The sequence below is a fragment of the Lampris incognitus genome, chromosome 6, assembly GCF_029633865.1.
Source record: "Lampris incognitus isolate fLamInc1 chromosome 6, fLamInc1.hap2, whole genome shotgun sequence".
NCBI lineage: Eukaryota > Metazoa > Chordata > Actinopteri > Lampriformes > Lampridae > Lampris > Lampris incognitus.
The window spans coordinates 43,800,768-43,872,856 of record NC_079216.1 but is presented as its reverse complement, the minus strand read 5'-3'; the positions used below and the strand labels follow the sequence as shown (position 1 = coordinate 43,872,856).

Sequence of the window (72,089 nt, the reverse complement as noted above, 5' to 3'; positions counted from 1 at the left end):
CTAACCCTCCCACTGACACAACTAACCATTTCGCAATGCTGTTGAGGACAACAAACCAAATTAAGAAAAAAAATGGACTAAATTTAAAAAAGGACTAGCAAGAAATAGGCAGACCCCTTCACTCATAGGTGTGAAAACAATACAAGGACTCCAAAGCTCTGCCGTGCATGTGGCTCGTGCCTTGTTAGGTTTATGGATGGTAGTAAGCTCATTTTTATGGGCACATTCAAACCCCTGTCCATTTTCCACAAATAACTGTCTAGTTTGTGACCCTTTCTGAAAGTGAAACTGTAGCTGGGTCCAACTTTCAATGGCTCTAGCATGTCACACACATCACTATTTTGTCTGGACACAACATCTAGTGGGAGAACCCCACTAAAATCCATTAATCTCCCACTAAATGTTGTGTCCAGATGAATTGATTCACCATTCTGTGATTTCCTTTCCTGGATTATTGAGCATGCATCAAGACATCACTAATTTGGCTTTTTTTCTTGGCTGGGGATGCAGAATGTCTACATTAGGATCATACTTTGGCTAGGTGGTGAAAAAAATGAACAAAGTGCAGGCAACAAACAGTAACAACCCCAAACAGTATGCTCCTACTCTTTAAATAAGCTAATTAATTTTAGTTGGCGAGGGTGTATAAGGGAAATATCTCACACATCTGACAAATTTTTATCAATATGGTGCCTCTACTTATTATGGCAAGGCATCCCATGTGGAGGATGATTTCATTTATTTCATAAATTTTGCCTTAAGAGATCCTGCACTGTTATTAGCCGGTTAGAGAGAGGAGGTTGAGTAATAAAGGACTCTTCTAGTTTCTATAGGGTGAAACGATCCCTAGTTTGAAATGCAACTCGTAAAATGATAAGGAGACCACCCCAGGCAGGACAAGGTAGGTGACAGAGAGAGAGAGAGAGAGAGAAAGGAGGCAACAAAAAAAACTCGTCTGGTTCACTTAACAGCATGGCAACAGTGCAGTCATATTATTTCCTGATGTGTGGCTTCCTCCTCAAGCAGTGAGCACGGTCAAGTGTCACTGAAGGTCAAGATCTGTGCACTAAAGGAGAAACAGTGTCATAAAGAAACTGTAGGACAGTGGTTTAAGTTTTCTGAGGGGTGGGTCTGGAATCAAAATGGAAATCTCCATATTGATGTCATGACATTCTTCTTGGTTGGGAGCATCTAGGATGTCCAGTACAGATCATGAATTACATTCGTATCAACAAAATGACTTACGTCAATACTTCCTCCCTTTACTTATAAACACTCGTAAACACAAAATCAAAACAATTTAGAAAGCCCCACGTCACACCTGTTTTCAAGAATTTGCAAAACATCTGTGACCAAAAATTAGTTTAATCCCTCAATCCAACCCTACCCCCCATAAAACCATGGGGTGGTAAATGACAACACAAAAATGGACACAAGGGACTCAGAAGATATGAAATGCAAGTATGATCCTATTGGATCCAACTCTCTCAATCTCTAAATCTCTCTCAGACATGACTGGCAACCTCCCCCACTCCATGAGGTAAGCCATTGGGATGCCCAGTTAACCATCCAAAAGGGACCATGCATGGAATGGCATGCCGACCAGTTAGTGGCCTACTTTTAAGCACTGGAACATCTGTGGTGTGTGTGTTTTGTGTTTGGGGGGGTGGGGGTGGGGAGAGGGTGTAGTGAAGAATCTACTAACTCTCGTTAAGAATACAATGCCTCTTTGTTGTACCAACAAAATTAACTGCATTTGCCCAATGACGCCCTGCAAAACAGTCGAAACAAATTGGTTGCTTCCTGTTGAGAATGGTGGAATTTAATTCAGAGAACTGTGGCGTTGACAAGTTACACTTCAGACCAATCAAAATAGACAGTTGAACAATGGTAAAGTTTTGGTTGAATTAAAATCAGTTCGCTAGAAGCAAGAAAGGGAAATGGAAATTATTGCTGTTTCCCAAGTGACCCTTTAATTAAACGGCTGCAAAAACCATGAAGAGACATTTGGATAAAAAAAAAAACACACAACACACAATAATGGGTACGATGATAGACAATAAATTCAAGAGACATCCCTCAACAGATACTTTGCTCATTAAAGCCAGCCATCGAAGATTTGTACAGACAAAAAGCCCAAGTAGGATGAGGCGAAATCAGCACTTTTCGTGTCTGACATTAACAGCAGTTGATTCTTTTCTTTTCTTTTCTTTTCTGGGGGGGGTTTCCACTTTCAAGGTAGCTGAAGCAGAGTCGGTAACTCTCCCTTCCTTTCAGTTATGAGGCGCCGTGCGTCCAAGCACGGCAGAGTAAACAACGGCTGAACTGATAAACCAGCGTTGACGATTTATGCCGCCCTGTGGAAAATGCTACTGTAGCGCGAATCGATAGCAATCTAAGCCCAACCTCGCCTCACCGTGCGCAGAACCGCTAAGTAGCACATCTCGATAGATCGCACATATCGACGGAACACCGGAGCTAGACACTACCGGTCGACAACGTTCCGCGATGGATCCGACGCTTCTTTTTAGTGTTTTACTCCGGCTGTGAATCAGGCTATTCGGAAAAAGAACAAAAGGAAGTAGTCGGAGACGTGTGTGTGTGTGTGAGGGGGGGGTGAGGAGAACATTTCTTTTGTGGCAACCCACCGGTTCAAGTTAGTTTCCTTATATACGAGAGCCGACGACGGCAAGGAAAGGATGCGAAACGCTAGCTAGCTCGCCGTGGCACACACCACCGTGGCTTACCTTTCGGTGCGACTTCTCCTTTGCGCTGTGCTGGCAAAAAAAGTAAATCCTCTACTCTCATTCTCTTCCATCCATATTGAGCGGTCACCTGGATAGACTGCGAGTTTGCCGACAGTTGAGTCCGGTCGACGGGCGGGGAGCGCGCCCCGTCTCCTCCTATCGGAGTCTGTGTGACAGCGCGGTGCACGAGCACGGCAGAAGGCGCGCCCCCCCCCCCCCGTGCAGAAGGTGTAGCTTGCATTAGTTGCCGTGCCTGCTGTGTAAAATCTCTCTCTCTCTCTCGTTTGCGAGTCGCGGTTTTCTGAAACTGTCCCTGCATTATTTTATTTTTTTACTTGTGCTTTTTTCCTGAACACAAAAGCAAATGAGTCCTGCCCCTGCTCTCCTGGACTAATTAACAGGTTCCCTGACCCAGGCCCCCACGGAGACTTACTTTTGCCGTTTTTATTTTTTTCCAATATTTATTTTGTATTTTATTTTATTTATTACTTTATTGATCCCCGTGGGGAAATTCTTCCTCTGCATTTAACCCATCCTGGCTGTGTAGCTAGGAGCAGTGGGCAGCAGCTGCCGTGCAGCGCCCGGGGACCAACTCCAGTTCGTCTTGCCATGCCTCGGTCCAACCCAGGCCAGGGGCACAGAAAGGAGTATTAGCCCTAATATGCATGTCTTTTTGATGGTGGGGGAAACCGGAGCCCCCGGAGAAAACCCACGCAGACACGGAGAGAAAATGCAAACTCCACACAGAAAGGACCTGGGAATGACCCCCCCTCCCAAGTTTGGACAACCCCGGGGTTCGAATCTAGGACCTTCTTGCTGTGAAGCGACAGCGCTAACCACTGCGCCACCGTGCCGTGTTTATTTTTTATAAATCATAATATAGATCATATCATAAAGAGAATAATTTATTCCCTGTACCAACAACGCCAAGCTAAATTCCTAGTGCATGCAATACACAGTACAATAAGAGTATGTCCGCATCTGGGTCTGTTATAGTTGGATACGCTGTCGAGCATCGTCACCTGCTGTCCAATTTTACTCACTGCACCCTCACGGACCCAATACCACACACACACACACGCCGTGCGCGGACTTGGGGGCACCCCAAGTCCTACGCCCTGATTAGGTTTAACAATGGGTTTGGAGTGGTTAAGGTCCGGAAAACGAGTTGACCACCGCCCTGGTCGTCCCTGGGAAACGCTAGTGTCGAGGCGCTCTCTGTTTGCTCAGGGCAACCAAATTGGCCACACTTTTCGAAGTTGGCAGATTTTTAATGATACACCGGTGTTGTGAAACTGTTATTACTGTTTTATTTTAATCTTCGATGATGACTGCTCTCATGAGAGATACATTTATGGGCAGAAATTATAGGCAGAAATAATTTGGGGAAAGAAAACTGAATTTGAATCACAATTTTAATTTGAATTTAAAAAATTAAATTGAAACATAATTTGAATTTGTATTGTTTAACTTGAATATTTGCATTGGAAAAACGGAATAGCATAATTTAAAATTGAATTTATTAGTTTGGAACTGAATTCCAAACTATTCAGTACTGTCAGTTGTCTTGGGTTTTGCTTTCAACGCCCAATGACCCTCTGCTCAAGCCATGGGTGATCCTCAGTTCCAGTGGCCAAGTGGAGTGTGCATGGCTGGCATTGCAGGGTCCTGCACACATGTTGGTGTTCTGTTTAAAATTGAAGTAGCAGCGCGGATACGGGGGACCAAGACAGTCACTGATGTTCCAGCGGCCAGCCTACTGGAAGATGCACACTAGCGAGGACATAGTCCAAGCAGTAGTGGGCTACAAGATCGACTTCTCTGGTGCAGCTAAGAAGAAGGCACTCGATAAGTGCATCAGAGGAGAGAGAAGAGTGTCAGGGATATGGACTAATGTTGGCTAGCCCTAACCTGAACCAAAACAGTGGAGCACAAGCGTGTTTTTGTATTTATATCTCCCTTATATATTGCTGGACACAGAAACTTTTCTTTCAATAGTTCGTCTTTAATTTGCATTGTTTTTTTTGTGGGGTTTTTTGCCTTTTTTTATCTTAATTGACATGGTGTACAGAAGAAGTTGCGCAGAAGACACAGTCGCTATTTGGGCTTTTCAGTGCAATAGCTTTTCTGTTCAGTTTTTATCTTTATGCATGTATTATATTTGCCTTTTGTATTTTACTTGAACCGTTGAAAACATAAGCAGACGATACAGTCACTATCTGGACTTTTCTGACCAATAGTTATGTCAAGTTTTTATCTTTATGTTTTTATATTTGCCTTTTCTTATCTCAGTTGTACTTGAAGGATACACTGCCACTTCACTTCTATTACCTGTTGTATTTGCACTACATTGGTACTGTGAACATAACACATATTTACTTCAGCGTTGCACTAATCAATATTGTTACACAAATAAAGTATTCTGATTCTGAAATAAAGAGATTCAGAATTGGAATAATGCTCCATCATTTATTATGGTAATATGTGGTATGCAGCATATGAATAACACTGTTAATGCAGTCTATATCACAAGGGGGTTTATGTTAAAAGTATACAGTTTAACTAGATATTTTCACAACAACAGTGGGGCTTAAATTAGTCACGGCACAGCACACAGACATAATCTTGTCAGGGAACATCATGTCCTTGCCTTCACATGGGAGCACCATGCTCACTGGTATGGTCTCACTTAGTATGGTGTACTTGGTGCATAGACATCCAATCACTCTCTCCACATGGATCCTGCAAATCAGTTTTATTTTGTTATGTGACCACAAGACAGCCAGTTACGGATGTATAGATGTTAAATTATTTTGCCAGATATAGCTTCTTATACCATGGTAACAGTAAAAACTCATTTGTAACTGGCTGGACAGTGCCCATGATCACTATAGAGCTTGCTAAACTTTGTGCAGATTACAGCATACATTGACCAGATATAATCTCCAAAAGAACACTGGGTTGTTTTATTTTGCCTCTCCCCGACTTGTACGTACCTTCTTCACTTTCTCAAGTCACCATTTGGATAATGTGAATAGACCAACTCTCACTTCTATCACTAAAGCTGATCTTCATTGATGCAATTCAAGCTAGCCTTTTTATCAAACATAAAGTCATTTTGTCTTGTTGCAAACGTTTGATTTTAATTTAAGATAATGGCACAGTCTCATTATCTATAAAATTAATAGCCTAATGGTCACCCCGTCTGCTAGATGTCACGCCCACAGCGCCAACCCTCTGCTGACACAACTATGGACTAAAGTAACAAACATTAATCAAAAACCAAGTTTCTAACTTACGCCATATGAACAACATTAATGCTACGTTAAACTACATTGGCAAATATTTTCCAATTTGTATCTACACATGCTGGTAGGCTAATTTAATTGTAAATATTAGAACAGCCAAAATGTGGAAGGTAGATGGTAGTGGGTTTTGTCAAAATCATGGAAATGGCTGTGGTGAATATATATTTCAAGAAAAGGGAGGAACACAGAGTGACATATAAGAGTGGAGGAAGGTGCACACAGGCGGACTATATCTTATGCAGGAGGTGCAATCTGAAAGAGATTGCACACTGCAAGGTGTTGACAGGGGAAAATGTAGCTAGGCAGCATCGGATGGTGGTCTGTAAGAGGACTAGGGTATCAAGAAGAGAAAAAGTGAAGGCAGAGCCAAGGATCAGATAGTGGAAGTTGAAAAAGGAAGGCTGTTGTGTGGCGTTAAGGTAGGAGTTAAGACAGGCAATGGGTGGTAGTGAAGAGTTGCCGGATGGCTGGGCAACTACTGCAGAAAGTGAGGGAGACAGCTAGGAAGGTACTTGGTCTTTCATGCGCACAGAGGTAGGAAGACAAGAAGATTTGGTGGTGGAATGAGGACGTACAAGAAAGTATATGGAGGAAGAGGCTGCCGAAGAAGAAGTGGGATAGTCAGAGAGATGAAGAAAAGTAGACAGGAGTACAAGGAGATGTGGTGTAAGGTGAAGAAAGAGGTGGCGAAGACAAAGGCATATGGCGAGTTGCATAAGAGGTTGGAGACTAAAGAAGGAGAAAAGGACCTTTACCAATTGGCTAGACAGAGGGACCAAGCTGGGAAGGATGTGCAGCAGGTTAGGGCAATCAAGGATAGAGATGGAAATGTGCTGACAAGCGAGGTGTGTGTTGAGGAGGTGGAAGGAGTACTTTGAGGGGCCAATGAATGAAGAAAATGAGAGAGAGAAGGTTGGATGATGTGGGGATAGTGAATCAGGAAGTATGGTGGATTAGCAAGGAGAAAGTGAGGGCAGCTATGAAGAGAATGAAAAGCAGAAAGGTGGTTGGTCCAGATGACATTCCTGTGGCAGCATGGAGATGTTTATGAGAGATGGCAGTGGATTTTTTAACTAGATTGTTTAACACAATCTTGGAAAGTGAGAGGATGCCTGAGGAGTAGAGAAGAAGTGTACTGGTACAGTGTAGTGGTAAAGTGTACCATATAATCTGAGTAGTTTACTCAAGGCAGTGCTTTATTCACCCACCACTGCTACATGTCCCACCAAGTACTGTAGACTCACTCATTGTTGTCCAAATGAAGTTAACTAATTGGAGTTTCCTACTGGTTATGTTTTGAAGGTAAACAACACTGGCCAACAGCTTATTTTTACAGAGGAAATCCATTTTTACCAGTGAAATGCTTTCAATAATCTTTTTGGCCCAGTCATAGGGGGATTATCAATCAATGGGCCCCTGGGCACAGATGCGTCCCACCCTCAAGCGCTGGGATTGGCCAATTTGCCGGGCGAACGCGAGAAAGTGAAACGAAATGAAGATGAAGAAAAATTAATACTGTGGTGATACACATTTGAGGGTAGCTTCACCAGGGGCTGCTGCTTCTTTAAGGCAGACATTTTAGAGTGCTGACGTAAGCACTGCTTGGGGTTTCCGGGGAGCCATGTTTGCAGCAGCTGAGCGGTTAGCTGGTTGCCACGAGAGATTGTGCTGTATCGGTGTTGTTATGTGTGGCGAGTAAACGGAATTGACTCGACTCGATCTCGCCATCTCCTCATTCCTGCACTCCCACAATATTGTCCAGGAAAACTTCACTGACTATCCACGGTTTAAGGTCAGATTAATTCACAATAAACATTATTGATAAGTAGATTAAGTAAGGGATAATGCCTGACGAGGTGTCCATTATAATCGACGACGAGAAACGACCGTGGGCGGTTAAAATGACCGCCGGCTTTTAAACTTTATATTCTGTTGTGATGATACACAATTGAGGATCGCTTCACCAGGGGCTGCTGCTCCTTTAAGGAAGACGTTCAGAGTGCTGACGTAGGCGCTGCTTTTCCCAGGAATTGGAACCATGTTTTCTGCAGCCTAGCCGTTAGCTTGTTGCCACGAGAGATTGTGCTGTGTCGGTGTTGTTTTGTGGCGAGTAAACGGAATTGACTCGACTCGATCTCTCCGTCTCCTCATTCCTGCACTCCCACACTGTCAAGATAAATACCCAATTGAGATATTAATGCATTACACATGTTAGTATCTGTTATGAAACTAACTGACAACCAAAATTAAAATTTTAACAACTATAATACTATTTTTAAACAATTTAAACTTCAGAGAGACAACTTGGAATAGCGAACTTGGAATAGCAAAATTGAAAAAGTGAAAATATTACCTCAAAAACAAACCAGAAAACACAATTGCTAATCTAACAAACGTAACAAGGCCTATAAAACCTGAAATGTAAAACAAGAACTGAAAATATCAAAACAGTCGCAAACAACATCCGGAACTTAAAAACTACTAGAATGACCGTGGGCGGTCATTTTGACCGTTGCGGTTTTTAAACTGTTGTGTTGTTATTGATGGCGCCCTTACTCATTGTATTACGGTCCATTCGGATGTGACGTCGCCACGTTCTCAGTGTGCGACAAGTGTGTTGTGTGTGTTGTAAGAGCCGGTAGTAGAGAGCTAAAACCTGCTGTATTTGCCTAAATAAATATGCATAACATTAAAGGCTAAAGAGTAAACAGTCAAGCTTTGCTTATCCTCCATACGCAACAAGAAGATTGCGCACCCCAGCTCAACAGGTTATGGGCCCAGGCAGAGTTGGACACAAGCTAGCATTCCGGAAGAAGTTTAACGCGAAGTATTACACGGAAGTTCTACAGGCTAGTGGACCAGCGTGGAGATAAGTGAGCGTTTATATCACAGAATTTCTTAACCTGTGTTTATATTATCGGAAGAAGTTTTACGCGACGTATTATGCGTTAGCCAATGAAGCTAACAAGCTAGCTTAGCAAAGAAAAAGTATAGCAAGCTAGTAGGCCACGGTAAAATTAGCGCGTTAGCAAAATGGCAAGCGGAGCAACAGGAGTCTTGGCACCGCAGCTTTTGTTCGACGGCTCCGAGGATAAGTATGAACTTTGGGAAACAAGATTCTTAGACTGCTTACCTACTCTGAAGCTAAAAGAGACCATTGTACACGAGCCCACCGGCGCTAGCGAAGAACAGTTAGCTGAAGATAGGAGGAAGAATGCTGATTGTATGCTGAGCTAATAAGACTGATAGATGATAAAAGCCTATCGCTGATAAGACACGAAGCTGCTGATGATGGCAGGAAGGCTCTGATAATACTGAAAGAACATTATTCCGGAAAAAGCAAGCCGCGGATAATAAATCTATACACGTTGTTGACCAAGCTACGCATGGCGAATAACGAGAGTGTTACCGACTATGTAACAAGGGCGGAGAACCTCATTACGGCTCTGAGAGATGCAGGCGGGACCACGAGTGATGGACTGATTGTAGTCATGATACTAGGCAGGCTACCAGACTCTTAAGCCGCTAGCCGTCCACATAACACAAAACGAAGATAAAGTTACGTTCAAAGACTTTAAAAGAAGACTATGGGTCTATGAAGAGGCAGAGAAAATTAACACGGCAAGATCTACGGATAATGTGATGAAGACGTGTGCAAGGCAAGGCCGAGGCCCCACCAAGACGCACGCTAGCAACAGAAAAGATGACGATGCCAACGTGACGTGTTACAAGTGTGGAATAAAAGGGCACAAGGCAAGAAAATGTTTTCGAAAAGTGTGGTGCAGTTACCGCAAAAATAATACACACCAAGAATCCCTGTGCAAGAAAAAGGGGGAACAAGATGGTATCAGAAAAGTCACGGAGGAACAAAATACTAGCGACCAAGACCATCTCTTCAAGGCCAAGCACACAAAGAACGAGAGACCACCAGACAACGTGAAAATGAAAGGCGTCGTGGTGGATGCAGGAGCAACATCCCACATCGTGAATAACATCGGAAAGTTCAAAAGCTTCGACAACCCCTTCCAGCCTGACACCCATTCAGTGGAGTTAGCCGATGGGACCAAGTGCAGTGGAATAGCACAATGAAGAGGAACGGTGATGATATGTCTACTAGACAGCGCTGGACGACAGCACAGAGCACAGCTACGGGATACAATGTACATGCCTTCATACCCACATGACATCTTTTCGGTGGCAAGAGCAACAAACGGAGGAGTGACAATCACTTTCAAGAAAGGGGACAGTCGCACGGTTACCAAGGACGGTAGCAGATTTGACATCCACGAGAGTGGAAATTTGTGTTACTTGCCAACTGTTGAGGAGAGTGTTGACCAATGTAAAGGGTGTCACGATATGCAAACTTGGCATGAGAATTTGGGTCATCGTAACTATGAAGATGTACAAAAGTTACAAGGTGTAGTGAAAGGCATGGAGATAAAAGGAAGTGCAGTCAGACCAGATCAGTTATGTGAAGTGTGTACACAGGGCAAATTCACCCAGACGAGAAATAGGGAACCAGACAGAAAGGCTAAGAAACCCTAAGAACTAGTCCACACTGACTTAGCCAGTCCCATGCAAACACCGAGCATAGAAGGAGGGTACAGATATGCACACAGTCTTTTACAGACAACTACTCAGGTATCGTGTTGGTGTATTTTCTAAGGTCCAAGAGTGGTACAGTGCAAGCCACAGAAAGGTTCTTAGCAGACATAGCACCTTACAGAGAAGTCAAGTGTATCTGTTCGGATAACGCCACTGAGTTTACAAGCCGAGACTTCGAGGCACTGTTAACCAAGAGTAGGATTAGACACGAGACGTCTGCAGCCTATTCACCCCACCAAAATGGCACAGCAGAGAGAGGTTGGCGAACTCTCTATGATATGAGCAGATGCTTACTGATAGAAAGCGAGTTACCAGATAAGCTGTGGAACTACGCTATGCAGACAGCAGCTTATGTGAGGAACAGGTGTTACAGCAGGCGCAAAAAGAAAATGGCATATGAGCTGTTCACAGGCAAGAAACCAAACATATCCAAACTGCAGGAATTTGGATCAATGTGTTTTGCTTACAAGCAAGAGAAAGGGAAGCTAGACTCTAGGTGCGAGCAAGGTGTTTTCATTGGCTATGATAAAAACAGCCCAGCTTATCTAGTGTACTATTCAGACACAGAGAAGGTCCAAAAGCACAGGTTGGTGAAGTTCACAGCCAAGACAGCCAAAGAAAAGGAAACACAAACACCTGAGTCATACATAGAATATGGTGATAGGAATGTACATCCCAGGGTCAATGACAGTGAAGAAAATGTTGTTGATGAAAATGTACCAGGTCAGGGTGTTCAGAGTGGAGTTTCTGGGACTTTACCTGAACGCACACAACTGGGCAAAGTCACCGAGACTGTAATCAGAAGGAACCCAACGCGAACCAAGAGGAGACCAGCTTACCTACAGGAATTCGAGACTGAGGATACAGAGGACAAACTGCAAACATGCGTGGACTCTTGTTATAGAGTAGTATGCAACATTACTCAAACCTACCAGGACGCCATGGCGTCAACCAAATCAAGGCAGTGGAAAAATGCCATGAACGAGGAGATGCGATCACTGGAAGAGAACGAGACCTTCAGCCTCACCCAGTTGCCACCAGGTAAACAGGAAGTGGGGGGGTAGATGGGTCTACACACTCAAGTGTGACATTGATGGATCTGATAAATACAAGGCGAGATTCGTATCAAAAGGCTACAGTCAGAAACCAGGAACTGGAGACATTCTCACCCACAGCTGATATGACAAGTGTAAGAGTGGTCATGCAGAAGGCAGCGCAGGAGAACCTAGTCTTACACCAGATGGCTGTTAGGACAGCCTATTTGCATGCACTAATTGACTGTGAAATCTATATAGAGCAACCAGAAGGTTATGAGAAAAAGTCCGAAACGTGTGAAAGGCTGCAAGTTGCATAAGTCTCTCTATGGTCTAAAGCAGTCAGGCAGAAACTGGAACGCTATGTTACATAGATGTTTGAGTGAAAATGGTTTTGTACAGAATCCCGCTGATCACTGTGCGTATACAAGAGAAAAACATAACGAAAAGGTGATCTTGGTAATATGGGTTGACGATCTGATCATAGCAGCTAGCGATGGGGGTGTACTGAAAAGTGTAAAGGGGATGCTCACCGAAAGGTTCAAAATGAAAGACCTGGGAAGTTTAAACATTTCTTGGTGATAGATTTTGAGCCAACAGAAGGTCAAGTTAAAATGTCACTGAAGAGATATGTGAGCAAAATACTGGAGAGATTTGAAATGCAGGATTGCAGGTCCAGAGAGATCCCATGTGAGCCAAAACTTGAGTACTCAGAAAATGCTGAAAAAATGAAAGAGCCAAGAAAGTACAGAGAGGCAGTGGGAAGTGTAATTTACTTGTCCACATGTACTTGACCAGATATAAGTTTCGTGGTCAGTAAACTATCTCAGCACCTTGCTGAACCAACAGAAGAATACTGGAACACTGTAAAACACGTGTTCAGATACGTCAAAGGTACAGCAGAACAGGAGTTATGCTTCACGAGAAATGACACAGAGATCCTCGTCTAAGAGTTTACAGTGATGCTGACTGGGCATCAGATGTAACAGACAGACGTAGTACATCAGGTTATTGTGTCAGTCTAAGTGAAGGAAGCTCTTTGATCTCATAGAAGACAAGAAAACAACTGACAGTAGCACTATCTACCTGCGAAGCAGAGTACATGCCCTTAGCATCAGCCATACAGGAATATATCTACCTAGAACAGCTACTCAGAGATATAGACAAATACCAGTATGCACAAGCAAAGGTGTACGAAGACAACCAAGGTACTATAGCCCTAGCCAGAAACCCAGTAAACAGGCAGAGGTGCAAGCACATTGATATTAAGTACCACTTCATAAGGGAAACTGTAAATAACAGAAAGGTAATCTTGGAATACTGTCCTACTGAGCAAATGATCGCTGATATAATGACAAAGCCAGCCACCAAGCTAAAGCTAAAGAGGCTTGCTCAAGACATGTTTGGAACTTAGAAGTGCAAAGAGTGTGTTCTCATTGTCAAGGTAAAGAAGAAGCCTTATTTTTGTTTTGTTTTCCTGGTAATCCAATGAGCTAAGAGCGAGTGGGAGTGTTAAGTGTTGTTATTTGATGGCGCCCTTACTCATTGTAATACGGTCCATTCGGATGTGACGTCGCCACGGTCTCAGTGTGCGACAGTGTGTGTTGTAAGGTAGGTAACACGGAGATAACACGAATCGGTAGAGGCTAGTTCCCATCGATGCAGAGAACGGTCAACTGAGCATGCGCAAGTACTCGTTGCCTCCGTTGTTTGGGTAGGTTAAGGTAAGGGTTAGGGTGGGGTTAGGGTTAAAGTTAGCTAATCAGACGCAGAGTAGGGGTGGGTCTTCCTAGAATCCTAGCGCCTGGATGCTACGCGGGGTGTGTGGAGGCATGGTAGAGGCATTTCGCGCATGCTCAGTTGACCGTTCTCTACTCCATTTCCGTTCTCTGCATCGATGGGAACTAGCCTCTACCAACACGAATCCCCGTGTTACCTCCGGCTTGGGCGTCTCTACAGACACAATTGGCCGTGTCTGCGGGTGGGAAGTCGGATGTGGGTGTGTGTCCTGGTCCTGGTCGCTGCACTGGCGCCTCCTCAGGTCGGTCGGGGCGCTCCCCGGATCGGCAGAGAGGGGGTGGAGCAGCGACCGGGACGGCTCAAAAAAAAAAAAGGAAAAAAAGGGTAATTTGCCAGATACAATTGGGGAGAAAAAGGGGAAATTTTTAAAAAAAAAAAGTTTGTTGTAAGTGTGTGTTGTAATTTTCGGTAGTAGAGAGCTAAGACCTACTTTATTTTCCCAAATAAATATGCCTAACGTTATAGGCTAAAGAGAAAACAGTGGTTATCCTCCATACGCAGCATAGTCCATGGGCCAGACGATATTTCGGTACACTCAAGGTGGCAAAACTTACTTATAATTTTTGAAAGGATCCATGTCTGTAGATGATATTTTGGTATGATAACCATTCCTGAGTGGCAGCTGTATCACAGTTATCAGCTCATGAAGTTAACCACCCGCTAAACTAAATTGCATTTTAGACGCTGGTGCATATCCTGGTTTAGCCTCATGGTCAGGACATTTTTCAATGTTCTATAATATTGTCTTTGGTATCATTTTAAAGGGGACCTTCTTAGCTTTCATTCAAGCCCTGTTGTGGATATTTCTCACAAATATAGAGGTCACTTGAGCTCTTCAACCCGTCAATAACACACATCTTTCTGCAATTTTCGGCTAAACTATATACTTTCTTTTAGCCCTGTGGCATCTAGGAATATCAGGGACACAAAACACAAAAACTGGAATACTCACAGGACTGTAAAGATTCAGGAAATGTATAATATACCCATACTATTTCATTGTGTGAGGTGATTGTGAGCCTTAAATGAGAACTAGACCAAAGCCAGTTAGGTCACAAACTGGTCTCTATACATTTGTTTAAATACACAATCAAAATACATGATAAAAAGGAATACCATAGTGAGGTAATGAACTATTTTAATATTTTAAACAACATTGACATTTACATATACTTAGTCAATGATACATGTAATCCCATATCATTAGTGGGTATATGTAATGGTAATGGGTAGGGTAATGGGTATATGTGAATATGGTTACATTATTGTTATCAAGCTCTGGGTAACCAAGTCCAGAATCAACATCCTGTGCATCAATAGACTACTACCACAGTAATACCATCAGAATCATCACACTGTCATTCATCAAACTGCTCATTTCTCTCATCATCTGACTCCCCAAGTTCAAAGTCCAGTTCTGGACCATCCTGCTGTTTTTGGTTACTGCAGGTCTGTAACCTGCACATGTCTGTGCATGGAAGTCCATTTGACAGGCACATGCAGCTTGGCATTTTGCATGAATGCACACACTTGCATGTTAGCATTTCCAAGACCACATCTGGTGCAGGTGGGGAGCGCATCCAGTAAATGGCCAGCTTGCCTTCATCGTCTGTCCATCCATACTCAGTAGGGCTTGGCACCACAGGGTTAGCCTGCAGACAGCACTTCCATATTGCTGCCTGATAGTTGGCTCGTTGAACATGCATAAAGAGACAGTCTCTACATGGTGGCAGCTGGCTGGACTCAACCTCTCCCCTTTTGGTGCAGAAGAGCTGGTAACGCAGTTTGTTCACCTCAGCAGTGCTGCTATTAGCAACATACATCCGACAGGTGAACTGCTCAATTTTCTGGAACAGCTCATCACTCACATTCCATGTCTGTCCCAGTTGACTAAAAGTCTCTTGGCAGGAAGTGTGCTTTCTCACTATCTTCAGGGCATTCAGCTTCCCTCGACCAGCGAATGCACTGACAGTGTCGCAGCCTGTGAAGGCATGTAAGCCAATTAGGCTGTCACAGATGCTGTCTCCAAGTGAACTTGCCAGTTTGGTGATGTCGACAAACCGTGTGCGGTTCTGAGTCCCACACTTCTGGTAGATGGGACAGGTGATGTCCTTCTGGAAGCCAAGACAAAGCACCATGACATCAGTGTCCTCAGCTGTGATGATAACTGACTTTGAGCCCGCATTTGCTGCATGCAATGCATGCAGGAGCAGACGGGTGTCAGCTTCTTCATGTGTGGAGTGCAGTTCTGCTGCTTCCTCACACCCATCTTCTGTCAACTTGTAGCAGGTTTCCTCACAGGTCATGTACAACACCTTGCCATGCAGCATAGCTCTGTATCGTGGGAGTTTCCACTCTTCCACCAGAAACTTGATGAGACTGGTCTTGTTGGAGGAACTGCACAGAAATTTTCTCCACTGCTGGACGTGGTGTCCCCCTGCAAGATTCTTGTACTGGAGAGTGATGTCTCCACCCCGGTTCAGTCGTTCAGCATCTTTGATCGAAGTCTGGTGATAGACATCAAAAACAACATCAATCCTCCCACTCTGTGCTCCCTCATGGAGGACCTGGGTCAAGGCTGACTCTGCCACCTGTGCAAAGGTTTTGTTGTTGCCATTCATTTTTTGGACCAGGCTCATCCCATCAATGATGGAAGTAGATGGGGTTGGGATGTCTTCTGCAGGAGATACATTCTTTTCAAGCTCTCTGGCAAGTGCAGCCTTGTTTGTTTTTCGTAAGGACCCATCAGCATTTGCCAGTGCCCATGGTAGTGGGCCCAATGGGTAGGCAAGGACATCCTTCAGATTCACCTTCCTGCTTTCAGCCACCAGGATCATGTGACTGAAAAGGTTTCTATCTGCCTTCAGAACCACATCCTGTGCTTTCTTTCCATGAGCTTGTTTTGTGCTGACATTGGAGAATGTTTTCAGACTTTGCTTGGTCATCTTGTCGTGGAATTTCACAGGTGGTGGGTCTGCATCTAACCTTGTTTGCTGGAATGCTTGGTAGGCCTCTTCTCCTTTCTCAAGAGCTCTCAAGAGATCTATGGTCACATCAGGTGGAGCCATGTTGCCAGTGGAGAGGCTAACCAAATCAATCTCATCAGGGGACATAGGATTGAGCCAGTTATTCTCCATAAGGTCCATGAGAGACTGGACATCTGCTTCATCTCTCTTGATCCTTGGACTCTGTAGATCTGGATGAGACCATTTGCACCTGCCTTGACCTCTCAGGTCTCTCAGCTGTCTGAGGTACATGCTTCTATACTCAGCTGTGAGATAATATTTGGTCACAGCTCCTGGCTTCAAGCTGAATCCCTTTGTCCCTCCAGCTGTTTGGGTGTCTTTGTTCACCGTTTCTTCTATAGCTTGGTCAACAGGGATTCGGCCAAAGGGATTGGTGGAGCCCAGTTGGACTGAGAAGCCTCCTTCCATGAATTCTGTGTACACATCTGGGTGTGTGATGGGCAGCTCAGACATCTGGGCGTAGTAGTAGGGGAGGTAGCGTGCATAATTCATCCTGTCATAAGCAAAGCACCATGGGATCATTGCTCGAATGCTATCCAAGTGTAGCATCCAGTCTCCCTCTCTGGATGCTCGGATGAGCCCCAACAAGATTTCAACCATGTCCAAATAGGACATCCAGAAGTTCGAGAGGCTGCCGTTTCCACCTCTAAGGAACTCACGGTAGACTTCAAATAGATCCATGATGCGTGTACAAGAGCTGTTCTCGAGGACCTCCTTCAAAGCATGTTGTGAGACTTCTTTCCCAAGGCTGTCAATGGTCTTCAGTGTCTCATTCAGGTGAACCATGTCATTCCTGTGAGTTTCTTCCAACCAGGACAGGAAACCATTCAAGGTCAGTCGCATGAGAGCCTCATACAGGAGCTTGTGTAGTCGCACTGCCCTGTTGTACTTGCGGCCATCCATAACACCAGCAATTGAGCCTTCTGCAATCATGCCAGACTCAATGCAGAGGTCTTTGAGTCCAGCATCTTGGAAACGCTTTCCTATTATTGCCAGCAGTGTGCAGATGGTGTGGAATACCCCAAGCCTAACGATGATATCATGGAACTTGTCATGGTGTTTCCATGTGATCTCGACAGCCTTCGCATACAGGGCTTGGTCAAAGACACAGACAATCTTCCTCAGGCCTAAGCACTGCATGATGCTCAGTGACTGGTTAAGCACCTCGTTGACAGTAGACATTTGTGTCGCTGGAGCATTGATGGTAGGCAGATAGCCTATATTGTCGGGGATGACCGTCATCTCTCCTCGAGTCAGGATGTTGAAGCCTGTCCAGCTGCTGACTGACTGTTCTTCTTGTTGTGACATGCGTGCTAGGACCCAAAGAAGGTTTTTCTCTCTGGCAACCTTAAAATTGGCTGCAGTATCGGCATCTGACTTTTTGCTTTGTGGTGGCCCTACCCGTTGTCCAGCATTGTAAGTTGGTAACATTGGTGGGGGTCCATCAATGCTTCTCTTCTTTGTTTTGGGAACAGTGGGCATGGGTTGGACAGGAAGTGGGTTGACTGGCTTTGCTTGCACAGCAATCCCATATACTCTGTGAGATGTTCCCTCACCACTGACAGTTTCTTCAAGACGGTCGATATTGTCCCAGGCTAAAGTTGTGAATATGCCAGGATGGATGTTAGCTGGAAGGGCAATGCCACTCCCTGATGATGAGAGTTTCTGGAGACACAGGGCAGTGTTGATCTCTTCCATCTGTGAATAGGACACACTGTGACCAAGTCGGTTGAGGATGTTTATCAACTCTACATTTCCTGTCAACGATTTGACACTGAATGGCAGAACAATGTGCTTGGAAGGCTTGGCATTTCCACATGTCACTGCATATACTATGTCATGGCCAAATGACTGCAGAAGGCACTGCACTCTCTGGGATGCATGATCAGGATCATTTGAGCCTGTGAGTAGAGAGTACAGGAAGATAATGAGCGACTCTGGAATGGTAGGACATTCTGCTTCTGGTTTGACTTCAGGCGGCCAGGTTTGAGGAACATCTTGACTTTTAATGTCTGCTCTCAATTTGATGGCTGCTTTGGCTATAACATCTTGTGCACTGACACTTTTCAGGGTCTGCAGCTCCCTTTTGAGAGACTGATTTTCTTTGGCAAGTTCCCTCATGGACAAGTTATCGGGATAGAAGAGGAATTTTCCTTTCTCATCAGGGAATATCTGCAAGGCTCCAGCAAACTCACTCTCCAGGTTTCGCCTTATGTGCTTCGTGGTTGATTCCTTGACTTGGGCAATGCCTTGGGAGTTCATTGAAGCTACCAGTCTAGAAGAGAGATCAGTCATTGTCATCACTTGAGGATTGCCAAAAAGCTCCATCCTGATGAAGAGGAACAGCTCATTGTATGCCTTATTCACAGCAGCTTCATACTGGGCTACAGCATCATCATCTTCATTGCTGGCAACCTCTCCTTTGGAAACCTCTTCTTTGGTGTAAAGTCTATAGCATGACCTGTGGTAGTGCCCTTCAGCTGCTACAAGGTCTCTACTCACAATGGCAAGGATTCTGCTGTCCCTTTTCTTTGTGGCTGCACTCCTGATCTTTGCATCAGCTCGCAGTTCTCAACACTGCACCAGTACTTCTCTCGTATTCTGTCTCTTGGAATATTTGCTGTTTTTCTGACAAAATATCCACTCTGCATCATAAGTCCTAGATGTACTTGGAGCATGTCGAGCTACTCTCTTAGATTGTTTCTCCTCAGCAGAGACACAACTTTTCTTTTCTTTTGCAAGGAGGCCATCAAGAATTTGCTTCATAGTGAAGATACTGCGACACTTTCTGTGGTAGTAGATTGCTGGAATCTGTCCCTCAGGAATGTCTTTTGCCAGTTTCAAAACTGGTGCATGATTTCGTATCTGAGCTGCCCTGAGCAGAGTTCTCCATGAGTCGACACTTTGTAGTGAAACCAGCTTATCTGTATCATCAGAACAGTGGATAATGCACTCCACCCGTGGGCGCTTTGGTATTGGGTAAAAACTTGCTTGTTCACCAGTGGCCATATTCAGTCAGTTTTCACCTGCCACATACAAACAAATACATGTAACTTAGGTGTATGAACACTACTAAAACAAAGTTTACTTTGCTTCACCAGCGTCATATTACCATTATTTATCTTACATAGCCACAAATAGATACATTACCTAGTTGCTATGCAACAGCTGTATTTTGTCCACATGAGGCCGCTAAAATCAACACAAGATGAAAGTTCCTCGTAGCCACTTTAACTAATCATATTAACATATACATTAAAAGAACATGCTAACATTATGGGAAATTAGCTTACAATCTTCTCCAGAGTGAGACAAGAACATAGATACCAGTTTCCTCTATATGTGTTTAGTAGAAAGCTATCTGGCTGCACGTTAGCCTAGCTTAGCACAATGAATGGAAGTACACAGTATTGGTTATCCTTGGTTGTTGGCCAACTAAGAACTGTCCCAGAGTTTAAGCTTGGCAAATCAGTACCAGGGGTGTTGAAATGCTATATTTGTAAAAATCTGGGCAAATACACAATCGTGAGAGGCACAGAAACAGGTTTCCTGAAAGAAAAATGAAATAGCTGCTCATTTGGAAAGGTTATCATGTATTATTTTACTTCTGTTAGTGTACCAAATAAAATGGCACCAGTGAAGTTGTGTCACCTTGGGTGATATCGATATCTGGTCTGACCCATGGACTAACTGGCTTTGGTCTAGTTAGTTTCTTAGTAATAATGCCCTTCTAATTTAAGGTTCACAATCACCTCACACAATGAAATAGTATGGGTATATTATACATTTCCTGAATCTTTACAGTCCTGTGAGTATTCCAGTTTTTGTGTTTTGTGTCCCTGATATTCCTAGATGCCACAGGGCTAAAAGAAAGTATATAGTTTAGGCGAACATTGCAGAAAGATGTGTGTTATTGACGGGTTGAAGAGCTCAAGTGACCTCTATATTTGTGAGAAATATCCACAACAGGGCTTGAATGAAAGCTAAGAAGGTCCCCTTTAAAATGATACCAAAGACAATATTATAGAACATTGAAAAATGTCCTGACCATGAGGCTAAACCAGGATATGCACCAGCGTCTAAAATGCAATTTACTTTAGGGGGTGGTTAACTTCATGAGCTGATAACTGTGATACATGCTGCCACTCAGGAATGGTTATCATACCAAAATATCATCTACAGACATGGATCCTTTCAAAAATTATAAGTAAGTTTTGCCACCTTGAGTGTACCGAAATAGGAAATTTTGGGCTCTGGCCCATGGACTAACAAGAAGATTGCGCACTCCAGCTTAACAAACTCTATATTCTGTCAAGATAAATACCCAATTGAGACATTAATGCATTAGAAATTAACATTTTAACAACTTTTAATACTATTTTTCAAACAATTTAAAATAGCCGCTGTCCAACACCTGTAAATACTGCAACGCGTCGGCGGTAGTCATGGTGCGTCTGTAACCAGACGTTGGCAAAAATCAAGAATCAAATTTAGACTATTTCTCTGCACTGGAGAACTGTTTTGGACGAGCGAACGCGCGCGAGGGCCGAAGGCCCGAGCTGTGTCTAACGTCAAGCTACTGTTTCCTGCTGTTCCTAAACTGAACTAGCCCCTACCCAATCATAATGGGTGAAGTAGTGCTGTCATCTGTAGTCACAGTCAGAGCCCTAGAATGAGAGAGTTGCGTCAATGAGGGGTCAGAACGCGAGAGGGTCACGTGGTTCATGTAGCCGCTGAATAGTTCCAAACGAAGCTTGGCGGGTCATTTAAATGAACTGCTTAGCCGCGATTTCTGGTAACTACTGTAAACTACTAATAAGACACATTAGTCCTTAGTTAACGGGTCTGACCCTTTAGCCGACCGGTTAGTGATGTCGCCTTGTGGTGCAGTACACCCCGTATCGAATCCCGCACCGGGCAAGAAAATAACCGGTTAGACTATTAACCAATATTTTCAGATTTTTACATTTATATATAGAAATAGATATATTTCAACGTGACACGTATTCTATGCGCACTGTTCGAAACAATCCGGGGCTCCCCATAATCCGCCATTGCTGTGGCCCATTGACGTCTACGGAGTTGACGTAACTCTCTCTTTCTAGGGCTCTGGTCACAGGACCCCGAGCAGGGCGAGCAGATCAAGGACCGACACCGGCGTTCTTGCTTGCGTTACTGTACAAACATTGAGCACGTCACCGACTCCGCCCACGTCACAGCCAACATTGAATACGTCACCGATCTATAGGCTGCAGTCAGGGGCTTCTCGAAATTGAGTGCGGGACTCCTGGTAGGCTGACTGACAGGCTGACCTGTCCAATCCTAGCGCATGAGGACGGGAACTTCCCCAGATTCATCCTAGGAAAAAAAATTCGCTGACGGGAGACGGGATACATATATAGTAACGATCACGGATGAATAGGCTCGGTATCGGGTCGGACCCTTTAGAGATACGGGTTCGCGTCCTGGTTGCGGCAGTTCCTGTGGTTGCCTTCCTCATTCGCTGGTGTCAGAAGTGGGATGGTGAGATCGTGGTGTCAGAAGTGGGATGGTGAGATCGTGAAGGACCGTGAGGCCATCGGAAGCGTTTCCCAAAGGAGGGGGGTAGTGTAACGTTCACGAGTGAGTTGACACGTTAGCACTTGGCTAACAGGTCGGACCATTTAGTCGACTGGTTAACGTTGTCGCCCGCCAATGTAGCGAATGAGGAGGGCAACCACAGGAACTGCCGCAACCGGGACGCGAACCCGTATCTCCCGCACCGCGGGAGACATCGCCAACCACTCGACTAAAGGGTCCAACCCGATAGCGAAGGGCTATCGAGCCTATTCATCCGTGATCGTTACAATATATTTTATATTTACGTTATTTACATCATCTTTGTAAATATAAAGTAAAGTTGTATGTTTGTATTTTCTTAAAGGCAGGCCTATTAATATATCGCCCAATATATGCGTGAACCCACAAATCAGACGCATTCCCGCTGAAAAATGTTTTGGAGGGAATTTATTTTGCTATAGCGTGATCTTGCTTCAAACACTACCGTTTCACCCTTATTACTAGTACTAGTAATAAGACATATTAGCCCCTTGCTAACAGATCCGACCCTTTAGCCGAGCGGTTAGTGATGTCGCCTTGTGGTGCAGTACACCCTGTATCGAATCCCGCACCGGGCAAGAAAATAACCGATTACATTGGTGGCAACGGTGGGATCCGGAAGTGTGCAGATCCTCAGAAGTCTCTTCGGAGCGCGGGAATAACAAAGCGCGAGGGCGCGCTTCCGGGGAGGGTGACGACTGTAAACTACTAATAAAACATATTAGCCCCTAGCTAACGGGTCTGACCCTTTAGCCGAGCGGTTAGTGATGTCGCCTTGTGGTGCAGTACACCCTGTATCGAATCCCGCAACGGGCAAGAAAATAACCGGTTACATTGGTGGCAGCGGTGGGATCCGGAAGTGTGCAGATCCTCAGAAGTCTCTTCGGAGCGCGGGAATAACAAAGCGCGAGGGCGCGCTTCCGGGGAGGGTGACGACTGTAAACTACTAATAAGACATATTAGCCCCTAGCTAACGGGTCTGACTCTTTAGCCGAGCGGTTAGTGATGTCGCCTTGTGGTGCAGTACACCTCGTATCGAATCCCGCACCGTCAAGAAAATAACCGGTTACAGTAGCATTCGCAATCGCCGCTGTCCTTGCGCGGAAACAACGCCGCCGGAGGTGATTTTTTTATATGAACGGTTTGATTTTAGCTGATTCACCTATATAAAAACAAAAGTCCTGCTCACAATCACTTACATAGACTATGAGGAATTTTAGCTAAAATTCTGCTTAAATTTGCCATTCACTTGATTAAACCTCACCACTCATCACAGCAATCTAGGAGATCTGCCTCCATGCATCTTTTTTTTTTTAACGACCTCGTAAATGGACAGGGATGCATCGTACAGGACAGGAAAGCCAGCAACAGCTGCAGTCAGTTTCTCCTCCATGTTGGCTATAGGAACTAAAATGCTAATATAGGAATTAAAGTTTAAGAAAACGTTTCACTGCGAAAAAATATAAGAGTCCTCTGTCATGGTTGTGTGGTCTGGGTCTTCAAGGCTCACCTGTTTCCCATTCCGTGGTGTGGTTGGCTTGCCATTTCTGTTCCTGCTCCTGCTTTGCTCACTTGTCCCCTATTTCCTGATTGGTGTGTCGTTTCTTTTCCTGCCCTGCTCACCTGTTCCCTATTTCCATGATTGGCTGTCCAGCAGGTACAGATTCCCCCTGGTTGTGGGTTTATAAATGTTACTCTATGTTAAGCTTTTTGTAGCTGGGTGCTTCACGCCTTGTCTCGAGCCTTCCTTGCTTCCCGTATATACGTTCCTGTTTTTGTAAGTTTGTTTGCTTTATTAAAATACTAGAAGAACCCCGCTAATGCTCAGAATCATCTGAAATGCCGAGAAAAGTGGTTTTTAGCCATTGTTAGAAAATGCATATTTGCATAATTATGCATAATTATTATAATTTTATTTTAATGTTCTGCTATTTTTCTGGTCCTCTCTGGAACAATACCTACACCTCCAAAAAAAATTAGGATCATAAGTGCATTTTTGCAAAAATGCATTTATTTTGCATAATGCCAAAACATTTCTAAGTCCCAGAAAATTTTTTATATACAGTGCATCTGGAAAGTATTCACACCCCTTCACTTTCCCCACATTTTGTTATGTTACAGCCTTATTCCAAAATGGATTAAATTCTTTTTTTTTTCTCATCAAGCTACATACAATACCCCATAATGACAAAGTGAAAAAGGTTTTGTAGAAATTTTTGCAAATTTATTAAAAATAAAAAACTGAAATATTGCATGTACATAAGTATTCACACCCTTTACTCAGTACTTGGTTGAGGCACCCTTGGCAGCGATTACAGCCTCAAGTCTTCTTGGGTATGAAGCTACAAGCTTGGCACACCTATATTTGGGGTATTTCTCCCATTCTTCTCTGCAGATCCTCTCGAGCTCTGTAAGGTTAGATGGGGAGCGTCGCTGCACAGCTATTTTCACGTCTTTCCAGAGATGTTCAATGGGGTTCAAGTCTGGGCTCTGGCTGGGCCACTCAAGGACATTCACAGACTTGTTCCGAAGCCACTCCTTCATTGTCTTGGCTGTGTGCTTAGGGTCGTTGTCATGTTGAAAGGTAAACCTTCGCCCCAGTCTGAGGTCCTGAGTGCTCTGGAGCAGGTTTTCATCAAGGATCTCTCTGTACTTTGCTCCATTCATCTTTCCCTCGATCCTGACTAGTCTCCCAGTTCCTGCTGCTGAAGAACATCCCCACAGCATAATGCTGCCACCACCATGCTTCACTGTAGGGATGGTATTAGCAAGGTGATGAGAGGTGCCTGGTTTCCTCCAGACGTGACGTTTGGCATTCAGGCCAAAGAGTTCAATCTTGTTTTCATCAGACCAGAGAATCTTGTTTCTCATGGTCTGAGAGTCCTTTAGGTGCTTTCTGGCAAACTCCAAGCGGGCTGTCATGTGCCTTTTACTGAGCAGAGGCTTCCGTCTGGCCACTCTACCATAAAGGCCTGATTGGTGGAGTGCTGCAGAGATGGTTGTCCTTCTGGAAGGTTCTCCCATCTCCACAGAGGAACACTGGAGCTCTGTCAGAGTGACCATCGGGTTCTTGGTCACCTCCCTGACCAAGGCCCTTCTCCCCCGATTGCTCAGTTTGGCTGGGCGGCCAGCTCTAGGAAGAGTCCTGGTGGATCCAAACTTCTTCCATTTACGAATGATGGAGACCACTGTGCTCTTCGGGACCGTCAAAGCTGTAGACATTTTTTTGTACCCTTCCCCAGATCTGTGCCTCGATACAATCCTGTCTCGGAGGTCCACAGACAATTCCTTTGACTTCATGGCTTGGTTTCTGCTCTGACATGCACTGTCAACAGTGGGACCTTATATAGACAGGTGTGTGCCTTTCCAAATCATGTCCAATCAATTGAATTTACTAGAGGTGGACTCCAATCAAGATGTAGAAACATCTCAAGGATGATCAGTGGAAACAGGATGAACCTGAGCTCAATTTTGAGTGTCATAGCAAAGGGTGTGAATACTTATGTACATGCAATATTTCAGTTTTTTATTTTTTAATAAATTTGCAAAACATTTTACAAAACCTTTTCACTTTGTCATTATGGGGTATTGTGTGTAGATTGATGAGAAAAAAAGGAATTTAATCCATTTTGGAATAAGGCTGTAACATAACAAAATGTGGGGAAAGTGTAGGGGTGTGAATACTTTGCGGATGCACTGTAGGTGAAAAAATCAAAGATGCTCAGAATCATCTGAAATGCCGAGAAAAGTGGTTTTTAGCCATTTTTAGAAAAATGCATATTTTGCATATTTATGCATAATTATGGATAATTTCAATTGTCTGGGATTTTTCCCTTACTCTCTGAGACAATACCTACCACCTCCAAAAAGAATTAGGATCATAAATGCTTTAGTTTTCGGTCCCGCTATCTACACTAACTAACACACACACACACTAACACCACACACACACACATTACGAAAATATGGGAGTTGATTGTTCGAGCCCAGCCTGTCTCCGCTGTCTGCATTTGGGTCCTGTTCCCGCTCTCAGCGTGACACCTTGCCTGACTCTGCTGCCTGTAAAAGGCTTTTGGGTTCAGCTGGCTTGATCTTCAGCCCAAGAAGAGGAAGAATTAATTCACACAACTTCGAAAACCCACAGTGGTGCAGTGGTTGGCGCGGTCGCCTCACAACAAGAATGTCCTGAATTTGAGCCTCTGGGTAGTCCAACCTTGGGGGTCATTCTGGGTCGTCGTCTGTGTGGAGTTTGCATTATGTTCTCCCTGTGTCTACGTGGGTTTGCTCCGGTTTCATCCCACAGTCCACAGACATGTAGGTCAGGTGAATCGGCCGTACTAAATTGTCTGTGTGTGTGTGTGTGTGTGTGTGTGTGTGTGTGTGTGTGTGTGTGTGTTGGCCTGTCCGGGGTGTCTTCCTGCCTGCCGCCGAATGACTGCTGGGATGGGCTCCAGCATCCCCGCGACCCTGAGAGCACAAGTGGTTTGAATAATGGAACTTTGGAAACCAGCTTCTACTGAAGTTGAATAAGAACTTTGTCAAGTTTGACCAGACACTGAGAATTTTCTCACCCGTCACCACTGAGACCTGTGAGATGGACAGTACAGTAGAGGTCAGCCCCAACAAATTGTTTGCATTGACAGCAGACGTGCGCTTCTTTTGGACTTTAAAATTGGGTGGCTGTTACCTCAAAATTAACCAATACCTCATGGTCCGAAAGTTTTGTTTATTGTGAATTAATACAATCTTGAGGTTTTTTTTTCTCTCAAAGCAGTGTTGCTGTTGGGCAGTTATATAGAGGTGTGTAACTGGGATTTAAAGGTATTGTTTTATTGTGTTAAATAAAAAAATGAAAATAGCAATGTCTGTCCTCTTGTCGATTCAGTTGCTTTGTAGCATATTCTAGAAGCAAGTCGGTGCGTTCAGTAAGTGGTTTCAGAGTCATTAGGTTCTGTAAATGCATTGCGGCAACAGTACAATAATGTGTTGACATTCAAAAGAAAATATACTTTAACTCAGAAATGTGACTGAACAACTTTCACTTGTATTGGAGTAATATTTGACCAGAAGTATCTATACTTTTGACTCAAGTAATGGAGTTGTGCACTTTGTCCACCTCTGGTCATGGGTGCCCAAGGCTCAGTGGGCATGGGTGGCCAAGGCTAATGTGTCTGGTCCGATCCCGCAAGAGTTACTGTAGCTCAAATTGCTGCACAAGTTAATGCTGACTATGATAGGTGTCAGAACACCCAGTGCATTGCAGCTTACTGCATATGGGGCTGCGTAGCTACAGACCGGCCAGAGTGCCTCTGATGAGCCCTGTCCACCGCTGAAAGCACCAACAATGGGCACGTGAGCAGTAGAATTGGACCATGGTGCAGTGGGAGAAGGTGGTCTGGTCTGATAAATCACGTTTTCTTTTACATCATGTGGACGACCAGGTGCGTGCGCATTGTTTACCTGGGGAAGAGATGGCACCAGGATGCACTATTGGAAGAAGGCAAGCCGGCGGAGGCAGTGTGATGCTCTGGGCAATGTTCTGCTGGGAAACCTTGGATCCTGGCATTCATGTAGATATTACTTTGACACATACCACCTACCTAAACATTGCTGCAGACTAAATGCACCTCTTCACAGCAAACAGTCTTCCTTGATGGCAGTGGCCTCTCCTGCCACACTGCAAAAACTGTTCAGGAAAGGTTTGAGGAACACGACAAAGAGTTCAAGGTGTTGCCTGGGCCTCCAAATTCCCCAGATCTCAATCCGATCGAGCATCTGTGGGATATGCTAGAAAAACAAGTCCGGTCCATGGAGGCCCCACCTGCTAACGTCTTGGTGCCAGATACCAGAGGACACCTTCAGAAGTCTTGTGGAGTCCATGCCTCGACGGGTCAGAGTTTTGGCGGCAAGAGGAGGATCTACACAATATTAGGTAGGTGGTTTTAATGTTTTGGCTGATCGGTGTACATTCACCTGCAGTTTCCCCCGTCAGGCCCGTTTGGTTATCCACCCATGGCCTCGGTTCATATTTTGCCCCAGTTGGATATGTGACCATCTTTCCATGCTGCCCGCCCGATGTCCAAACGCAACCCCATGTGTAGTAGCGCATCAGTCCTCAGGTAGGCGTTGTTGTACATAGCCTTCCCATGTCGTTTGAGCGATGATACGAAGTACAGCGTGCTGCCTTAATGCAGAACCCTTACGCAGGTTCAGTTTTTTGCTTGTTTGCCATGCTCACTTGAAATAGCGGAGAGTCCAAAATATGTCTTGCAGACTTCAGTTTCGCCTTGGCCTCTACTACATGTGGTAAACAGAACCACAGTTCAGCAAGGGGCCTTGTCTACTTGTACGGCTCTATGGACTGTATGGATAATTATATAATCGCATGGAACGCGCGAGTAGTCGCAAATTTTCCTCGCATTCAATTAACAGCCGATGCGTCGTCCCATGAATTATACAGACAGAAGCAATGTGACGTTTGAAACGGGGCGGTCTGTGTACAAGTCTTTGCGCCCATTCATGTAGAGCGCGTAAGCACTCCGCCACGGAAAAGTCAAAACGCCGCGGCGCAGTCCTGTCAAAATCCAGGAAAGCTCCGCTCCACACCCTGCGTCTCACATCCACAACTGCAGAGGAAGGGTCGGTAAGTCGCATTTTATTTCCTTAATCAAGCTCTCTTCTGAGCTATGCGTGCAGTTTTCGAAGTAGCTACGACAAATATGGCTGCAGGGCATATGAAAACGCCTCGATTAAAAAATAAGAGGGGGGGGGCGTTTCATCAATCGCCGGCGTGTATCGCTAGGGAATCAAACATATTGGTATGCGCAGTCGACGCAGCTGTCTACTGTTTTACATGACGTTTATGCCCTTATGTTAATATTTCCGATGGACAGATACTTGTCCTTGATTGGCCGGTCAAGAAAGAAAAAAGAAAACAACTTTATGGGGCAAACCGTGTCCTACCCAATCTAATGAAAGTGAAAATAGCGACGCAGAAATATGTCTTAACCCCGGGTTGAAAATGAATCCTGGCAACAGGACCATCGTTATAAATGTAGACTTGCTGAAGAGGCCTGCATGTGCTCAATGTCGATGTTAGTAACACTTGACTTTATTGGCGCTTCTGACTGCAGGGATCGTATATTTAAACGCGGATTTCCAGGTAGCGCTGGGTTATTGTCATCGTACACCACCTTCGCCGGAATCATAACATGGAAGTGCGGGCGAAAGCTCAAGTAAAGGTCATTTCCCTACTTACAAGCAGCTGACTTTTTCTTTTGCCAACCCGTCGGCATTCTAGTAGTGTTCTTGTGCACCACGCGTCTTCGGCTGTGACTATGACGTGTAGCGTTATGTGAAACGGGGGATTCAGCCGTTTTACGCATGTCACAAGTGGCACCTCAGAAACCAGTGAAGGTCAATAAAAGCTTCTCCATTGTGTTTTGCGCTGGATCATCGTAGAACCAATGGCCCCCCCTGACAGTGTCATATCCTAATACAACTGCATTGAAATCGTCCAATTAAAACGCTTCATTCACAGAGACTTTTTAGACTTGAGAGAACAAAACTAATAACGCCGTTTCACGTTGAACCACGTGGACAGGAAACCAACACAAGACCAGAAAACCGTACGTAGGTTACATGCGCCAATCGCATTTTGACGTACAGTAATATGCTGAAGATTGTTAAAGTTGTCCGTAATGACGATTCGTAAACAGGATTTCGATGGGCGTTTGCGGTATTGAGTCACATAGCGGAGGAGCGCTTATATGTGGGGGTGTTTGACCCCATTTCTCTATGGTTGGCTACCTGGAACTGTTATAATCATATACGTATGTTGGGGGGGGCGGGAAGATATGCATGTTATTACCGGTCATCCAGTTAATTATCTAAATTGGTATAGCTTTTAACGTGTTCATCATACAATTACTCTGCTAATCCCTTTCTGGTTTTATTCGGTGATGAGCGTCGGGTTGCTGTGACCTTTCCCCTAGTTTTCGTCTGCACAGAGGAGTCATGTGATCTCGGGGAACCAGCTGGGGGAGGGGACGGAGGGACTGGCTTGCTGGAAAGTAGCTGGAAACGAATGCAACTGTGACGCTTAAGCAGGTGGCCGCAGCACGTCCCTTATGCAACTTAACGAAAATCTCCCGTGAAAGCGGTTTATTAAACGTTGGCAGGCAGCGATCATTTCATCTCGCACACATGCACATTACGCACCGAGCGTATATTCATTATAACGCATGCGTGACTTCAGCCGTTCTCCTGGCATTGAAGTGATGGGAAGGTGGCGAGTCGGTAGTCACCTGGTCCAACCAGCCTTTTCATAATGTATGAAATAATGAACATATTTTATTGATGGGAGCGTGACCCTGCTAAATTGTGGTCTAAAGAGCACCTGGCATTGTGCAGTTGCACCTTCAATGTTTTGGACAAAAACTGGGTTGACAGGTTAATTACTGATTTGCAGTAGGCTTACAACTTGAAACAGGTTTCCGACATGTGCCCTTGGCAGAGTGATCACTGTTTATATCTTGAGTCCATCATTGTATATGTCTGGGGCATAACCGCGATAAGGGTACAGGCACGTGGAGGGAAGCATCCACAGGAGTTTCATTTGGGGAGTTCTTGCATGCTGTTTTGTCCATGGGGTGTGGAAATGGTCTGTCTGCAGATTGTGTGAGATGTCTGCCTCCGTTCACCACTTTGCTCCGCTCTGCTTTAAAGTCAGATCCCACTGGAACTTTTATCCACTTGTCGGTGGTTCTCTCAGCTTCCCTACAATCTCAATAAAGAGGCAAATAAATAGAAACTTGACTGCCCAACCTCTGCAATAAGGTTTTGTTAATATTTTTAAATAATTACACCCTTTCCAAAAGGGTAGAAAGAGCTTAGGTTAAATTTAAAAGAGCTCAATAGGGGATGTAGGCCTTTTGCTTTATAGTGGTGAGTAGTGATGCTCCATCTACAGACATATATTCTAAATCATGAACCTCTCAAATAAATACATGCACATAACCTCGCCTTTACATCTGCCTTTGGTAAATCCTGTGAAAGGGAACATTTTTATGAACTATTTAGTTAGTCACCCATCAATTACAATGTGCCTGACTGAACTTACAAGTTAGTGTTGCAACTGCTTTGCCTCAACTCTAATCCACATGCTTAAAAGCACATTGCACATAAAATCTGACTAACTGACCCCTGCTGTTTACCTATGGACTTCAATATACTTTTGAGGTCAAGCACTAAAATCCTGTTAAAGGCCTACTTTATAAACTTTCACATTATCTCTGTAGTCGTAATGCAGACTGACCGTGTACTCAGACTCCTAGAATAGGCTGCAGCAGTCAGTGACTGTGACTTTATAAGTCAATGAAAACCCTTTTGTTTTATAATCTAATGAGAATTACGCCCCACAGTGAGGCTTCTAACTTCGGAACTAATTATATGACATCTTGGATTTAATTTTAACTGTTTTCGTAGCTGTGGAAAAGTAACATAATTGATTTTGAGCTGCGGAGAAGATTCGACCGCTGATGCATGTTAATGGTTAAGGTCATAGTACCCCAGTGCCCCGCTTGCAATTCCTCATACCAGCATCTCTTTGCATCGTCCACCAATAACTAAAATGGTGCTTCGAATTGTTTGTCCACTAACTCCTTGATCCTGCTTTCCCCTTTACCCCAGTGACCCTGTGCAGCAGCAGCCAACATGGCAGAAGCACACCAGGCGGTGGCCTTTCAGTTCACCGTCACACCTGATGGCATTGACCTCCAGCTGTGCCATGAGGCCCTGCGCCAGATCTACCTCTCTGGTCTCCACTCCTGGAAGAAGAGATTCATTCGTTTTAAGGTGAGATCGGTCGAACATGTGGCACTGAGAGCAGACTTGACAGCCCTCTTTTTTTGGGGGGGCGGGGAGATCGCCTGTGAAAAGATTTGATTTAATTTATTGCGGGTAATTGTGATTGAGTGAGTGTGCATTGTGTCATATGACAAAGGCTGTTCACTTCATGAGCCCAGTAAACATTTTGTTAGGGAACTGATGAGGCATCCACTTGCCCAGTAATGTGATGGGGTATCTCCTCTAATTGCAGACATATTGTGTCAATCTATGTTTGTTTGTTTAGGTAAGAATTCTGTTTACTCCCACACAATAGAGGGGGTCACCCTTTTACACACCCACGTGACCCCTCCTATAAAGTGACGGTAACTTTCCTGGCTGTTCTTTGTGTTCTGGCCTTTGATCTGTTTATCTATTGACACAAATGGCATTTTGAATCACCCCAACAAACAAACAAACAAACAAACAAACCTGCCAGCATTTTCACATGTGAGTGGTATTGTTTTTGTTTTGTTTTTTTTTTGTTTGCATTGCAATTAATACCTCAAAAGTAGCTGACGACACTAAAATGGCTGCTTCTGATGTAATAGATAATATCAAATATTAATGTATAGCTGTTCTCTGTGACCCCAGTGACCTTCACAACCCCCTGTTGTTCTTTTTATTCTTCCACAGAATGGGATTATGACTGGTGTGTACCCAGGGAGTCCAACTGGGTTCATGGTGGTGGTTGTGTCCTACATGTCCTACAATAAATATAATGTGTTGGATCCCTCTCTGGGGCTGGTTGCCAAACTGGGCCACTATGTACCTGTTGGGTAAGAGCACTGTCATTGTGATGGTGTGTGTGTGTGTGTGTGTGTGTGTGGGGGGGGGGGTTGGCTGAACAAGGTTAGGACACTTCACAGTGCTCCTAAATTAGAATTGGTTTTTTCTGATTGAGTTCGCTTTTTGTACTGGGTATTAAACAGAATGTAAGCACTTCTCTGCCCACTCACAATTTAAAAAAGCTGACGAGACAGGGTACCTATCAAGAGGACAGGAGCGGGTGAGGCTGAAGGTAGCAGGGATGTAGTAGGACACCCTCATTTTTTTAAAGTCTAGTTCATTGGTCCTCACATGTGTTGTCCCATATCATGGACGAAATTCAGAGGAGGTTGATCTGAATGAGTGTATTTCTTAAGAATTGAGAGAAAGCCATCTTTTCGCTCTCTCAGACATCTTGTTTTTTGTTGAAAATGTCATGATGGCAGCCATCCTAGGCCCATGCTAACATTATTTTCCAGCTCAAAGAAATGTAATAAATGATTCAGTACCCCTTTAGGAACATATTGGTGTCAGTTACATAGGACAACCTATGTTAAATCAACAGGTGATTTGGTGTCCTTGGGTCTTGGGGGGTGGGGGGGTCTTAACAAGCTTTGAAACAAATTATCAGGACTGTAGTGCTGAAATTGAATTCGAGTATAATTATTCTGTTGCTCGTTGAGAGCTTTTGAGACTTAAGAAAGGCCTCCTAAAAAAAGCGTTACATTTACCTCGATGATTCGGGACAGGAAGCAGAGCTGGAGGTGGCAGAATTGAAGATGCTAAGCTTTTCGTGGGGAGTGATGAAGGAGGACAGGATTAGGAACGAGTATATTAGAGGGACAGCTCAGGTTGGACCGTTTGGAGACAAAGCAAGAGAGGCAAGATTGAGATGGCTTGGACATGTGTGGAGGAGAGATGCTGGGTATATTGGGAGAAGGATGCTGAATATGGAGCTGCCAAGGAAGAGGAAAAGAGGAAGGCCAAAGAGGAGGTTTATGGATGTGGTGAGGGAGGACATGCAGGTGGCTGGTGTGACAGAGGAAGATGCAGAGGAGCAGCCAGTAGTAGTAGTAGTAGTAGTAGTAGTATGATCCATGCAGAAACCTGTGATTAGTTTTGTCTTTGAACAATACTATGTAGTTACTGTTCTGTCATTGTCGGGTCTATATCCGAGTGTTTTGTTGTTTGTTTTTTGTTTTGCCCTGTACGCCTTCATCTTGTGTTTACTGGAATATTGGCATGTCACATTGTTCATGCTGATATTGGTTAATGTTTTCCATTTGATTTGAGGCTGGTGTGGCTTTTCATAATAGTACCAAGGACTGTCCTTTCGAGGGCCACATGACAGGCCTTTTTAACATTTATTCTCTATGATTCAATATCACCAAAAATTTGCCGCTAGTAATTTTTTTGTTCACTAGTCACTGATATGCCAGTTACTAGTCATTATTGTAGTTTTACTAGTTCCTAGAAAGTAGGCACTTAGTGCCTAATCACCTGCCTATAATGTTCTGTTTTTACAAGTAACATTTGACTTAAGTACTAGTTCTAAGTAAAGTTAGTTACAAGTAACAGGTGTTACATCCACTAGAAGAAATAATTGTAAGAAAATCTGTTTGACATTCAGATTACTTATGTATCCGGTTAGAATATGACATTTAGAAATCCATATCCATCCATCCATTATCCAAACTGCTTATCCTGCTCTCATGGTCACGGGGATGCTGGAGCCTATAGAAATCTTAAACATTCCATTAGATATATCGAGGTGCAATTCAAATACCTAGCTTGGCTACTGGATAGCAATATGAATGTTTTATGATATCAATGTTTAAAGTATTGTAAAATAAGTAATTATTAGTCAGAATTTTTAGCATAATTACTCCATTGACCGAGAGCTGAAAGTGCTTCTCCTAACCGATACTGAAAGACGGCTGAAAATTAGATGCAACCGTAATTTGAAATTTTGAACGCCTAAAATTAGCTCACATCTGGCAATGGCATCCCATACCACAGGCACTTAATGCTCCATGAATGGGTCAGACTTGGAAGTTAATATCCATCCATCCATCCATCCATTGTCTTAACCACTTACCCTGCTCTCAGGGTTGCGGGGATGCCCGAGCCTATTCCAGTAGTCACTGGGCGGCAGGCGGCGTTTTCGCTCCCTGTAGATGACAATATAACTTTTCCAGCTTCACTTTCAATTTCGTCAAATCCTTACTTTGTCTAATTTTGGGATTCTTGCAAGAGGGAAAGAATCGTTTTTACAATTATTTGTGGTCTACAACACTGTCAAATCTACTGGCAGAGTTCTGTTTTGCTACCAGTATATGACCCCTATTTAGCTGTCTGTCTGTTTGTTCATCTGTCTCTTTCTTTTTTTCTCTCTCTCTCACAGCCGATACATGTCTACAGACAGCCAGAGGGTAGTGGGAGGAGTGCTGGTGGGCACGGGCCTTTGGGTCACCATAATCTTCATCATGAGGAACATCCTGAAGTGCCTATTGTCATGGCACGGCTGGATGCACGCACGCCATGGCTCTGTGTCCTGGTCCACTCGAATCTGGATGGTGAGACTCAGAAACTTAATATCTTCAGCCCAGTTTATTGGCAATAATGCAGCTCAGTGTCTGCGTTCAGAAAGTAGCCACTCTCTCTTAATGTCACAACTGTTCTTAATGCTCAGACCCATTAAAGGAGAAGAAATGTGATGAACAGCTCAGATTTTTGGGATGGAGATTCATACATAAATGTGCTAACGGAACTTCCATCCAAATTGCTGAAGAATACAGTGTTGAGCACAAAGTCGTGAAGGCCGATGACCAGAAGATATATGAGAACACAGAAGAGGAAAAAAAGTGTTTATTTTGTGAACAGAATCCTTTTGTTTCATTACAGTGGTTTGAGCTACAGAGTACAGTCTAAATTAAAGGAAGGTAGATATTTCCATATTGCCTCACTGACAGTCACTTAGATGAGTGGTGAAGCATTTCTCCCACTAAACTCGTGTGTACAGATAAACTGAGCTAACTTTTCTGGGATTCTACACATGAGCATGTATACACTGAGTATGCATCCAGACATATTGCCTTTTTGTGCGAATTATCAGTTATGGTGACACGATTTACAATACCCAAATGCACATGATTAGTTTCAGAATCAATTTTATACTGACGACTTTGTGCAAGTGAAGATCTATGGATCCTTTATTTACTTATATTTTTGAGAACCCTAGAAAGGGGTCTTTTCAGGGGGTCTATCAGTGGGTCACTGCTTACATAGACCTCTATTTATCTCAAAAACCCTCTCTCATTTGAACATTTACCTACAGTTAAGGATGGCTTGTAAGGCTTTCACTGAATTTAAATGCTGAAATGAAGACCCATTACATTGAACTGCTTTCCCTGGCTCCCCTAAATCAACAGACCTGATTGTCGACTGTGTCATTAATTAGGTGTGTGCCATGAGGCCTACATTATTCCCATTCTGTTGAATCTGCTGATTAATCCTTTGCAACTATGTTGGTTGACAAATAAAATGTAAACTCCAATTTTATCCCGCCCCTTCCAACCTGTCTGCTCTTCTCATTCAGCTGTTAGTGAAAATCTTCTCTGGCAGAAAACCAATGCTGTACAGCTTCCAGAACTCCCTTCCACGGCTTCCTGTCCCTGCTATCAAGGACACCTGTAGAAGAGTAAGTACCTGTAATGTTATTTCATGTCTCCATATTTGTCTCAATGGCTGCGGTCTGTACCAGCCTCAGTATATTTTGGCTCTTTCCCCTTTTAGCACATAGAGGGATTGAAAAACAAAAAACAGAAATGTTCTTGTTTGTTTTGTCAAGAGTGGGCAAATGAGGCAGACGGGCCCTCTCAGGCATCAATGGGTGAATTTTCTTCCCACTCTATTCTTGGATAAATATTTTAACAAAAATTGTTTGATTCCACCTATCAATATTATAAAGATTGGCTTCAGTAGTCCTTTAACACCTTTTCAAGAGAAAAAAAGGGAAATGACCAACTGTGTTGCTCACTTGGATCATTGTCCATTTACTTAAACCGAATGAGGCAGAAGCTGGTTAATAGAAGTTGATGATGTCTCTTATCTACTTAACCTAAGTGGGGTGTCCTTCGTCTTTATATTTTAAAAGATCTTGCTTGAAGCAATAAAATGCCACTCAAACTCAAGAATGTTGGTGTTTAACCCCCTGGGCTAATGTGTTTTCCTGCATGTTAAATGCATGTGAATATATGTGCAGTACCTGGAATCGGCCCGACCACTGATGGATGATGAGCAGTATGCACGCATGGAAGGTTTGGCCAAGGACTTTGAAAAGAACCTTGGACCCAGACTACAGTGGTACCTCAAGCTCAAGTCCTGGTGGGCATCCAACTATGTGAGTCAGAGGAATATGTCTCCCATCTACTCACTCTCTGCTACTACAGTTGAATCACAAATCAAGACCTTCCCTGTAGTCATGGACAATGGCAGAAGTGCCAAAGGCTTACCTTTCCTTTGCTTTCTTTGCTCCCTCTTTCTCAAACTCAGGTCAGTGATTGGTGGGAAGAGTATATCTACCTCCGAGGCCGTGGGCCCATCATGGTCAATAGCAATTATTATGCCATGGTAAGACCTCTTGCTAAAAGTATATGTCTCCAAACACTGGCCCAGCCCATTGTTTACACTTAAACAATGGGCTCATATCCTTATGATGGTTGCGATTGTCCCTCTGTGGGGGCTTTGAAATACAGGGTCACTGTGGTTGCTATCTATTTGTTTTGGTGACACCTGAGAAAATTCCTGAAGCGTTTGCTTGTACCACTGGCTATTATGTGAGTATTTCCCTTTGATGCTGTTGTGACAGCAGCGTTAGAGGAGTGGAATATGCATGAGTCTATCCCCCCTTCTCATTTTCTTCTCCAATTCTACGCTTCTGGTCAAGAATTTGCACACTCATATCACAAGGCAGTCTACAAGCTGTAAGGGCTGAATGAATGATTTGTCTGTTGAGAGGTAATCTCAGCTGTCTTTCCTCCAGGCTTAGTAACCTAATGTTCTGAGAATGTATTTTGCTATCTGTACCAAAAGTAATTTCTAAAAAATATAAATCAGTAACACTGACCGTAATGCTCATTTATATTTAGCAGTGATGTGCTCACCCATTATGATTATTGAGGTAACTGATACAGGCCAGGTTAGTCTCATTTGGTCTGTGTTTTTCAGCTCTACCCCAGTGGCCAGCAGTTCTGATTGAGCCTACCCATACAAATATGAGCTAGCCTATAGTAAAACTATTGAAGATAGAAAAGTACTACAATATTGCCTGTGGCGTTTTTCGTCAAGTCAGTATATGAACAGTGAAGCCAAGTACACAGTATTTTCATAGTAATACTCTAGTAATTAGGGATAGGTTAACCAACTCGTCATTTACATGTTTAGAAATGTGCTAAACAGAGTCAGATGTTCTAGTTATTTGCATGAAAATCATCTTCATGTTGAGTTGAGGTAATGAAATGTTATGATTTATACAGCTGTCATTTATGATAAAATGTTAAACATGGTTTTAAGCATTTAATTTTAAGAAATCAGATATTAGGTCAAAAACCTAATACATGGCTGGGCCGTGTATGGTCAATGTGCAAAATTGTAGCCAGTTTGTTACAGGGATAGTCAGTGGTAGTGTCTATAATGTGGATTCCTGGATATTAAATGCTCATCTGCAATTTGCTGTAGTGGGCCCAGTAATATTTGTTCTTAAAGTGTACTGAAGTAGCATATCACATGAGATGGTTAAGCTACATCCGAGGGGAAAAAAAGGCTATAAATGCAGTTGCAAGAACAATACTTTCCACTCATATCTTGGGATGTTTGATTTGAAAGAGAACTTAATTTAATTGTAATTATAACTATTATAATTATATGTTAACTCCCCCTCCTCTTTCATCTGTTTGTATCTGCAGATGTCTTGTTTTTCTATTTTTGCATTGAGTGTTTTGTCACAGTGATTGTTCTTTGAGGTGTTTAACTGTGTACTCTCTCTCGTGCCTCCCGGCGGATGGAGAGCTGTTTTCTCTCCTACTCTGTTCTAAGCTGGACTGTTACAGTGCGTAATCAGAAGTGGAAAATATTCCGTTCTTAGCATTTCTGTAGTATCCGCGAGCAGCAATATTCTGTTCATTAGCGTGCGATAAATGTGGAATGAGCTGGAACCACTGCGCCGATTCATTTTGAAAGAGCAATGGCCAATAGGGAAAGTCACACTTTCATGTTTACCAGCGACGTCACTGGTCGGCTGACCGATCATGTAACTTTAATGACGTCATTGGTCACCTGATCCAGCGGCCCAATTGTGTAACTTTGTCACTCAGTCACTCCAAATCAGTCACGGACATACGTGTTTGTAGGGCTGGCCCGCTGGTCTGGTCCAGCAAAAAGAGTTGGTGAGCAGGAGATTTAACAAAAATGTGGTGAGTCAGTAGTGAACCAGAATTCCTTCTTAAATTTATTTCTGATTTTTCCCTTTTTCCTCCCAATTTAGTGGCCAGTCGATCCCTATTTTAGTTCAAACACCCACCCTCATACTGCATGCGTTCTCAACTACATCTCTCCGGCCGGCAGTCTCGATGGAGACGCCTTGCCACTTCTGTGACAAGGTGACTCCAGGCCGAACTACTGCTTTTTCCGACACACACAGAGACGCATTCATGTGACGAACACAAGCCGACTCCGCCCACCTCCCGAAGACAGCATTGTCAATTATTGCTGCTTCACCGAGTCCGGCCATAGGCGGATCTGACAAGACCGGGGCGCGGACCCCGGTCCCCAGTGGGCAACTACATCAACACAAAGTCGATGCTTAGACTGCTACACCACCGCGGACCTTATGAACCAGAATTCCTTAATGAATCTTAAATGGCACATCGCCAGGACACGTTACGATGTGCTATGCAGACATTTAAAGGGCTGCGAGATGCAAATAGTGTGTTTTCCCATTGTAATGGCCCCTAAAGAAATGGTGGATTACACAAATAATGAATAATTATCTCAGTTATTCTCTGTTAAGATGACTGTTATAGCAAATATTTCCGCAATTGAATACATCTCATTTATTCATTCTGAGCAATGCCTTGCCTTGCTTATGCCAGTTTTGAATTTATATGTAACCTTGTTTGTAAGACCTATAAAACAGCCTATGTTATTGGACAGGTATAATTCAAAATAGGCCATTATTGCAAATCAATTTACGTTGGTGTTGGTGATGTTACACTCTGGTGATGGAAAACCGGAGTGGAAAACTGGAATGTCGGAGTGCATGTCTTTTTTTCCCCTTAGAACGGGAACGGAACGGAGCGGGTTAAGCAGGATAAGCAACTTGGTGGAGTGCACCCACATCTTTTAACATCCATCCACATCGGTTTGGTCCCTTTTATTTTTTTAACTAGTTGGTTAACCAGTTTACATAATTGTCATTCAAACATAATCAATATTAATCAAAATGGGAACACCATGGGAACACTTTCTTAACTAATTGAATATTTGAATAGTAACGTCGAAAATAACACAGGGAATACTTATTGGCTGTGCTTTTTTTGTACTAATGTGGTGGGAAAAAAACTAATAATAGTGTAGCGTTTCTGATGGTTTTACTTTAGTCCGTTTTCATATGGATATGCAAATATGCACCGTCATTTAGCCATTTAAATGAACAGTGGTGTCTTTGACTACGTATGATGGTAGTTTAGAGTTGAGTTTGCTCAAACAGTTGTAGCCTTCGAATTAGGGCTTTTTTCTTGTTGTCTCTACCGATTAATGTCCTGCATAATTTAAACAGCGGCAGAAAACTTTTTTTGCTTCAACTTATCATTATGAAGTAAATGTTGATTGCACAGTGTAATGACTATAGAATAATGACACCATCAGTGTTAAGATTTGTTCCCTATAAGCCTCGCTTCCAGGTTTATAGGGAACCAAATTCTGTCTGCCACCAGGTAGGATTATGCGGGAAAATGAAGGCTTGATTTATGGAATAAATGAAGTGCTTCAACCATTGCGCAATCAAAATAGAAAGAGGATAGCGCTTTTGTTCTCCCTAGTAGCTATCCTCAGTAGTGGAAATGGCAGATGGTGGAACATCAGAAGTGACGGTGGAAACGCGACCTGGCAAGACAAAAAGAACCCTATTTAAAGAGGAAGCAAAGAAGGCAAAGAGGGCAAGTGATAGAAACAGAGGTAAAACAAGAGTGAACTTCAGATGGTCATTCACTCGACGGAGCGATCTCCTGTGTTGTATCAAGATCTGTTTCCCCCTAGCCAGACGAAAGCATTGGCATGGAAACAGGTTAGCTATCCATTATGATTAGATAAAGGTAAGCATTGGGTTAAGATTAGGGTTAGGTGGCATCCAGGTGGCATAGTGGTCTATTCTGTTGCCTACCAACACAGGGATCTCCAGTTCGAATCCTCTTGTTACCTCCAGCTTGGCCGGGCGTCCCTACAGACACAATTGGCTCTGCCTGCGTGTGGGAAGCCAGATGTGGGCACATGTCCTGGTCGCTGCACTAGCACCTCCTCTGGTCGATCGGGGTGCCTGTTTGGGGGGGAGGGGGAACTGGGGGGAATAGCATGATCCTCTCATGCGCTACATCCCCCTGGCGAAACTCCTTACTGTCAGGTGAAAAGAAGTGGCTGACGACTCCACATGTATCGGGGGGGAGGCATGTGGTAGTCTGCAGCCCTCCCCAGATCGGAAGAGGGGGGTGGAGCAGTGACCGGGACGGCTCGGAAGAGTGGGGTAATTGGCCAAGTACAACTGGGGAGAAAAGGGGGAGTAAGCATAGTAGATGAGGAACTTTTGTGGTCAGTCTGGCAATACGTGAATCGTGATACATAACTGAATCAAGTTTTTTTTTCCTTTCCCCCATCTCTAATCTCAGCTGTAACGATTGGCACACTCGCTAAACTCTGCTGTTTCAAAGAAATCTTGCCATTATAAGCAGTGCTAATAACTGACAGTCCCACAGCCAAAAGTTTGACACCCAGAAATGTTCCAAACGTTCAGAAAACAAGACATAAGTGCAGAAGGCAGGGTGTCTGCAGAAACGGACAAAGACTACAAATTGGCCATATGTAATCATTGAGTCGGTACATTTCTGGGTAAGTTTATGCTATTTCGGGGGGAAATTCCTTCCCGGCATGCCTTTTGAAGAACCAGCTTAAGACATGGGTGTGAAAGAAGGTAGACGTGGTGTGGTATGAGGGGTCAGTGGAACAGCTCTTGGCATGTTTGGAATAGTGTTTCATGATAGCAGGGCATGCTATACTATATATGACTGCTGCTGATGTTTAAGTGCAGTATTGGTCTAAAAAAAGCCAAAGAGTTTCACAGGTCACACATTGGCATTGTGTAGCTACTTATAGATGATTGTGTGTGTTCACAAGTCTGGTCTGGAGCGTGTCACATGAGGATTTTACAGGACAGCGTCGCAAAGCTCAGTGCTAAAAACAGTCTAGTCTGCTGTGTACAGTTGCAATTTGCAATTATCAGGGTTGTTTTTTTTTCTCTTTCCTTCTCCAGGACTTCTTGTATGTGTTCCCCACACCCATCCAAGCTGCTAGGGCAGGTAATGCCATCCATGCTATCATGCTGTACAGGAGGAAACTTGACAGAGCGCAAATCAAACCGGTGAGTATAGAACCTTCTCTGTCTCTCTGTCTCGCACCGTCTCTCGTTCTCTGTCACGGCATTGATGTCAAAGTTAGCTTTACATTATTTGAGCCGAACTTTTTGTGCAAGCTGTCATATAAAGATATAATTGGTACATAAAATGATGTAAACCAAGTATTGAAGCATTTCTGTACAACTTTTTCAGTTACGATGAATTGATATTGATAAGAGTTTCCTTGTTGTAATTAATTATTTTGCTAGTGTGCTTGTGTAGCCTTGTAGGGGATACAGTGAGTATTTTTTTATGATCCCCAATGCAGCATTTTCTCTGTTGCGTCAGTTTGTTTTTTTGTTTTTTTTAAAAAATCTGTTTTATTGCCGTTGTCATGTGTGTGACTTGTGAGTTGCACGACACTCTGTGCTTTTTGTGCTGTTATTGCGGCTGTGATTACTTGAAAATTGAAGTAATGGATTTTTTTTTGTGCAGGCTTACCTAATAAGCTCAATGCTGTTTTCTACTGCCGTACTGGTTTTTTCAATTGCCTCACTTCTCTCTCTCTATTCGTCCAACCCTCACCCGCATGCGTGATGCTGAAGAGCAAATTCTCTTTGTGCACTGATAAACACAATACTGACACAACTTCTTTAACAATTTGTTTACACAAACATATACACACTCTAGGGTTGGGCGGTATGTTGGTACGTACCGTGCGATGGTATAAAGTTTTCCACCAGTAGAGAATTGGCTATACCGTTTCCACCATAGTAGCCTTTCCCTTTTAGTTTAGGTGTTTCTCGTTAACAAGTACATTAAGTATGAGTTCTTGGGCATTCGGGTAGCATTGTGGTCTATTCTGTTCCCTACCAACACGGGCATTGTTGGTTCGAATCCCCGTGTTACCTCCGGCTTGGTCGGGCGTTCCTACTGACACAATTGGCTGTGTCTGCAAGTGGGAAGCTGGATGTGGGTATGTGTCCTGGTCGCTGCACTAGTGCATTCTCTGGTCAGTCGGGGCGCCTGTTCGGGGAGGAGACTGGGGGGAATAGCGTGCTCCTCCCATGTGCTATGTCCCCCTGGCGAAACTCTTCACTGTCAGGTGAAAAGAAGTGGCTGGCGACTCCACATGTATTGGAGGAAACATGTGGTAGTCTGAAGCCCCCCCCCCACCCCCAGATTGGCATAGGGGTTGGAGCAGCAACTGCGACAGCTCAGAAGAGGGGTAATTTGCCAGATACAATTGGAGAGAATCCAAAAACAACAAACGAGTACTTGTACTTGAGGAGAACATGCTTGACAAGTGGAATTTGGGAGTACAAATCCAACTGATCATGACACGCAGAATGCTCAATGTAGTTTGAGATGAGAGTTACGGTATTGTAATACCTGAGCTAGTTGGGCTTCCGTAAATTGGATCAAATTTTCAAATTGGGATTACTTTTCCACAAAGGGCAAATATTCGAAATCTACACTGTTGCTTTCTTGCCACATATTTTCTCAGATATGAATTTGGTGACAACAGATGTTTTGGAAACTATAACAAAACTACATTACTTTGCTCTGCCATTCTGTTAAAGGACCATATACTGGTGTTTTTGCATGTCTTAAACCCATTGACTACAAATCACGTATATTTTAAATTACCCCAGACCATTTTCCAAAGCGTACCTGTGTTTTAGATTAAAAAAAAACAATTTTTTTCCTGGCCTTCTAGCCAGTCATTGATTTCCATTCATTTCAGTGTGGTATGAAATTTGACTGGCTTGAGGTAGGTAATCCATCGCAGTGAATATTTAATCACCTTTATTATCTGTCAAAGTTACATTATTGTTGCAGGATGATGCAGATGAATATTCAGCTTGATTTGAGACGTTCCTTGGGGCTTTCAACTATATTATCCTGCAACAAAAATGTAATTTTGACAAAAAATACTACATCGGGATATAGACCCCTACTGTGATAAAAAATTAGGCCTGCATTTACCATGATTAAAGATTATGGTCATATTGCCCATCCCTACCACTGAAATGCATACCATTTGTACACATACATGCACACCACACATTTGATAAACACTGTCTCTGTTCTACTGTTTTGTCCCTTCGCTGTCTCGGATGCTGCGTTAGATATACTTGCTGGCGAACAAGGTTCCTCTGTGTTCGGCTCAGTGGGAGCGGATGTTTAACACCACCCGCATCCCTGGTTTGGAGACAGGTAAGAGGAGGACACCCCTCGGTGCTGTCCTCTGATCAGTGCCCTGTGACCGTACCCCCCTCGCTGCAGCAACATCCAATGGAAACTCTGAGCCCTGGACTCGGTGTCACCCAGCACAGCCTTGAGTCAAGCCTGCCTGCTATTGACTTTCCTCTGCAATAACCGCTTTCACTAACAACTGTGTTTATCACTGAGAACAATTGAAATGTCAAGTCGAAGGGTCTGAATTAATTTAGTTTGCATAAGTGGACAGAATCTAAATGCAGCGCTAAGTCTCGGGCTTTGACGGTGGCATTGAGTTGGCAGGCTACAGGTTTCTGGATTCTCCTCACGTCTACTATCCTTAAAGCCTTTGCTCTACCGCCCCTACTTCTTAGGGCTGCTTATCAACCCAATCCTCATCCATCCTTCCTGTACATCAACTCTGCTGTCCCCGTAGGCGTTTGTCTGCTGCTCTCTGGGGTATTTTTTTTTTTTTAGTGATTTAGTTTGTCATCTCTTTGTATTTGACTCTCCCCTTTTGCTTTTCAGCTCATGCTCCTACACACTATTCCCATGTGCTCATCCCAGTACGAGCGTATGTTCAACACCAGTCGTATCCCAGGTGTAGACACAGGTAGAGTCTTAGAAGCGCTGCCTTGTCCCACTCCACCTGTACCTTCTTCGCATGCTGTAAACTTTTTTTTTCTTTTTCAGTCAGACTAATTACGTTATACAATAAGCATGCGTGTATCTTGGTCCACAGACAGGGCAAGTATTTGCATGTGAGTGGCATCTAGCCTTTTCGTGTAAGAAATTCAAGATCTCAACGAGTCCTAGAAATGGGAAAGCTGCAATAAGCAGTGGAAACAACTAAAGATGTCAGGTTTTGATGGGATTCAACAAAAACCATGAGAAGAACTTATCATATGAGCTTTTAATGTTTTAAAAGAAAAACGGGAGGAAAATCCTTTCAGGGGCGTCTGGGTAGCGTTGCGGTCTATTCCTTTGCCTACCAACGCAGGGATGGCTGGTTCGAATCCCCGTGTTACCTCTGGCTTGGTCGGGTGTCCCTACAGTCACAATTAGCCACGTCTGTGGGTGGGAAGCCGAGCCGAATGTGGGTATGTGTCCTGGTCGCTGCACTAGCACCTCCTCTGGTCGGTCAGGGTGCCTGTTTGGGGGGGAGGGGGAACTTTGGGGAATAGTGTGATCCTCCTACGTGCTACGTCCCCCTGGAGAAACTCCTCACTGTCAGGTGAAAAGAAGCGACTGGCGACTCCACATGTATCGGAGGAGACATGTGGTAGTCTGCAGCCCTTCCTGGATCGGCCGAGGGGATGGAGCAGCGACCGGGACGGCTCGGAAGAGTGGGGTAATTGGCCGGATACAACTGGGGAGAAGAAGGGGGGGGATCCAAAAAAAAAATTAATTTCAGGATTATTGATTATATCACATGATGGAGAAACATGCATATCATTTCCTTTAGCGTATGTACTCTGGGGTGTAACAGGTATTGGAGTTGTCACCCTCAGCCTTTGTCCTGAGTGTGACAAACAAGTCATTATCTTAAGTAATGATTGGTGTTTTAGGAGGGCAGAAAGTCATTTGGCAGTAAGACATAAGGAAATAACCTTGCTTGAAATGTTTCGGAACAAGAACTTCCCATGAGGTCCAAAGTGTTTTCAGTAAATTTTGCACAAATCTTCATAAAGCGAATCCTCTGCATGAACTACGAGTATGTAAAGAACCTCTGCTGCATGAGCTAATATCTCTCTATTCTATCTCTTTAGATAGGAAATACCACACGAAGGAAAGTTTGATCAATACTTGTGAAGACAAGTAACTCAGTCAAAGCTAGAATCCATAGAATCTGAACTTCAACCACAAAGTCATTAAGATTATCAAACCAGTCCTTTTAACAATGAATAAGGAGATTCTCTGTGGGTGGTTTGTTGGAATATTTGAATGAGCTCCAGTTTACATTTAAGATGAAAATGTTGGGAGAATCTCCCTGGCTGCTTCAATAATCATCTTGCCATTTATTCAGATACATTACATGTTCTTAGACAAACACCTCTCATTTTTACCAGAGGGGACAAATTAATAATAGAAAATAATCTAAGGCAATAGGAAAAAGTCCATTTTATAGACCTTAAATATTCCGTATTTTATCACAGTGAGGAAATTAGAATTAAAAGCTGTTACACTGAAAAGATGACACATTTTAAGATGACAATGGAAAAGTGAAAATCTTTGGTTATGTAAGAGTGCATATCCTTTAAAACGGGCCTTTACTAAATCTGTTAATATAACAAAACCATATTCCAAAGCATGCCCAAAGTTAATTTGCCTTGATGTGAAATCAGATCAATTATAAGAATGATTCCTATGATGGTTTCTATGTTGCACAGTGTGTGCCATCATGAAAAAAGTAATACTTGGGTGTACGGGTGGCGTGGCGATCTATTCCGTTGCCTACCAACTCAGGAATCGCCAGTTCGAATCCCTGTGTTACCTCCGGCTTGGTCGTGCATCCTTACAGATACAATTGGCCGTGTCTGCGGGCGGGAAGCTGAATGTGGGTCTATGTTGTGGTTGCTGCACTAGCACCTCCTCTGGTCAGTCGGGGCACCTGTTTTGGGGGGGGGGGACTGGGGGGAATAGCGTGATCCTCCCATGTGCTACGTCCCCCTGGCAAAACTCCTCACTGTCAGGTGAAAAGAAGTGGCTGGCAACTCCACATGTATCGGAGGAGGCATGTGGTAGTCTGCAGCCCTCCCCAGATCAGCAGGGGGGGTGGAGCAGCGATTGGGACGGCTCGGAAGAGTGGGGTAATTGGCCAAGTACAACTGGGGAGAAAAAAGGGGAAGGGGGAGTAAGCATAACAGATGAGGAACTGGCAAAAAACGATTGAGGTCTTGTAGTTGAAATATCCTGATTAGGTGACGGTTTAAAGGGACACAGATTGAAAATGTCAACAGTATTCAAAAGAAAATTACAATCGACTTTTAACTGTTCCTGCACTAAATTATAATAGTTTTCCCATTTTTAAGGAATTAATGCCTTTAACTGGGGGAAATGGAACAATTGGAATGGATTGAATATTGCAGTAAAATGTAATTGGAGAAAATGCACAATGGTATAAAATCTCTGAAGTTTGCAGGAGTCTTTAAATGTTTATTTTTCGTAAGGAATGACTAGGACTTTAATTTTGTTTCTGACTGCCTAAAACAGCGATATGACAGGAGTTTGACCTGCTCAGTCTCCTTCCTCACAATCCAGTGGAAGTTGCTGAAGGTGCCCTTACAGTTACATGCACAGTAGGCTGAAGCGGGTGTGGGATCACGATGCCTGGAGCCCAAATGTCATTAACATGGTTGTCCTTCCCCTGTTCATTCCTGTACCTGAGTAATGCTTGTTTGAACACTTTGGCCATCACCACCGCCGAAACAAACACAGACTTTATGGGAAACAAAAGTTTAGATTTGTGCCTTCATTGTGGCTTACAATGGTGCTCTTCAAACAACCAGTTTTTCCTCCTTCCTCGCCCACCCCCCATATTCCAAAGTCATACCCAACCTGCAAATTACTCTCCCTTTTTCATTTCACCTCCTGTTCTAGCCATCTCAAGCTGCTGTAGATTGTGAATGGGATATCCTGCACCTTTCAACCTTGTGTACTTAAATTCAGTAGTTTTATTCCAATGGCATATCATTTTCAAAAGATCATTCAGCTGAACCGAGAGAATTGGCCCGACGATTTTTGTTTCTCATTCAAATCTGACAATCTGGTATTTCTCGGGATTTTCCATACTGGGTTCTGGCTGTTGTATATTCTATAACATGTTCCAATTGATACCAAATGACATGCTGTGACATCCGTATTCCTTTTTGAAGTCCTCCCTTTCCTGTCATGCTCGGGTTAAAGACCTTCGCATTAACATAATGAAGTAAATATTGATTTGTAAATCTCAATCTGTACTAGAATACACATACAGAACAATGCACCGCAAATGATTATTTTCCCCCTTACACCACCTGCCCCCATTCTTCTCCTTTTTCCTTTCTTTCGTCCTTCGTTTTTGCCCTCCAACCCCCCCAGACACCCTTAATCACATGAATGAGAGCAAGCACATTGCTGTGTACCACAAGGGCCGTTACTTCAAGGTGTGGGTCTTCTACGACGGACGCCTGCTGCTGCCACGTGAGATCGAGCAGCAGATGGAGAGGATCCTGGCTGAGAAGTCGGAGCCCTTGCCAGGGGAGGAAGCACTGGCCGCACTCACCGCAGGGGAGAGGTGGGTGGCTTTACGTCACAGAATTAGCAGCAGCTCATTAGAATTAGGCAACACAATTTAAAAATGCAGCAGTTTGATTTTTTTTTAAATTTTCGTTGTTTTCAAATGAATAGCATCTATAAAGAAGCATAGAGCCAGACTACCAGTAGTAGTGATAGAAGAGGTCACTGGCACCCTTTATGATTTTTGGTTATGCAACGTTCCTGAAGTTGGAAATTTTTGCTTAACCTACTGACTCCTGTTGGGAGGGAAAATGATTGAGTTAGCCTCTGGTTGTAACATTCCTACCTCAGCATGAAATAGCTTGAATTCTTCATGAGGAATGTTAGGGGGGGGGGATCTCAGGCTACATTGCAATATCAAGGCAGCGATGCCATTTTGATATGGTTTGAGTCAATCTTTACTTATTTTGGTTAACTGTCTGCAGTTACAGACAAAAGTTTTTTTTACAGGGTGTCTGGGTAGCATAGTGGTCTATTCCGTTGCCTACCAACATGGGGATCCCGGTTCGAATCCCCGTGTTACCTCCGGCTTGGTCAGGCATCCCTACAGACACAATTGGCTGTGTCTGCAAGTGGGAAGCCGGATGTGGGCATGTGTCCATGTTGCTGCACTAACGCCGCCTCTGGTCGGTCGGGGGTGTCTGTTTAGGGGGGAGGGGGAACTGGGGGGAATAGCGTGATCCTCCCACGCGCTACGTCCCCCTGGTGAAACTCCTCACTGTCAGGTGAAAAGAAGCAGCTGGTGACTCCACATGCGTCAGAGGAGGCATGTGGTAGTCTACAGCCCTCCCCGGATCGGCAGAGGGGGTGGAGCAGTGACCGAGATGGCTTGCAAGAGTGGGGTAATTGGCCGGATACAATTGGGGTGAAAAGGGCGGGGGGGGGGGGTCTGAAAAAAAATGTCCTCATTTTTTTTTAAATTTTTTTTTTTTACATACACTACCGTTCAAAAGTTTGGGATCACCCAAACAATTTTGTGTTTTCCATGAAAAGTCACACTTATTCACCACCATATGTTGTGAAATGAATAGAAAATAGAGTCAGGACATTGACAAGGTTAGAAATAATGATTTGTATTTGAAATAAGATTTTTTTTACATCAAACTTTGCTTTCGTCAAAGAATCCTCCATTTGCAGCAATTACAGCATTGCAGACCTTTGGCATTCTAGCTGTTAATTTGTTGAGGTAATCTGGAGAAATTGCACCCCACGCTTCCAGAAGCAGCTCCCACAAGTTGGATTGGTTGGATGGGCACTTCTTTGAGCAGATTGAGTTTCTGGAGCATCACATTTATGGGGTCAATTAAATGCTCAAAATGGCCAGAAAAAGAGAACTTTCATCTGAAACTCGACAGTCTATTCTTGTTCTTAGAAATGAAGGCTATTCCATGCGAGAAATTGCTAAGAAATTGAAGATTTCCTACACCGGTGTGTACTACTCCCTTCAGAGGACAGCACAAACAGGCTCTAACCAGAGTAGAAAAAGAAGTGGGAGGCCGCGTTGCACAACTGAGCAAGAAGATAAGTACATTAGAGTCTCTAGTTTGAGAAACAGACGCCTCACAGGTCCCCAACTGGCATCTTCATTAAATAGTACCTGTTAGAGCCTGTTTGTGCTGTCCTCTGAAGGGAGTAGTACACACCGGTGTAGGAAATCTTCAATTTCTTAGCAATTTCTCGCATGGAATAGCCTTCATTTCTAAGAACAAGAATAGACTGTCGAGTTTCAGATGAAAGTTCTCTTTTTCTGGCCATTTTGAGCGTTTAATTGACCCCACAAATGTGATGCTCCAGAAACTCAATCTGCTCAAAGAAGTGCCCATCCAACCAATCCAACTTGTGGGAGCTGCTTCTGGAAGCGTGGGGTGCAATTTCTCCAGATTACCTCAACAAATTAACAGCTAGAATGCCAAAGGTCTGCAATGCTGTAATTGCTGCAAATGGAGGATTCTTTAACGAAAGCAAAGTTTGATGTAAAAAAAATCTTATTTCAAATAAAAATCATTATTTCTAACCTTGTCAATGTCTTGACTCTATTTTCTATTCATTTCACAACATATGGTGGTGAATAAGTGTGACTTTTCATGGAAAACACGAAATTGTTTGGGTGATCCCAAACTTTTGAACGGTAGTGTATATATATTTCAAAGATTTTGGCTGTATACATCCCCCCAAAACCTGCAATTCTACTAATCATGCTGCTATGTGATTATAATCATTTTTCAAAAAATGGTCAGTGGAGAAATGAAGATTCCTCTCAGGCAGGGATGGGCAACTTTGATGAAAGAGAGGGCCCCAAAAATTGTATCCTCACTACCAGAGGGCCAGATGTGACTGAGCACTTCCACCAGTGGGATACTGTAACCACATCACTCAATTAACCAATTATAGCTACTAATTTAATGAAAAGAATAAAATATATACCGATAATCAAAGTTCATTATACCAACATTTACATTTAATGAGCTTAACACAGAAACAAAACGTCTACATTCATGAGTCATATACCATTATTTCAGTGCAATGCGGTCTCAAAACTCATCATTCAATAATAGTACAAAAGTTAACATTCACACTAAGTGCAACAACTAATATTCATGTCTTTTTAGATTTTTTTTTGGCACTTCCGGCTTTATTTGATAGCAATAGTAGAGAGACAGGAAAGGCAGGGGAGAGAGAGGCAATGACATGCAGCAAAGGGCCTGGGCCAGATTCGAACCCAGGCCGGTGTGGTAAGGACTCAGCCTTATATGTGGTATGCACTCTACCAGGTGAGCCACCGGGGCACCCAATAGTCATGTTTGTAGTGCATTTCTACTCTGCCCTCCCATTCCATGACGTTTCAAATAAACATGCATTTAGCTCAAAATGGTAAATGGACTGTATTTTATATAGCGCTTTTCTAGTCTACCAACCACTCAAAGTGCTTTTTTACAATGTATGCCTCACATTCACCCGTTCACACACACACACACACATTCATACAACTGATGAAGCCATTAAAAGCCATTAAAACTCACCCACAGCCGTGTTATCATCTGCAAAAGCTTTGGCCATCTCTACTGCACATAGCTTCACTGTTTCACCATCTGACAAGGGATTCTTTGCTTTAGCAAGCTCAAGGGAAACCGCATAAGACACCTTGAGAGAGGACTCCTGTGTAGACATGGCTTTGGTAAAAAGGCTATGCTGTCGGTGTAGTTTTCCTTTGAGGTCAGCAATGATAGTGGCTCTGGCACCGCTGGTGTACATGCCATATTTGTTATCGGCTCTGTGCATGACTGTAGTCCACTGACTTCTGGTTTCTACTGCGGTGGTCATACCAGTTTCCTGTTTGTTAGCGTGTGCAATTGACAATGGCATATTTTTTGCAATGCCTGCAAGATTTACCATGGATAAATGTCAACGACATGCACAGAATTGTCGACAAACTTCACCTGCACCTACCAGCAAACAGGTGAAAAGTTTCAAGTTGTACATATCAAGTTACGTCCACAATTATGAGGATAAGCGGACGGATGGAAGGACGGACGGACAGAATTGTGGACAATTCTGTGCATGCCATTGACATTTATCCATAGTAAATCTTGCAGGCATCATGAAAAATATGCAGTTGTCGATAGCACGTGCCAACAAACAGGAAACTGGTATGACCACTGCAGTAGAAACCAGAAGTCAGTGGACTACAGTTATGCCCGGAGTCAAGTTGAAATCCTTTATGGCTGATTTTGTTTTCAGGCACATACACTACCGTTCAAAAGTTTGGGATCACCCAAACAATTTTGTGTTTTCCATGAAAAGTCACACTTATTCACCACCATATGTTGTGAAATGAATAGAAAATAGAGTCAAGACATTGACAAGGTTAGAAATAATGATTTGTATTTGAAATAAGATTTTTTTTACATCAAACTTTGCTTTCGTCAAAGAATCCTCCATTTGCAGCAATTACAGCATTGCAGACCTTTGGCATTCTAGCTGTTAATTTGTTGAGGTAATCTGGAGAAATTGCACCCCACGCTTCCAGAAGCAGCTCCCACAAGTTGGATTGGTTGGATGGGCACTTCTTGCGTACCATACGGTCAAGCTGCTCCCACAACAGCTCAATGGGGTTCAGATCTGGTGACTGCGCTGGCCACTCCATTACCGATAGAATACCAGCTGGCTGCTTCTGCTCTAAATAGTTCTTGCACAATTTGGAGGTGTGTTTAGGGTCATTGTCCTGTTGTAGGATGAAATTGGCTCCAATCAAGCGCTGTCCACTGGGTATGGCATGGCGTTGCAAAATGGAGTGATAGCCTTCCTTATTCAGAATCCCTTTTACCCTGTACAAATCTCCCACCTTACCAGCACCAAAGCAACCCCAGACCATCACATTACCTCCACCATGCTTAACAGATGGCGTCAGGCATTCTTCCAGCATCTTTTCATTTGTTCTGCGTCTCACAAACGTTCTTCTTTGTGATCCAAACACCTCAAACTTGGATTCATCCGTCCACAACACTTTTTTCCAGTCTTCCTCTGTCCAATGTCTGTGTTCTTTTGCCCATCTTAATCTTTTTCTTTTATTGGTCAGTCTCAGATATGGCTTTTTCTTTGCCACTCTGCCCTGAAGCCCAGAATCCCGCAGCCGCCTCTTCACTGTAGATGTTGACACTGGTGATTTGCGGGTACTATTTAATGAAGATGCCAGTTGGGGACCTGTGAGGCATCTGTTTCTCAAACTAGAGACTCTAATGTAGTTATCTTCTTGCTCAGTTGTGCAACGTGGCCTCCCACTTCTTTTTCTACTCTGGTTAGAGCCTGTTTGTGCTGTCCTCTGAAGGGAGTAGTACACACCGGTGTAGGAAATCTTCAATTTCTTAGCAATTTCTCGCATGGAATAGCCTTCATTTCTAAGAACAAGAATAGACTGTCGAGTTTCAGATGAAAGTTCTCTTTTTCTGGCCATTTTGAGCGTTTAATTGACCCCACAAATGTGATGCTCCAGAAACTCAATCTGCTCAAAGGAAGGTCAGTTTTGTAGCTTCTGTAACGAGCTAAACTGTTTTCAGATGTGTGAACATGATTGCACAAGGGTTTTCTAATCATCAATTAGCCTTCTGAGCCAATGAGCAAACACATTGTACCATTAGAACACTGGAGTGATAGTTGCTTGAAATGGGCCTCTATACACCTATGTAGATATTGCACCAAAAACCAGACATTTGCAGCTAGAATAGTCATTTACCACATTAGCAATGTATAGAGTGTATTTCTTTAAAGTTAAGACTAGTTTAGTTATCTTCATTGAACAGTACAGTGCTTTTCCTTCAAAAATATGGACATTTCAATGTGATCCCAAACTTTTGAACGGTAGTGTAAGTTTGCCTTTGAATTCCATAATAAGATATTATTTTCCATCTTACCTGGAAGACATGGTTCTCTAGATCAAATTTTCTTTTTTCGCTGCTCATGTTTCTCCTCGTTGCGGAAGAGGCCTGCTGAGACCAAGACGAGACCATGCGCAAACAGTTGCTTGGCTACAGGCCTCTTGTGTTTCGAGGGAGCCCCCTCTATCAGTGGACAATATAATTACAATTGGGATCCAGTTCAGATGTGGTCAAATGGCCCCCTTGGCTCCAATGCCCGTGAAACTAACAATTTGTTGATATTTGGAAATGACCCGCGGGCCGTACTGAGTGAGGACGGGAGCCGAATGCAGCCCGTGGGCCGCCAGTTGCCCATGTCTGCATATCAACCACCAGAGAGCGTAGGTTTTCACTTTCTCTACAGTGATCCTGGTGCTGCATAAAAATCTGCAACCCATCCCGATTAATCTGTGACAAATCTGTGACCATCCCTTTAAAGCATGCCATTTCAGCTGCCACCCAGATGCTTAATGGGATGTTGTTGTTTTTTTATCACCACAGCAAACCCACATTGGAAATTAATTATCTCCAACCTAATGCTTAAACTTGGCTATTTCTAACTTTATGCCTAAACTTAAATGGCTCTAACTGCCATGTCCTGGCTAAAATAACGTGTTTTAGGAGCAGGGTCACATAATCTGATGGGTCACAGATTTTGGTATGACACCAGCAACTGCATTGTTGTATGACCACTCCAAATCCCAGAGAGCTATTTGAAATGAAACAGCCATATCAGTGATGTTAGAATGTCAAGACCCTCCTCACTGCCAAAAAAGAAAAACAAATTTTTTTTTTTTGGTCCCAGTCGAGCTGAATCTAGGTTTTAGCTTTGATATTGTACTAACTTGGCAAAGGTCTTATCTGAGTTTGTTCTGCACGTTTACTGGTGAGCTGCAGCAGCTTTGCTTCCTCTTCAAATTCCCCACTACCTGCCTTAGTCTCTGGCACTGAGCTGCTATAGTGAAGACCTAATACACTAGGCACTGTATCATTTTTCCACCCCGGGAAAGTTCCACCAGACAGTTACCATTAAAATCAGCAGCTGTATTCATGAATATGCCAGCAATAGAAAGTAGGAAAAAGGACATTGTTTTGCATGAAAACTTTGAGGTAGAGGGTTTAATCTCCCTAGAGGGAAGCTCTGATCCGGGAACTGAGCTTTTTGCAATCAAGTAAATTACTTGAAATGCTACTGCTACTGTGCACATTGGACTTTAAAGTACAGCCCTGGGTTAGATGTCACGTATACATTACCACCACTTTGAGAAACATGGTTATTTTCAGGGGTTAAAATGTGCCAAAAGTTTTGAATGCAGAGATAAAGGATGGTTGGAGTTAGGTGATGTTGAGTATGGAGCCTGTTTTCAGTCTGCAAAGCTGAGAATGCACAACAGTGTAAGGATGGAGAAGCTAAAGGCTTCTAGCTTGTTGGTTGCTTAGAAACGTGGGTGTAAGGTTCAAATATGGCATTAGTTTGGAGGGCTGCAGTTACTGTTGTAGCTTTGTAGGCCAGAGTTCAGATCCAGTTTGGGCGGCTAATTTGAGACAGTAGGGACTAGAGAACACTCTAGGTGAAGGCCTTGGCAAAAGTCTTTAAATGTCTTAAATCCCATTATCTGAACTCAAGGCCCTAAGAAGGTCTTGGATATGGTGCAATTTATTAATTGAAGACTTAAATTCTTAAAATGCTGCTTATTCTTGGGGTGAAGATTCTTGGGCTTTGTAGGATGAGAAATGAGCCCAGCGGCAAAGTCCTGTATTCTGATTGTTCTTGAAAAATGTATTTCCACATTTGATTGAATGGTAAACAAGTGTTTAGCTGCACCTTAAAAACAGTCCTTTGTCTTCTCTGGTGCAGTAGTCATGAAAGAAGTTTCAGTGCAGCAAGAAGGGACTGACACAGAGAACAAAACAAAGGGATCTGGACTGGAGTCTAGATTTTAAAAAAATCTATTTGCTACATTACAGGGGTGTACAGACAGTGGAAAAAAAAAGTGCAGAGCGCAAAAAAGGCAAATGTTTCAGTCCATGTTGGACTTTGCTCAATGCAAAAAGAGCAATGTACGATGGGTCACCCTGTATGTATGTTACTATACGGGTGCAGCTCCGTGAGCGAGGGCTTGATTGAGCACCCGTGAAGCCAACTGCCAGCAGATCAGGTTATTACAAACACAGGATAATAATAATTCCATAGAACCAACACATTCTCATACACATGCTGATATACATACATACAAATATTAGTTTTTACATTGAGGATGGGACACACGGGTATAAAAAATCAATAAGGTTGAGTCATAGAAAACAGGTCATATCTAATTATTCATTTAAGTCACTGGGGTATAGCATTTTAAGGTAGAAGATAGATCTGCATTCACATTGAAGTAAAATTTGATCAATATTTCCATGATGATGATTAGGAATCATCATATTAATGCCACAGAATGCCAAATCTGAAATGGAATGATTGGATTAGCAAAATGTCTTGCAACAGCTGATTTAGGATCAGCTCAGCTGATAGCACTTTTCTGTTCATTGAGTCTAAATTTAAGTTGTCTCCATGTTTTTCCAGCATATCGGATGTCACATTTGGTACATGCAAACAGATGCAATATATAATGCATGTTATACTGTTTTTTTGGGGGGGGGGGGGTTTGTACTTTTTTTGTCTCAAAGCTGGTAAAGTTATTGACCTATTACCTATTTACTGTTAGAACATACAGCACAATTTCGGCAAGGAAAGAAACCTGTGGCATTGCCCAAATGTCCCTGGTGGATAGGTTTTGTGTGTATCCGCATGTACCAATATGTCCTGGGCCTTCTTTGGTCTAGAAAAGGAGGAAAGTGGGAGAGCGTTGGAAGATCTCCTTACCAACATTGAGACTGATCAGAGTTTGTGAGCTTGTTCGGCAACTTTGATGGCTCTCTTTATGTCATACTTGGATTTTTGTAGCATACCTTGTCCCCCGATTTAAAAGCAGTGGTACACTCCCTCAAACTCAGGTGTCGTTTATAATCCAGGACTTCTTGTTGGGTTAGGACAGTGGTTCTTAAGCTGGGTTCGATCGAACCCCAGGGGTTCGTTGAGTCACTCTCAGGGGTTCGGCAGGGGTCAAGACACACACAGTATAGCCCGGTTCACACTAGTAATGTCGGCCCGTTTTTGTTGGCGTCAAAAATTTGGCAACACACAATTTCTCTTCGCCGTGTTAGATTACAAATATTTAGTTGCTTAGTAAAAATGTGTTACACAAAATAAATTCAGCCCACTCGTATTATTCGTGACGTCACGCTCCACTTGGCCACATAGCCGCGGGAAGTCATTTTACATAGGGGGTGCGGCTAAAAGTGGGACGAGATTTCGAAAATAACAGGAACATAATAGTAACCGGTAAAAAAGCCCTATTATCAATAATAGCAAACCATAGTGGCAGTGGCATTTCAATTTGTGCACAAAATGTCCGTATTTATAAAGAAAACTAATGTTGTGGCGGAAACCACATAGACACAGACAAATAATTTGCCATGTCATAGCAATGCTTTATCGCTCCGTGCCGAGCCTTCAATAAGGTTAAGAACCACTGGGTTAGGAACTAGTAGTCTGTACTGGGATACAGTTATCCACACAGTATCTAACATAGTGACCGATTCAGCATGCTCATCCAAACTTGAGGCTGAATCCTTAAATTGACCAGTCTATTGATTCAAAACATCCCTGAAGTTTGGATTCGTGTTGGATGCACTTCACTTTCTGCTTGTAGGCAGGAAGCAAGAGCGCTGACAGGTGGTTGGATTTCCCAAAGTGAGGTTGTGGGATAGACCTGTAAGCTGCCTTGACCGTGGAGTAACAGTGGTCGAGTCTTATTGTCTCTGATTAGGCAGGTGACATGTTGATAAAATTTTGGTTGCACAGATTTCAGGTTACAGTGGTTAAAGTCTCCCGCCACAATTGAAATGGCCTCAGGGTGCAGGTGCAAGTTCTCTGGCGTGCTCATGGCTCCATACAGTTTGTCCAGCGCCACTGCAGCAGTAGCTTGTGGCGGTATGTAGACAGTAGTTAACAACATGCAGTGGAATTCCCTTGGCAGATAGAATGGTCTGCACCTTATTGTTAGTTGTTCCAACAGTGGTGAAAATTACCGAGACTATTTCCACCTCAGTGCACCATGAATTGTTAATAAAAAAAGTATATACCACCTCCTTTTACCTTGCTAGTAGTCGTCATGGAACGGTCCATGCAGTGCACAGAAAAACCCTCCGGTTGTTCAGCCCTATCAGGTGTATTAGGGCCCAGCCAAGTCTCTGTAAAGCAGAATACACAACAGTCCTTCATGTCCCTTTGAGAGCTTATTCAGCAGTGGAGTTCGTCCAGTTTGTTGTCGAACGACTGGACGTCAGACAGCAGTATGCTGGTAATCGGGGGCCGGGTAGGACACCTTCATAGCTTCACCAGGCAGCTGCCTCGTTTATCCCGCCTCCTGCAGTGCAGTCTGCAGCCATTACTCCATGGTGGTACCTGTTTGTTTTTAGGAAATCTCTCTCGGCAAGTCCTGCGGCTTCCAGCTGTTGGGAACGTCTAATCTTTTGACCAGGAAAGTCTGGCGATCATAGGTAATTGTGCAAGATGCATTTTGTGCAACAAAAGTGACATATAACATGAAAGTAACAAAGCGAGAGCAGCTTGTTGCGAGTCGCCATGGTACCGTCCCATCTTGGAGCGCAACAAGGAGGCAATTTAGATTTGGAATTGATGAACAGAAAACGTGTTATCCGTCGAGCTGATCCTAAATAAGCTGTTGCAAGACACGTTGCCGATGGCAATCATTCTATTTCAGATTTGGCATTCTGTGGCGTTGACATGATGATTCCTAATTGTCGTTGTGGAAATATGAATCAAATTTTACTTAAATGTGAATGCAGATATATCTTCTACCTTAAAACGCTATACCCTTGAGGCTTAAATGAAGAATTAGATATGACCTGTTTTCTGTGACTCAACCTTATTGACTTTTTATACCGGTGTGTTCCATCCTCAATGTAAAAACTAATATTTGTATGTATATATATCAGTATGTGTATGAGAATGTGCTGGTGCTATGGAATTATATCATTCTAATGTGTTTGTAATGACCTGATCTTCTGGCAATTGGCTTCATCGGTGCTCAATCAAGCCATCACTCACTGAGCTGCACCTGTATGGTAACCTATACATATAGGGTGACCCATCGAACTTTGCTCTTTTTGCACTGAGGAAAGTCCAACATGGACTGAAACGTTTGCCTCTTTGCACTTTTGCACATTTTTCATTGTCTTTACAGCCCTGTAGTGTAACATATAGAAATATTTAAAATCAAAACTCCAGTCTGAATTTTTATTTTTTATTTTTTTTGTTCTCTGTGTACGAGTCCTCCCTTGCTGCACTGACACATTTGATTTAATACCAAAATTTGTTTCACATCTCCAGCAGTAAAAAAAAGTTGAATTCCTAAATTCAAATTCTAAAATCTTTTAAACTTGAGGAGGAATGTTACTAGCCAGTTTGGGAATCTTGAAGCCAGGAATTTTTGTGAAAGACTAGACATACATGCATATAAGAATCGCTTTTACTCACTACAGTGAGCCCGCCCGCATACACCAGGTTGATCACATGATAAAATGCCCTATCCTCTTTGCATCATGCATTAGTGTCTGTACTTTAAACATGATGGTATCATGGTTTATTTTTCTGTTCTGTGAATCTTGCTGCACTTCACAGGACCCCATGGGCCAAGGCTCGTGACACCTACTTCAGCCGCGGTAAGAACAAGCAGTCTCTGGATGCCATTGAGAAGGCAGCCTTCTTTGTAACCCTGGATGACTCGGAGCAGCGTTACGAAGATAAAAACCCAGTCAAGTCTCTGGACAGCTATGCTAAGTCCCTCCTCCACGGAAAATGCTATGACAGGTACGTTACTCTTAACTCCTCAAGGTTAAAATCATCTTTACTCATTCCTTTTATAGTCACAAGCACGCAGACAAAACACAATCCACAAATAAACTGCATGCTGTTGTTCTCTGTACAGGTGGTTCGATAAATCCTTCAACCTCATCGTCTTCAAGAATGGGACCATGGGATTGAACGCTGAGCATTCCTGGGCAGATGCTCCTATCATTGGACATCTTTGGGAGGTGGGACCCTTTTAAATTTTGTGCAATGAACAGGTTAATAATGTATTAACACAGGAACTAGTTTTGGCATAATGGCATATGGAGTAACTTACTATTAAAAATTAAATACTTTGAAGATTGCATTTCTGCCATATTCCAATGTACTTGCACACTTAATCACATTCTGAGCTTTAGGCATGTCTATGTGCCTTCTATCTAATTAAACCTAACGATGGTGGACATAATTTCAAAACTAGCAAAGATAAATGTTTACCACTTCCAGGCCCACACCATTTGATAAATAGTGAAGATTTTGAGGTAGTTTGATGTCAGTGGGCAGGAACTCGTGAAGAAACACAGTTGAGGCATGCGGGTAGCATAGTGGTCTTTTCTGTTGCCTACCAACACATGGATCGGCAGTTTGAATCCCCGTGTTACCTCTGGCTTGGTCGGGCGTCCCTACAGACACAATTGGCTGTGTCTGTGGGTGGGAAGTCAGATGTGGGTATGTGTCCTGGTCACTGCACTAGCGCCTCCTCTGGTCGATCAGGGCGCCTGCTCAAGGGGGACGGGGAACTGGGGGGAATAGCGTGATCCTCCCATGCGCTACGTCCTCCTGGTGAAACTCCTCACTGTCAGGTGAAAAGAAGCGGCTGGTGACTCCACATGTATCGGAGGAAGCATGTGGTAGTCTGCAGCCCTCCCCAGATCGGCAGATGGGTGGAGCAGCGACCAGGACGGCTCGGAAGAGTGGGTTAATTGGCCGGATACAACTGGGGGGAAAAGGGGGGTAAAAAAAAAATTTTTTTTTTAAATTCAGTTTCGCCTGCAAGCTCCCAGTTATAGAAATGCCCCCCCCTTCTTCCACCCCACTCTCCACCTGTCTTTGAGCCATTTCCTTGTTTGTATTATACAAACAACATCTAGTTCAATGTGTCTGGTGACCTTTCACCTGCAAAAAAAGCTGTCATAAAGCAAAAAGTAACCCAACTAAGTTGTACGCATGCATCAACAAATGGAAAGATTTGGCAAAAAATGTCGCTTAATCCTTGTATGCTTTCTCCGACTTTGGCCTTATGCTGAAAAAAATTATCAGTAAAGGGTTTTTAAATTTACCGTTTCTAAAGTCACAGTAATGCTTCTGTCAGTTTATGATTGTATTACTACTAGTTTGCATGTAAATATACCCAGTGATGAAGAGTTAAAGCCACTGGAAACCCACATCCACAATAGCCTAACTATGTAATTTAGGGTCTTATGTACATAGTAGTAAGCATCTACAAAGTATTAGAAATTAGTTTCAATCCAAACTCGAAATATTGGTGTGGTTATGCTTGGGTATTTATTACAAAAATTCCATATTTAATTCCGCGAACCAATCATAAAAAAATCCACGTCAGCTTCTGCCTCGTCCTCTGATTCTGATTCAGACGCCTCAAACATATAAGGCTAAGTGTCCCTTGTGCCATTGCTGTGTGTGGGTCCGCACCATTACCACACCGGCGTACGCCTGTGGTGCACCGACTTGGTGGAGTTTGCACACCATTTAAAAGTGTCTTAGCCAGCGCATACGTCAGATTCCCCACTCAATTCAAGCGGCGAAAGCGGCGTGTACGCCTATCGTGACCACACAGTTGATACAAACACAACAAGTCTTAAGCCGAGCAACTATGCAATCTTAATTGATAAAGTCGGTGTATCTGTTTAATGTGTTGCATGTCTGTGGAATTGTTATCTTGTCAATGATTGGGCTATACAAATAAAACTGACTGCTGGGATAGGCTTCAGCATCCCTGCGACCCTGAGAGCAGGATAAGCGGTTTGGATAATGGATGGACACAAGAAACCTTGATCAAAGAGGGTGTCTGGGTAGTGTAGCGGTCAACCAACATGGGGATCACCGGTTCAAATCCCCGTGTTACTTCCAGCTTGGTCGGGTGTCCCTACAAACACAATTGGCTGTGTCTGCGGGTGGGAAGCCGGGTGTGGGTATGTGTCCTGGTCGCTGCACTAGCACTTCCTCTGATCAATTGGGGTGCCTGTTTGGGGGGGAGGGGGAACTGGGGGGAATAGCATGATCCTCCCACGTGCTACCTCCCCCTGGTGAAACTCCTCACTGTCAGGTGAAAAGAAGCGGCTGGCAACTCCACGTGTGCAACTCCAAGTACAATTGGGGAGAAAAAGGGGGAAAAAAAGAAAAGAAACCTTGGTCACTCTGACAGATCCGTGCTTTGTTTAAAGTAATGCCTCCTCCTGCCAGCAAACATTTTCCCCTCTATTTAAGAGATAAGCTCCTCCTTCGCCGCTCGTTATCACTTCTCACCGGATTGTGTCCTGGCTGTAGGGAAAGGAGCACACCCTGTGACTGTTGCCATGAGAGATTGTTTGACATAGGCAGAGGGAGCTGTCAATCAAAACGAGGGAGATGTCAATCAAAACGTGATCTGCCACACCTAGTGTTGAGAAATGGTCTAAACAGCAAAATCAGCTGTTACTGAACTAGGTTTTCTAATATTTATGAACATTTATATTCACACAGATTTTTGTAGATGCTTAATGAGACACTCAACTTTGATATCTTACATGCACATTTACCAAATTTCATGCATTTACCAAATTACATGCACATTTACAAAATTTACTAAATTACATGCACATTTACCAAATTACATGCACATTTACCAAATATCAAGCCAAATTTCCAGAGGCTTTAAGAAGGATGATAAGTTTGTTTATGTTACTTGTTGAAACAGTTAGCTAAACTGTATTATTTTTTTTATAGCTGAAATTTCAATAACATATGTTGTAATTCATAAAAACACTTTTAACGGTAGCATAGATAAAGGAAGAAAAAAAAAGTCAACTTTTGGCAATATTGATTTTGATCCCAGACTTGCCAGGCACATTCATGTTAAAACATGTCTTTGTTCTGCAGCATGTGCTTTCCATGGACCCCATCAGGTTGGGGTACACTGAAGAAGGCCACTGCTGTGGAGAGCCTCACCCGAACTTGCCTGGTCCCCAAAGGCTACAGTGGGATATTCCTGCTGAGGTAAGTCCCCACAGTCCAGGACCTCTGATGGTTACTTTTTATGGACTCTTACTGCCCTCTGCTGGTAGTTTGGCTAGCTTGCAGTGTAGCTTTAAGTATTTAGACTACGTTGTCCAGGGTGTCTCCCTGCCTGTCGCCCAATGACTGCTGGGATAGGCTCCAGCATCCCTGCGACCCTGACAGCAGGATAAGCAGTTCAGATAATGATGGATGGACGTGGAGTGAATATACAGGGATGGCTGGTATAAATGGGCTAACAGGGTTAAGCCCTCCGTATCTTTTGCAGTAAAGATGAGAAAATGATTGTTAAAAGAAAACCTATAAACCTTTTTTAACCTGTTATAAAAACCTTTAAAACAGATTGTTTTAAATTTTGGTGGAAACTACAGCAGCAACAGCACCAAATAGTCACAAGAAAAACACCGGATATAGCTGAATGGGCTTATTTTTTACAGCCCAAACACAGTAGCATCAGCCTCCATTCATCTTCATATTAAGTGAGTGACAGGCTTCGTGTCACATCCCCTTGATTTGCTGATCATTTGGGCTAAATTGATTCAGCCCTCGGGCCGTTGACTTTTTTTTTTCAAGTTTGTTTTTATTGAGTTTCTTTAAGGAACACAAATACAACTGATAAAGTACAAAAGACCAAGAAAAGAAGAAGACAAAAAGAGAAGAACAAGAGAAAAACAAACAAAAACAAAAAACAAAACTTAAAGAAGAACTAAAACAGCAGTGAATTAACAAAAGCACAGCATCATCTCTGCAGCCTTTGCGACATTAATGATTGTAAAGTCCGTAAGCACATTGTCCGTCCTTGAAGGAGTCAGCAGGTGACCCATTCTACAGCTCAAACCTGGAAACCAAAGAGACGTCCCTCAATGAATAATCTTGGTACAAACAGCTAAACATCCAGCATGACTTTCATATTTTGGTGTTTTGCTTTGGGACAACAATGCATCCACAGGCCGCTGACTTTTGACCAATGACGGCAGACGTACAGAGTTTTGGTACGTACAGTGAGGTGCTACTTGTGTGAGGGTGGGGAGCGCTGGTGTTAGCATGAACAAGGTGGATTATTTACTTTATCCATTTTATTCAATGTCTTTGGAAGAAAAATTGGAAGTGAAGATACAGGGGACACATTGTCCAAACAATGTTCAAATAACACAAAAGGACAAACGACAAAATCACAAGTTTTTGTTACTTGGTTTCAACCAAAGGACTGGCTGACAGTAAGTGTAGCTAAGAATTCACTTTTCTATTCCCATACTTGCTTTTAGAGGAGACACGGCTTGGACTGTGGATTTGAAACATTTATCTGACCAAATTAGGCAAGAGTGTGTGTGTGTGTGTGTGTGTGTGTGTGTGTGTGTGTGTGTGTGTGTGTATTTGAGTGAGAAAGAGCTAGATGGATACAGCGAGAGTTTTTTGGCATCAGGCCATTCTTGTGGGTCCTTCGTTACAGTGTTGTTGTAGAGCACTTGCTATATATAATAACGTACAAAGTGTGTCGTTGCTGTAACTTGGTATCTTGGAAGTGATGATGCTGTTGCTGCAACATGAACTATGGTATCATGCATTTGTTAGCCCATCCAACCCAATATCACCACCAGCCATCACTGAATATATTTTCATTAAAAATAATTCGACAAATAAAGTCTTAATTTGTACTGATGGGCAATGGGACTGAATCTGTTTTCATTTTAGCACACTGGTTTTGAAGTTATCATGTTATTAACCTAGCCATACATTCATCAGCGAATGTGATGGCACAAGTATAACATGTAGCTCTTCGCCTTCCCCCAGTGCCAAGAGGTCATCCAGAATTCTCTGACGGTGGCCAGGACTCTGTCGGATGATGTGGACTGTCACATTTTTCCTTTCAATGACTTTGGCAAGGGTCTGATTAAGAAGTGCCGCACCAGTCCTGACGCCTTCATCCAGATTGCCCTGCAGCTGGCTCATTACAGGGTACTCAGATAACTAACTCAGCAGCAACAATCTGGAAATACTTGTTAAGCGAAATGCCTTTACATCACATGGTGGATTGGCCTATGGCTGAATAAGGATAATGACCTTGTGTCTGTTTTGTAGAACCTGCCTAAAAATATTTTTCCTCTTTCCTTATCTCCGGTCTCTTCTCTCTCTTCCTTTAACTTCTCTATTATAATATGACCATTTTTAAGTCATGGGAATATGATGCAATATGTCTCTGACCCTTGTGTTTCTTACTATCCGTGGCTTGCTCCGTCAGTGATCTAATTGTTTGAACGCAGTCCATTGTATGTTCACTATACTATACTATATTATACTATACTATCACTGCATGTTGATAGGCGCATCGGCTGATATTAGACATGAATGAATAAAGGTTAGGCTGCTGCACTTCGTTAATTTTAGCAATATAAACAAGTAATCCACAATAACCGGGTTATGCAGTATTAAAATTAGAACCATGTGTGAGCCACCTGCCGTTAGCTTGACTGAAAATTATCAGTTGGAAATGTTGTAATAGGCGGTGCATGTGTTAGCATGCAGCTCAGATAAAGTCTTCCTGGTTTTATGTTTATGTAGGACAAAGGGAAGTTCTGCCTGACTTACGAGGCGTCCATGACCCGTCTGTTCCGTGAGGGGCGCACAGAGACGGTGCGCTCGTGCACCATGGAGACCTGTACCTTCGTCCGCTCAATGATCAGAGACGAGACGGTGAGTAGCTCAAGAAGCAACACACCTCACCTGTAATTCCAGTATGTCTCTGCTTCAGTGGGCTGACTGCTCATTGTTATAACATAACAGTGTCTGTCACTGCTATACAACACAAAACTCTGTACACACGTCCTCTTCTTTCTCTCAACTCTTTACATACGCCATCTTGTTTCTCTTGTTTCACTTTTCATCTCTGCCATCTGTCCCTTCTCTCCTCTGTTCCTTCTTCTACCCCCCCCTCTTTTTTTTGTACTATTTCCTGTTCCCTCACACTATCCAGATAGAGGAGCGTCTTAAGCTGTTGAAGATGGCAGCAGAGAAGCACCAGAACATGTACCGCCTGGCCATGACAGGAAAGGGCATCGATCGCCACTTCTTCTGTCTCTACGTGGTCTCGAAGTACCTGGGAGAGGAGTCTCCCTTCCTCAAGGAGGTATGAGCCGTGCGTTACACCGCCGGGACGTTGTAGCCAAATTGGACCAAAGTAGCAAGTGGTCACCCAGCTCTTCTCGCCTTCCTGTATGAAGAGCAATTCTTAAGAAAAGGTTAAAAATAGGATGTTGAATAAGATCAAAGCATTAGCGCTCTCCATTCACAAGTTGAGGATTTCTGTAGTGAGTAGTGACATGTCTTGTGTGTTGTCTGTTAATCTAGGTCCTGTCTGAGCCATGGAGGCTGTCCACCAGCCAGACCCCGTTGCAACAGGTTGATCTATTTGACCTGGTTAAATACCCTGAGTATGTGTCATCCGGAGGTGGCTTTGGTCCGGTGAGTTCTCCACTAAAATTGTATTTGTTCTTGGTATTGATCACTCTACGATGATTTTTTTTTTTTTGACAGTAGTTTGAATTTTAAAGAACAGGTGAAGATGGCTATGTAGTCTTGCGTCCTTCAGTTGAGTGATATCCTGTGGCACATTCATTATGCAGCAGTTAGAATAAATAAAATGCATATCCCAATGATGACATCACTCCACTGCTCAGCAATTGGATTCAGCATCGAACTTTAAGTTTTACTGATCTCCTGTGAGGCATGGCTACGTCGAGGCCCAATCTACATTGCAGACATTTTAATTGCCTGATCTGTGACAATTTTATAAATTAGCCTATTATTTGGAACAAGGCAAACTGTAGCCCTTCTGTATAAATCTGTAGGGACAGCGCCCTCACAGATTTGTTTTTATGTAATGTTTTTGGACAGGCTTTGTAAATTCTGCTGTCGGATAGGTACCATATAAATGATAAATAAGCCAAACATGGCTGCTATTATTATTATTGTATCTACCATTGATCATGTTGGTGTCTTGGAGAGGACTGGTATTTGTGTTTTGCAATGGAATAACAAGTGATGCTGACCATTTGTCTTATTGTCTGTCTGTTCTTCATGTGTCCACCAGGTGGCTGATGACGGCTACGGTGTGTCCTACATCATCGTTGGCGAGAACCTCATCAACTTCCACATCTCCAGCAAACACTCAAGCCCAGAAACTGTAAGTTCTCTTCGGTTTCACTGCTTATCTACGGACATAGATATCCCATACCTTCATCATACATTCTAGGTAATATTAATCAAGCTTAAGTTGTTTTGATTAGGTTAAAAGTTGAACTTTTGAGACTAAATGGATTTTGGATTTGGGGGAAAAAGGCTCTGTAATGCTATATCACAAAATCCTCAGTTAAATTTTGTCAGTATTGGCCGGGTGGCATAGCGGTCTACTCCGTTGCCTACTAACACTGGGATTGCCGGTTCGAATCCCCATGTTACCTCCGGCTTGGTTGGGTGTCCCTACAGACGCAATTGGCCGTGTCTGTGGGTGGGAAGCCAGATGTGGGTATGTGTCCTGGTTGCTACACTAGCGCCTCCTCTGGTCGGTCGGGGCACCTGTTCAGGGGGAAGGGGGAACTAGGAGGAATAGCGTGGTCCTCCCATGCGTGATGTCCCCCCCGGTGAAACTCCTCTCTGTCAGGTGAAAAGAAGCGGCTGGCGACTCCACACTTATCAGAGGAGACATGTGGTAGTCTGCAGCCCTCCCCGGCTCGGCAGAGGGCATGGAGCAGCGACTAGGACGGCTCGGAAGAGTGGGGTAATTGGCCAAGTACAAGTGGGGAGGAATTTTTTTTGTTGTTGTCAGTATTGGCATTTATGTGGGTTTACAAATGAACTATTCCTTTTTTCTCTTATGTCAACCGTTTTAGCTCTTAATTCTTGTCCATGTCTCTGTCTGCCTCATTGTAGGACTCGCACCGATTTGGTGGCAACATCAGACGAGCCATGCTGGAAATTCTGGATCTCTTCCAACTTGATAAGAAAGCCATTAAGTGACAACCTGCTCCTTGTATGGGATGGGGGGGCGGCCGCGTAACAAATTGTTTTTTAAACACAAAGACATATCCTTCCTGAAGTGTGTACAGAAAAGAAAATTAACGTTGACTTTTATTTTTAAGTTAATTAATCTTTAAGAAATTATGTTGATGCTGGCAATTGAGAGGAAAACAGGTGTTAATGTCCTCGTCTTGATAGGTTTTATTTTTGTGAGGGGTACAGGTGATGGGCAATAGAGAATTGTGGTGGATTTGGGTACAGGTAGTGCAAAGATCAAACGTCTATCTGCAGGCCTGTATGCACCAGTGCCTTACTGACCCACTAATGTAAAAGGGCAGAAAGGGAGAAGAAGATGGGTGTGCTCTTCAAGGTTGAGATCAAGTTTGTTTTAACACAGCTAACAACAGAAGACAAAAAAAAATTTTTTTTAAATCACTTGATCTGTCATCGACATTTCCACTTTTGGTTGGGAAACGCTCTAACATTTTGAAATTTTTTTTGTCTCGCTTACTCCTTCGTCCAGTTGAGATGTTTCATTCAGTAGGATTGATTCTCCAGGTTTAGAGCAATTCTGAGGAAAGTTGTCAAAATAGAAGCACTAATCAAGGATCACTTTGATTTTGCTTTCAGGTAATCATAACCCAGTTTGACAGTGCTAACGTGAAAAGTGACCCTAGACCAGTGTGAAAGTGTGAATGATTGAAACCAACCCAGAAGACAGGGCTGCTCCCAGTGGTTCAATCTAAAGAATGGCTCTGTATTGCCTTTTCGACTCTCATATGTACAGTGGGTTTGTATATTTGTTTTAGCTGTCATTTAGCCATTTTTATGACTTAGTGATGAAGACAGATCATATTTGTGTGTGTGTGCGTGAGTGAGTGAGTGTGTGTGTGTGTGCGTGCGTGCGTGTATTTTTTTTGTTGTCATTTTCATACTCAGGTTTTATTAACTTGGCCTAGTATTCTGGATAGCTAGTTGCATTGCAGGAATTGTGCATTAGTTAACATGCTCCTGTGCAACAGTGCATGATGTTTGGGATGCAATATAATGCCATGTGACACCAGTAAGTCGTTTCATAGAGTAGAATTGTCTTTACTGTTGCAGCAGAGGTGTTTGCTGGGCAGGGTTTGTTTCTGAGGGAAAATCTCATTTGCACAACGCGTCTCATTTGACTGTCACAAGGCGGTAGGGTCGCTGTACTTTGGCTTGATGTGCACTCCACGATAGGCTCTTCAGCTCAAACCAAGCAACTCCTCACTACCTTGATAGCCTGCCCAGTTTGCCTGCTGCCACTTCACTGATCTTACTATCATCGCCTCATGTCGGCTTACCAAGGGACTTCACAAACTTTGTCAAGACGTCAGATGTCCTCTTCAGCGTTGTTGTGTTACAGTGACTGTTGTTGCCTGGTCAAATGAAATGCTATGCTGGCTGATGGGTTGTTATGTCCCACCAGTTGGGACCTAAAACTTGATATTTTATACAACAGGTAAAATTTGAAGGTCTGCGAGTCAAACCAAACAGACGTAGATTAATATTTAGGATGACGCTACATGTTCCAGAGGTATACAGTAGGGCTTTTGTGCATAGGAAAGCTTGCTACCTGTATAAGTTGGCCTGTCAGTACAGCGTATTTATTTTTTCCATGTCATAACCTCTGCAATCAAACAATAAACTGTTGTGCATATTTTCCAGCTGAGAACAATGTTTGATGAGCACTAAGTAAAATTTTTTTTTTGGGGTCGATTTATGGGATTGAAACAGAAAAAATATTTAATGATTCCTTTTTTTGACATGAAATTTAGTTTTAATATGGCAGACACGTTGTAGTTGTATGAATTTTTATCTCGGTATAACTGTTTACGCTGCATGGTTTTCAAGATGATGCTGTATAATGTTTGCCTTTTAATTTAAAAGATGTGTAAAATAAAAAACAAGCAGCTGATATACCAAAACAAGTTTTAACACAATAAAAGTGAATGTCAAGCAGCTTGATCCATCATTTGTATGTGCGTGTATTTGTTTGAGTGGTGAACTGAGAAACCCTCTCGAATGACTTGTGGACCACATTGAGCCCATAATAGGCTTCCCCTGTTTGGGGGGAGATAGCCGGAAAGCCTTGAACCCTCAGGAACCCTCCATCTCCCCCCCCCCTCCCCCCGAAGGATGTCCTGTGGTCATACTGTAGCTACTTTTAACAGCATCTCTCAGTTCTGGCAAATTGAAAACCTCTTGAAATGGCTGGTGTGAAAATGGGATCCTTCCTTCCCTCCAGTCAGTGTTTATGTCTTGAAGGGGAAGCTGGCCCCGGTGCTAGCCTCCTACCCCGCCAGGTGGCTGGGCTCAAGTGGACCCTGCCGAGGAGCCAGTTCGGTTCGCTGTGGTGTTAAGTCACTTCCTTGGAACCCGGTCATGAGCTTTTCAGCGATGAACTTCTATTCTACGGAAGAAGTTTAACGGCGTTGCAAGGTGACAGATTTCCTGTTGGGGCAGGAAGTGATTACATGTGACAGCCTCCCTCTTGTTCCTCTCAGCCACGTGCACACTACTTGACACACACTTCCACAATGGTGGGCCTGCGCCGGTGTCACCCTGCCCCTTAGCTTCCGCTGGCGGGCTAACATATCAAGCTGGATTCCTGAGGTCTGCTTGCTCCTCGTCAACTCTGGGAACCTGCAGTTTAGCTACACGAGGAAAAAGGATCCGTGTCAAAGGTGTCCGTCTGCACATCTTTTACATACACTCTTGATAGACATATAAAATATCGAGTCAAACATTTTGGGGTTCTTCTTGTGCATCGATGATGTTTTGATTCATAGTTTTGCAGACAAAAAAAAAAGGGCGAGGAAGACGCGCACAAACTGTGGCAAGGCCATCCAGCATGCACAACAGATTTCCAACCAGTTGGCAATGGGACAACAGCCCCTTAAATTGTACATCTAATTGGCAAGCTGGAAAACCCATTCACTCAAGAGCAGACTCTTGAAACTTAAAACCTTGACTTGCACTTTCTAAAAGTAGACTGTGGGAGAGTTCTCCAGGCTTCGCTTGTCACCAGTTTAATTCATGTGCCGCTTGCTCCGCAACGCCTTCAAAGAAACCGGGGAGCCAATGTTGTCAAATCCGTTTTATTAGCTATTCATTCACATGGCAGGGAGGACCGTGGTTGCTGACACTGTATGCTGCTATGAAATTGTACATACAGAGAACGGGAACAGTCATGGTTAATCACCTCATCTACTCTGCATAATATACTATCACCTGATGATGTGCATCACTCATGTCGGTCTTGATTTAGGTTTAGGCTGTACCTTTTTTTCCCCATGCACCACCAGACTGGAAACACGAGGCTCCATTACACTAATTGAGATCGTTAACATTTTGCTGGATCTAAAAATAGCCCACTGGTAAAGGGATAAAAAGGAAATCAATATGAAAACATCAGGCAAACTGTGTTACTGTTAAAACACATGCATGATGATGAAACCCTCAAAATTAGCATCAGAGGTCCTTA

General features: G+C 43.4%; 2 protein-coding genes across 5 annotated transcripts in view; one reads left to right on the top strand and one right to left on the bottom strand.

Moving 5' to 3' along the window:
• The window catches only part of si:dkeyp-19e1.3 (TBC1 domain family member 10B), a 34,655-nt gene extending 31,767 nt beyond the window's left edge, over window positions 1-2,888 (bottom strand). The window contains exon 1 of the mRNA XM_056281852.1: window positions 2,748-2,888. Within this exon, the coding sequence (XP_056137827.1) occupies window positions 2,748-2,808 (61 nt within the window). The 5' untranslated portion in view covers window positions 2,809-2,888. The remainder of the gene's footprint in view (window positions 1-2,747) is intronic.
• A 25,738-nt stretch (window positions 2,889-28,626) lies between these two features.
• cpt1ab (carnitine palmitoyltransferase 1Ab (liver)) lies at window positions 28,627-70,568 on the top strand. Of its 4 annotated transcripts, none has more exons than XM_056282695.1 (19): window positions 28,627-28,761; window positions 31,809-31,973; window positions 32,640-32,782; window positions 35,176-35,347; window positions 36,370-36,471; window positions 37,036-37,173; window positions 37,326-37,403; window positions 42,352-42,459; window positions 45,185-45,269; window positions 48,737-48,932; window positions 60,101-60,289; window positions 60,408-60,513; window positions 63,428-63,544; window positions 65,354-65,518; window positions 66,122-66,253; window positions 66,534-66,686; window positions 66,908-67,021; window positions 67,650-67,742; window positions 68,489-70,568. In XM_056282695.1, exons 2-19 carry the CDS (start codon window positions 31,833-31,835, stop codon window positions 68,573-68,575), a joined length of 2,319 nt encoding a protein of 772 aa, XP_056138670.1. In that variant the 5' UTR covers window positions 28,627-28,761; window positions 31,809-31,832; the 3' UTR covers window positions 68,576-70,568. The 4 variants fall into 4 exon arrangements, with proteins under 4 accessions (XP_056138670.1, XP_056138671.1, XP_056138669.1 ...); XM_056282696.1 differs by having other exon boundaries at window positions 28,634-28,757; XM_056282694.1 differs by lacking the exon at window positions 28,627-28,761 and adding an exon at window positions 29,571-29,746.
• Window positions 70,569-72,089: the final 1,521 nt, after the last annotated feature.

Bases quoted from the DNA above. Each gene is read 5' to 3' on its own strand.
- cpt1ab (XM_056282695.1), top strand. From the start codon at position 31,833: ATGGCAGAAGCACACCAGGCGGTGGCCTTTCAGTTCACCGTCACACCT. The intron at 31,974-32,639 runs GTGAGATCGGTC...ATTCTTCCACAG, and splicing joins AGAGATTCATTCGTTTTAAG to AATGGGATTATGACTGGTGT. The intron at 65,519-66,121 runs GTACTCAGATAA...ATGTTTATGTAG, and splicing joins TGCAGCTGGCTCATTACAGG to GACAAAGGGAAGTTCTGCCT.